This window comes from Neltuma alba, unplaced genomic scaffold (genome assembly GCF_004799145.2).
Source record: "Neltuma alba isolate B1F8T4 unplaced genomic scaffold, ASM479914v2 tig00010787_pilon, whole genome shotgun sequence".
NCBI lineage: Eukaryota > Viridiplantae > Streptophyta > Magnoliopsida > Fabales > Fabaceae > Neltuma > Neltuma alba.
Window position 1 is genome coordinate 306,111 of NW_021635604.1, and position 72,089 is coordinate 378,199.

The 72,089-nt window shown below is 35.6% G+C and overlaps 5 protein-coding genes and 1 pseudogene across 5 annotated transcripts; 3 read left to right on the plus strand and 3 right to left on the minus strand.

Moving 5' to 3' along the window:
* Positions 1-1,465: 1,465 nt before the first annotated feature.
* Positions 1,466-4,826, minus strand: LOC114759083 (subtilisin-like protease Glyma18g48580). Its single transcript, XM_028948179.1, has 5 exons — positions 4,801-4,826; positions 2,667-2,924; positions 2,437-2,551; positions 2,123-2,336; positions 1,466-2,025 (listed from the first exon to the last, which is right to left on the minus strand). The coding sequence occupies exons 1-5, from the start codon at positions 4,824-4,826 to the stop codon at positions 1,466-1,468; spliced, it is 1,173 nt and encodes a 390-aa protein (XP_028804012.1).
* A 1,281-nt stretch (positions 4,827-6,107) lies between these two features.
* LOC114759084 (MDIS1-interacting receptor like kinase 2-like) lies at positions 6,108-7,992 on the plus strand. The gene is made up of 2 exons (XM_028948180.1): positions 6,108-7,841; positions 7,945-7,992. The coding sequence occupies exons 1-2, from the start codon at positions 6,108-6,110 to the stop codon at positions 7,990-7,992; spliced, it is 1,782 nt and encodes a 593-aa protein (XP_028804013.1).
* An 82-nt stretch (positions 7,993-8,074) lies between these two features.
* LOC114759085 (MDIS1-interacting receptor like kinase 2-like) lies at positions 8,075-9,237 on the plus strand. The gene is made up of 2 exons (XM_028948182.1): positions 8,075-8,790; positions 8,882-9,237. Exons 1-2 carry the CDS (start codon positions 8,154-8,156, stop codon positions 9,235-9,237), a joined length of 993 nt encoding a protein of 330 aa, XP_028804015.1. The 5' UTR covers positions 8,075-8,153.
* A 6,696-nt stretch (positions 9,238-15,933) lies between these two features.
* On the plus strand, positions 15,934-17,613 carry LOC114759086 (uncharacterized). Its single transcript, XM_028948183.1, has one exon. The coding sequence runs from the start codon at positions 15,934-15,936 to the stop codon at positions 17,611-17,613; it is 1,680 nt and encodes a 559-aa protein (XP_028804016.1).
* Positions 17,614-58,427: 40,814 nt separating this feature from the next.
* Positions 58,428-61,637, minus strand: LOC114759087 (uncharacterized; annotated as a pseudogene).
* A 44-nt stretch (positions 61,638-61,681) lies between these two features.
* On the minus strand, positions 61,682-62,279 carry LOC114759088 (uncharacterized). The gene is made up of 2 exons (XM_028948184.1): positions 62,042-62,279; positions 61,682-61,947 (listed from the first exon to the last, which is right to left on the minus strand). The coding sequence occupies exons 1-2, from the start codon at positions 62,277-62,279 to the stop codon at positions 61,682-61,684; spliced, it is 504 nt and encodes a 167-aa protein (XP_028804017.1).
* Positions 62,280-72,089: the final 9,810 nt, after the last annotated feature.

Below are 72,089 nucleotides of genomic sequence, written 5' to 3' on the forward strand. Positions count from 1 at the left end.
AATATATGACCTATTTCTCATATTTACTAATTTTTTTTCTAAATTATTCCTATTAAATAATTAAATACCACAATAATACTTATTACTCATTAATAATACACCTGTATATTTTATAAAGTGAGAGAATACTTATTACTCATTAATTCCACACATACATCAGTTTTAGCGCTTTATATTTTTAATAAAATAATTTCAAACATTTTTTGAAATGTCAGTTTTTTAAAGAAGTTTTAACTAAGGGAATTTTGGGAAACATATACCATATTCATGATTATTAGCTAACTTAACTAACCTTCTTAATTTAATCAAAATAGTTAAATATGTTATATATGAAGGATCGGAGGAATATTTTCTTAGTTCTTCTATTTCCTTTAATTGCTCATTTGCATTTAATTAATCTAGGAACCAAACTAAAATAGACTCTATTGCATAGAGAATCGATCTAGGTTGATTATTGTAATATATAGGGGTTAATTTAAGATTAATTTGAGTGTCATACGACTAGCATGATCAACATACATAATTTAATTTCTTTTTATTTTTTGACAAATTATGTTATATACCGCCTCTTGTTCTAATTATAAGACCTCAGTTGTAGACATATTACAACCTCTGGTCCTAATTATAAGATATTGTTTGTACACTACAAACAAGATTTTATAATTACGACTGGAGGTGGTGTATATGATATCACCGACCAAGCCAAATTAGAGTCATATGGCTCCATAATTATTGAAAAGCTCTTCCAACATGAGTTTTTCTATTCATATTACGTTCCAAAAGTCGGCCCAACCAATATTACTAGACACTATTTAATTTCTTTCAGTCCTTTTGAATATTCTCCAAACTGAGATGACATAATTGAGGTTAATGGGCTGTAAAGTCTAATTCTCTTTTGTTGTTTTCTTTCTTTGTCGAGTTCTGAAAGCACTTGTTCTAAAAATCTAAAATCCAATACGCCACAGATGTCTGCCAAAAAAACTAGAAAAAAGACGACAGTTTTTTCCGGAATGTCATGAAGTTACATAAGGCTGTGGTAAAACATGTAGAAACGCCACTTTTATAGTAAATTAATCAAAATAGTTAAATAGGTCTTTTTGCAACTTGATTTCCAAGGCCTCTATCTCTGTCGCTCAAGTTTTAGATGTTGAATGAAGGTTTGATGTCTGAAGTTTGGTGTGATTTCTTGCAGAAATATACACGTGCATCCATTTTCTCTAGAAAAGCAACAAATTTTTCAAGACTACTGGTTTCAAGGAGATAGCAAAAATATAAAATTAAAATTAAAAAAAATCAGAATTTGAGAAAGTTGCGAGAGGACCTACTACAGATTGTAGACCCCTCTCTTTATTGTAACATATGACAAAGATGAGTACATTCACACGCATCTGAGCATACGCTAATTAACACTACCGCATCGCACATTATTACTCAAACACGTACAGTGGACTGGCAACGATGAAATCTACACAGCCATCTTTGCATGTTGAGGGATTACTATAGGACTTCTCACTCTATGCTTGCCATCTGTCCATGTCAACTCTCCAAATGAAGGCTTTGAAGTTTGGGCTAAACGTGTTGCCTGCAAAATAACCATATAGCTCTTCTTCTGGTTTGTCCTCTGAAAGGTCAAAGTTGTCGGAACAACAACAACCTTAAATCCTCTTGGAGGTTTGACATTTACAGTATATGTGCCCGGAGCCCCAACATTTGTTACTATACGAGTAACATTAACAGGTTTCACACCTAGAAAAGGCAATGTGATAGAAGGGTAGTTGAAGTCTTCTAGTCTGTAAGACCTCGGACATTTGTATGGCCTATTGTAGTTGATAGCTTCAATTATTCTGTCCTCATACGCAGAAAAGCATAACAAGTTGAGGTAATCAGAAGTTTTGAGATCATAAACAAGTCCAGGGTCTATTGCAATGTTGGGTTTGACATAGCCTGTGCCGTAATGAAACGGAGTTGCTACTCGACCATCTTGTTCGTCCTCAATCAGTCTATTGGTGTTATCCAGTATGCTTGCTGTAACAACATAGTTTTTTTTTTTTTTTAATACTTGTTAGAAAAGAGAGGAATCAAATTGTAAACATGAAAGAAGACTAGCTAATGTATGTCATACCAGTTGTCATAATTGCCGACTTGATCATGGCAGGACTCCAATTAGGATGGCGAGTTTTGACAAGACCAACAATGCCGGCAGCATGAGGACATGCCATTGAGGTTCCGGATAAAGCATTGAAGTTAAAGTGACGATCATCTGAATCGAGGTTGGTGGGGCTTGCAGCAGGTGAATAAGCAGCAACTATATCCTGACCTGGTGCTGTTACATCGGGCTGTAAAAGATTTTTTTTTTTTTAAAAATCCAAATGTTAAGAATTACAATACTTGATGACTGGGGGATGTAGAGTGTGTGAGAATGAATCGATCTATAACCTTAAGGATCGAGGGAAGAATCACGTTGGGTCCCCTTGATGAGAATGCGGAAACTCTTGGAGCTGGCCTTATTGGTATGAATGTTTTTGCATTATTCATTGCTGCAAGTGGCTTCCTGCATTTTATATATATATGTATATAGAGAAATAATGGAGCTCTGTCACTGTAAAATATTTATTTCGGAGCAATTCCAAATGGATTGTCTCATGAGAAAGATTTATGTTAATTACTTTTTGCCGAAATACGTGTATTGACCTGTTTCACCCTCATGCGAACCTCCGTCTAGAGGAATATTGGAACTATCAAGGACCTGAGCATCAGCTGTACGTGTGTTCAATTGCTTATCGTTTTGCAAAATCATTTTCAATGCGCCTACACGCTTTGCTTCTGCGCCCTTATCCACAGGCCTTAGGCTTCTCCCTCTTTGGCACAGCAATATGCGACCCCTTGCTTTGCGAGGATCAAGCCTTCCTGGTCTACAAAGCTGACTGCAACAGAGCAACCAAAATGTACGCACGTGTTCATGCTACTGACCGTTTACACATAGCTTAGAAAGCATCATGAATTGTGAAATGATTGATTCATTCTTACGCATCTTGAAATGTTCAGCTTATGATAACTCAAGAGTTTAAGTCTATTTGAGAACAATAAGATGCCTGTGAAGTAACAAGTAAAGAGACTAAATGTATTTTTCAAACTCTTAGGTACAAATTTTGGTACAATTGTTTAGAAGAAGAATCAACTATCTTAAAACCAAATTTACAGCATTACATGAAACACTTGTCGAGCGCAAACTACATATATACAAGACAGCTTTGTTATATTTAATATATTGCATTACAACTTTTTTATGATTCTACACTAACATCTACGTCGCTCTTTAACTTCTTCCTTCTTGTTAGGCGAAGGTGCGTCTTCCATAACAACTTCAACAATGTCTAATCAATTCCTAGCAGGTGAAGGCCCTGAAAGTCCATTTTCTATAGCCTCAACAATATTTAGTCAACACGAGAGATAATGTAGCTACCACCTGCAATAAAAAAAAATTCCAACACTTCAATCCTTCAATCCACCAGGTGATATTTTGTATGACATGACAGCAACTTGTATCTTCTTCCACAGAACAACAAATTCTGTTTTGTTCATTATGACAGCTAGTTCAATATGTATCAAATTCTATTTCACTAAATACGGAAGAGCAAGTTATGTTTTGTTTAATTGGTTCCAAAGGTAGCTTTGCAGCAAACTTGGTCGCGTAATTTGTTTAGAAGATGTGTATGTCATTATTATTTGGAATCAATCTATCTATACTTCTGTAACTTTGTCCGTGGCAACATCACAAAAGCTCTCATGGGGGAACACTTTATGGTCTGAAAAAATATTTACACAGCAACTCTTAAAAGAACTTAAAAAAGCGATAAGCAATAAAACTTCAAACTCACTCCTCTGCAACATCTCTGAGTATGTTGGTTAACTGGTTTGCAATTCCTAGTCTCTTCGATCATATCTTTAAATGGCTGCATAAACAAGAACAGGAGGTATTGAAGGTGCACAAAATTTGTGCAAGACGAAGTCATGGATGGATGATTGTTGTTATCTATAGATTGCATTCACTATCACTAATATATTGATTCTAACTGATTGTACATAGAAAACTGGGGAAAATCATGATGCGCCAACTAAGAACTCAACTAAAAGGTCAGAATATATATTATGGCATTTGATTTTGTTGAACAACAGAGAAATCATGGGACTGCTAATACCATTAGTATAGAGAGATGCAAACAAAACTAGAAGACCTCCTTTCACCAAAATGATGGAAGAAAAATGGATAATTCACCACCATAAGTTTTCCATCTAAACTAAAAGTGGTAACTTTGCTCAACTTTGCCATATAAATTCAACACATCGACTTCATTGAAATTTTGCAAACTTCATTTAGAATATATGTTCCTCAATACAAAACCAACATTGCTTATCATGGGGGGAAATAAATGAAGAATATAATAATTCCATAAAATTATCATATGATGCAAACCAAAAAGAAACTCAATGTGAAAATTAGAACAAAAATTATGCTTTAAAGAATCTTGGCACAATTGCTTAGCTTATAAGTCCATGGCAGCACAGGTCATCTTAGATTCTAACAGTAGCAGACAAAAGATTCTAATTTAAATGCAATAACCTTGCTAATTTTCTGGAAAGAACCTCTGCTTACTTGGCCATTCAAACGTCAAGAATGAGGAAGAGGGGGATGGAAAAGAAGAGTGAAGATATAGAGGAAGACGTGTAATGTAGATGCTTGAATAAACTACTTTTAGCAAAGCGATGGAGATTCTCTCATATTTTCCAACAACGGGTTACGAGACGACGGAGCTTCCTGTCCGCATTGCCCGGGAGGTTTTGGAACTTCGACCGCAAATGGCACTCTAAATTCTGAAGCGATTTAGCAGAATATGCAATTAAATGAACGGCCAGGATTATATCAAGATGAATGGTTCAGATGCGATTCTCAAAAGCTTCATGTGGTGTCTCTTTGCAGGCTGTTAGATCAACTGGATGGGTAGGATATTGAGCTTCTGAGAGAAAAGGGGAAAATGGCCGCTGAGAAGATCCGGATCCGCTTTTCTCTCTGTAAAAGGTGAGAGAGAGTAAATGGATTATGAGTGGGATGCCACTGTCCTACATGCGTCAACATCAAAAGCACGCACATAGGCAAACTGCAGGACCATTTTCAATACTTATGGTAGCAATGAATATTATGATACTTATTAAATCTTAATTATTTAAATTTAATATAAAGGGCCTAGATTTAATATTTAATATCCTTATTTTTTGAAAAAAAATTAATAAATAGATCATCCAAAATAAATCTAATATCTTAACTATAAGTTTTTTAAAAAGTAAATTTCATATTTAAAAATTACTAGTTGAAAATTTTAAATCTAGGCTATTAAAAATGATTTTGAATGGTTTAGATTTTACTGTAGTGATGAGCATCACAGGACTTATCATGTACTAGAAGTCTTTCCAAACTTTTGTTAGCCGATAAACGTTTGTGGGCAATACAAGAGGTTGTTACAATCACCATTTATGGGAAAATTACGTAACAGGGACGGAGCAGGGACATAATTCTTGCGGGGAAGTAGTAAAAATTAATTAAAGGAGAACTTTAAAATAATTTTTAAAAAATGTGAAGGTGAAAAATAAAATTCAGTTTCATGTAAATTAGACGTAAACGGTATATGGCAAAAGAAATTGGAGGTAAACGGTAATTGTAACGAGTTCTTGACACTCATCATCCGGCTTAGGCTTGGCATCGAAATTTATTCCGTTTATGCGCTTTTCAAAGGATAACTTTAACAGAACCTTATCATCGTCTACTTTATATGAAAGCAAAAAAGGGCAGCTAATATTTCTTGAGGTCAATTATATTTGCAAGTCTATTGTAAAATATTACTCCTAACAGAGAGTAAGGGTCTTATATTTAGAACCGGAGGAGTATTTAATAATGAGAAATTATTGCCTTAAAGGCCTATATAATCCATACTATCATACGATCTGTAACATTATCTTGAGCATCCCAAGAATCAGATACCCACCATTTACAACCACCGAACCACTGTTCCGTCCCTGAATAGATTCCTGACTCAAAAGTTTACCAAAAAACCATGTCTGAACGAGATTCCACTAAGCTGCTGGCTTTATTCTTCTGTTTCGCTTCCTTTGCATCTGTCGCTGGTGGAGATAGCGAAGCACAAGCTCTGTTGAAGTGGAGGGATAGCTTTAACGACCAAAGTCAAGCTACCTTGTCGTCTTGGAAGAATGATACTAACCCGTGCAGAGAGTTGTGGAGGGGAATTTCTTGTGATGAATCCATGTCTGTGATCAACATAAGTCTCTCAAATCTTAGCCTTCAAGGTACACTTTCCACTCTAAACTTTGCTGCCTTTCCTAGTCTCCTCAGCTTCGACATACGTTACAACCAATTTCATGGATACATTCCCCACCAAATTGGTAAATTGTCCCGTATTTTGATGTTGAGTTTGTCAGATAATCGAATTAGGGGTCCCATCCCTCCTGAAATCTGGAATCTCACCGCTCTAAATCATCTTGATCTTAGTGCATGTAATCTCACAGGACAAATTACCCATGAAATTGGGAATTTGAGGAATTTGAATTTCCTCTGGCTTGGAGAAAATTCTCTTTCCGGTCCCATTCCTGAAGAGATTGGAATGTTGAGCAATCTTTTGGATCTTCGCTTGCATAGCAACTCTTTGCTAGGGGGAATCCCACCATCAATCGGAAACTTGACCAAGTTGCAAATACTTTTTCTTTATGAGAACTATCTCACAGGTCCCATTCCTGCTGAATTCTGGAAACTGAATTCTCTCGTTGACATTGGATTTCGTTATAATAAATTTTCTGGGCCAATCTCTCCCTCGATAGGAAACCTAACAAATCTCAAATATTTGTCCCTTTCTAATAACAGATTTGTTGGCTCAATTCCTTCATCCATCGGCAACTTGATCAATTTACATGATTTCCACGTTCGAAACAATAGTCTTTCAGGATTTATTCCTTCCACTATAGGAAATATGACAAAACTTAACCTCCTATTCATGTCTGACAACAATTTTAGTGGTCAACTTCCACGAGAAATGAATAACTTGACAAGTTGTCGGAACATACAACTGGTTAATAATCATTTCAGTGGTCCTTTGCCACAAAAAATTTGTCAAAGTAGGATGTTAGTTGCCCTCGCTGTAAATGGTAATCATTTTAGTGGCCCTATTCCATCAAGTTTGAAGGATTGTTCGAGTCTACAAAGACTCAGGTTTGATAATAACCAAATGGTGGATAATATAACAGATGCTTTTGGAGTATATCCTAATTTGTACTACATAGATCTTAGTGGCAATCAATTGTATGGACACCTTTCATCTAGGTGGGGGGAGTGTCAAAGCCTCACACAAATGATTATTCACAGTAATAACCTTTCTGGTGATATACCACCAAAACTTGGAGAGGCAACTAAGCTTGGTTTACTTAACTTGTCTTCAAATCATCTGTCTGGACAAATCCCAAAAGAACTAGAAAAGTTGATCATGTTGCAAGAACTCTCATTGAGCCACAATAACTTGTCTGGTAATGTCCCCTCAAATATAAGGTCACTTACTCAACTTCAAAAATTAGAGTTGGCAGCAAATAATTTCAGTGGCTCAATCACAAGAGAGCTTGGGGAATTAAAAAGCTTAAGAGCCTTGAATTTGAGCAAAAACAAATTTGATGAAAGCATTCCTTATGAGTTTGGTGAACTCCAAGCCCTTGAACAACTTGATCTTAGTGACAATTTGCTGATTGGAACATTACCATCAAGGCTTGGAATGTTACCCAACTTGCAAGTATTGAACGTCTCGCATAATAATCTCACTGGCCACCTTCCTTCCGGTTTCAATAGACCAATGTCAACTTTATCTATAGTTGACATATCATACAATCAGTTAGAAGGCCCTGTTCCAAATAGACCAGCCTTTCACAACTTTGATGGATTGAGGAATAATAAAGGTTTGTGTGGTAATGTCACTGATGGTTTAAGTCCTTGTGGCGATTTCCAAAAAAATGGATATAGTAAGAGAAAAAAGTTATTGATAATACTACTCCCATTAGCCATACTGCTATTAGTAATTGTTGGAGCATCTTTTATTTGTTCTCGAATGGCAACAAAAGCTAAAAACAAAGATGAGAAAGCTCCACTTGAAGATGTTTATTTTGTATGGGGCCTTGAAAGAGAAATATTGTATGAAGATATCATTGAAGCCACAAAGGAATTTGATGAAAGATATCTTGTTGGGAAAGGGGGCCAAGGAAGTGTTTATAGGGCTGAGTTGCCTACAGGTGATGTTGTCGCTGTAAAGAAGCTTCATTCAATGCCAAGTGGGGAAATCACCAACCACAAAGCTTTTACAAGTGAGATTCAAGCTTTGACAGAAATCAAACATCGCAACATTGTGAAGCTATATGGATTTTATTCCAACTCACAATTCTCCATTTTGGTTTATGAGTTCTTGGAAGGTGGCAACTTGGATAACATACTAAAGAATGAGAAGCAGGCCACTGAGTTTGACTGGAATAACAGGGTGAATGTTGTTAAAGGCGTGGCTAATGCTTTATTCCACATGCATCATGGCTGTTCAATTCCTATTGTTCATCGTGACATATCAAGCAAGAATGTTCTTTTAAGTTCAAACTATGAAGAAGCTCACATCATTGACTTCGGAACAGCAAAATTTTTGGATCCTAACTCAAACAATATGACCACATTTGCTGGCACATTTGGCTATGCTGCTCCAGGTAAGACTTTTTTTATTCCTAATCTTTTCAAAGCATTAATCTTTTGATGTACTGTGGATATATATTATTGGTAACATTAACCTTATTGCAGAGATTGCTTTCATAATGAAGGCCAATGAGAAATGTGATGTATACAGCTTTGGAGTTTTGACTTTAGAAATCATTATGGGTACACATCCTGCTGAACTTATTTCATTTTTGGCGGAGAATTCAACCAATAATGATTTATTGTTAAAAGATGTGTTAGACCAACGACTTTTTCCACTCACAAAACCAATCCTAGATGATGTGATCTTAGTTGCAAAAATAGCTTTGTGTTGCTTGAATGAGACTCCTCAATCTCGTCCAACCATGGAACAAGTATCTGTGGAGCTAGCAAGGACACCAAAATCTTATTCAGAGGATCAATTTCACACCATCACCATCAGGCAACTAATGAGGGATTGAACTTCATTTGTAAGTGTGCTTGCAAAGTATAAAGTGTTGCACTTGACATTTTAATGTAAATATTTTAAGCTTGTAATTTTTGTATCATATGTGTGGTCAGTTTGGGGCTTGTACAAGATTGGAGTGAATGTTTGGTTTCTGCATTATCGTTTTAACTCTCGTCACATCATGGCTGGCTATGATCATTTTATGTTAGATTTATGTCTTTTACTTCAATCAAAAGTTAGAAAGTAAAATCACTTCCATGGATTAATCTATTGCATGCTTTTTCTTTTTTTAAATAGAATTTAAAATTTTGAAAATATTACTGATGCTACCAAATATTAAGAGACATCACAAGTGTATATGTCATAAAAATAGACAGTACCTAAATAGTGATTAACAGTGAACTCAATTAACAGTGATTAGGTAATAAAAATTCTTATTTCATTTAAGTTGAGAAAATCAAGATTTAATAAATCAATATTTAATAAAATTGAGTGAAAAGAAACTTAAGCAAAATAAAACCAAGCTTTCTAAAATTAACTAGAACAAATATTAAAAAGAACAACCTAGAGTTACAAATCCCTTCCTGGCTTCTTGAACCTTAATTCACTGAATTGATTGGCTTTAATGTCAATTTTGTTAATTTAGAGTTCAATTAGCTACAAGTGACTGTCAGTCTGCTTATAACCCTCTCTTAAATTAATTATGCGATGTCTCACACAATTAACTAAGAGGCTAAACAATTCGGTCTCACTCATCAACAATTATATGGGGCAACTAGGTATATTTCTATCCTAATCACAAATTAGATTATCATCCAATCATATATTACTGAGTCTAAGAGCCCAATTAAAATCTTTTTTGTCAAGGAAAACTTTAATTCTCAAATTCGCAATTAATGGTGGCCAATCATCAAATGGATAATAAAGAACAAGATTAGGTAACCAAAATTTAATATTAAGCATCCTCAATTCAGTAAAATTAAACTCAATCTACTAACAAGTTCATAGTTTCTCTAGGCTGTAAAATAGAATTAGCTACACATGACTTGCAATTCCAATTCAGCAACAATAATTCCAGATTCAAAATTCATGATCGAAATTAAAGGAGAAAGGAATGAGAAAACTGAAAGCACAAAACGCAGCTCTGGTCCAGCCGTTGGAGTGAAGACCGTCGTTGAACTCTTCCTCCTCAGCCCTGATATCTACGACGGCGTCCCTCTAGTCCAGAACCAGTTCGGCGCCTCCTCTCTTCAGTTTCCGCGGCTTCAAGATGAATCTCCCTCCCTCTCTGTCACAGAACCAGAACCAGATCACCTTTTGTTCGAACCAGTCGGCGGCCTTCCTCCAAAACCAGCTACAGAACTAAGTCAGCGGCCTCCCTCTGCTCTTACAAGTCAAAACAAGTTCGGCGCTTCATCTCTCTCCTCAGTCGGCGGCCTCCAGCAGAAGCAGTTCGGCGACCTTCCAAATTTTTGACGATGATGAACAGTCCTCCCTGCACCTGTTTCGGCGCCTTCCTTATGATGATGAATGATCCGAAGTCATTCTCCCAGTTTTCGGCGCTCCCCCCCCCCCTCCAAACAGAACCCCAAGACGATCGTCGCTCTCCCAAATCAGTACCCTTTCCCCACAAATCAGTCGAAACGGTGCGTTCACTGAAAGCTGAAAGAAAAGAGGGAAAAAAATAAAATAAAACAAAATAAAAAGGGGGGAAAACTGAAAAAGAAAATAAGAGAAAAAGGAATAAACTCTAACGAAATTAAAATAAGATAAGATAAAATCAACTAAGTCTTAAACTTAATATTAATCATTTTTATTTATTTAAAACTAAGAGATTTACAAGAAAATCCCCCAAATAATACTCAAAATCAAAATTTTCAATTAGCCCTTAGAAATCTTATAAAATGCATTAATAATTCTCCAAAAAATCACTCAAAATATTCTTTAACTATATTAAAAATGGAGAGTTATCACTTACACACAAATGGTTGATATAGTGATAATAAGAAACAAGAAAATTCGCACGGGATATTGAATGAACACAGTTATATTATTATTATTGTTGTTATAATATTTGTGACGATATTATTCTTGTGCCCTTTAATTTATACATGGTCAACAAATAAGGTCAATCGATTTAGTCACTTCTTCTCTTTAACTAAAGTTATGCATACTTTAATTATCGAGGGGGGGGGGTTATGACTAGCTTCTTCTCTCCTTCCTTCCTTCCTTTATTTTAATGAAGTGTGGCTATTCCAAAAGTGGAGAGCTATCTGACAGGAAAAGTCCTCATCATTGTCGAACTGTAAAGTTGCTTAATAATGGATATGTAATAATGTGCTTAGTGGGAGGCGCACAAAGTCAAGAACTATGACAGCCCATTTCTTGATGATTCCGTTTCTATCAACATCCCAGAATTATCTTTACCTCGTTTGTTTTTATCACTTGAAGGTTTAATTTATAACCACCATTATTGGACATTTATGTTCAAATTTTGTTTCTTGCAATTTTTTGTTTTGTAATTGTGACACGCGCGCGAACACACAGAAGAGAATCTTCTTTGAAGATAAGGTGGGGTAATATGTGCTTCAAGAATCGGCTACATTTTATTCAAACCTGTCCTTTCTCACAGTTATTTCTTCATCCTTTAGACATTTAGATCTTTATTTTCCAAACTAGATTGCTTTCATTGGAAAACGGGAATTAAAAAAACATGTTTCTTAATCTTTTATCACATACTTATAAGAAGTTTCTTTATTTGTATCAGACATCTCTATATATCGTAGTATTAATAGACTTTAGGGGAAAAAAAAAGCTTAAATATATTGAGAATTGGCCTTTACAGCTCATTAAGCACACTTATGTGATCTCACTTCGTAAAATATTCAAAAGAAAGGAAAGAAAATTAAGTAATGTATAATGATATTGACTAGAGTGAGGGGTAAGGAAGTATATCAAAAAAAGAGTGAGGCGTAAGGAAAAAGTTTGTTAGAAAAGCATTCGCCATAGGGCCAATATTTTCTTATGTATTATAAGGAGTTTAAGAAATGAGTCGCATTATTTAAAATTTATAAATAATATAATTCGTTATAAATTTTATTATTGAAATTGATTCATCAATGTAAATCAAGTACTCATTAATACTTGATAGTTACATTGAAAATTCGATCGTAAATAGATAGTTTCAAGGATAATCATTTATGAATTTTTGGAATATTACTTTTCTGGAGTGAAAACACTAACATCTTATCTTACTTAATTTAAAGATTGAATTAGTAATCAACAAATTGTTGGTTGAAATGGTAAATAGTTTTAGCCATGGAAAAAAGAGAACAAAGTTCCAACTGGACATAAGATACCATGTCATATGCAACTCATGAACCCAAATCCATTCTTATATCCTCCCTATTTCCGCCAACTGGACTTATGGGCTAAATTCTTTCCATTTGACTGGCTATTCTGACAAGCTCACCACATGAGTGATATAGACTGGCCAAAGAACACAGAGCACTTGGTGGACCATGGGTCCCCCTTTAAAGAACTAGTAAGTTGTTGCAGTCCCTTGAAAAACTAGTAGGACAATGATAATGGCCAACCATAGAGCTTCGTATGGAGGCCAATGCCATGTGGCAAGTATATAAATCTTGGTAATTCCAATCATCTCCTTCCCCCATCCAAACTAAATGCACAGGGTTTACGACAACACATTTTATATGCATAATTAACCAATTTTCAAAATAATACATTATAGTCATAATCATTAATTTCTATTAACACAAACGATTTCAACCCTTTTCAAAATAGCATCCTACAAGACAGTTCATACAAAACATAATATACGTATACAAAAATTGGTTATAAAATCACTCATCAACTTCATACCAGAGCATGCAACATATAGAAATTTAGTTACCTAAACTCCTAGCTAACAGTCAAATACAAACGAGACCCGTACTCAAAAATACCATAATAGTATTTATATCTACAAATGAAATTAAAATATTATCTCTACAATATTAGAGTAAACTACTCACAAATTTTTCGCCTTTAAGTCTCCCTCTAAAACCTTCAACTGTTACTCAAAATCCTACCTCGAAAAGCTTTTTCTAAGGTTCAAGGTAAAAACATATATATGAGGATTTAAATTCAATTCCTAGGTTCACTTAACTTATATTATCTTTAATCATTAAATTATATCATTAGAATCACCAAATTCATAACCTAGATAGAGAACCTTCAATTTATAGCTTATGTTCTATCTTTGAAGAATTTAGATAAACAGCCTCAATATGAGTTAATTTATTCTTATTATAGAAGTCTAATTATTAATCCAAACATTGAATTTAATCTCTTATATGTCACAAGTCTACTCTCTAAATTTTGAGTTAATCTAACAGTTAATGAATTTAAAAATACTAATTTACTATTTAGTATTCTATCTACCAAATCTAAAAAAATAAATTAAAAATATACCTAATAAATTATAACTTATAGATTGAATTGATGATCTAACTGTTGAAATTGACGAGTATGAAATCCAAGGCCAGCTGACCAAATTGCAGCACGATCCAACGGTTATGAACTCGTAAACAACATGTGGCCCATTAATCTTTGACTCAGTCTCGGCCAATTTTACAATCTAGCCCATTCATTACAGGCAACTAGTTGGTATTTTGAAGTCCACTTTAAGAAACAATAATTTTGATTTAGTATCCGATAGTATCTCGAATAGGATTACCTCAAATAGGAGGACAATTATGCCTTCCCAAAAAAATACACAATTTAACAATAAATTTCACAAAAAAAAACCTTAAGCCATAATAACTTTAATCATATTTTTCTCCCATAAATGTAGTTATATGCTACTAATGAAAGTTTTATTTCCGTTTCATATAATTAAAGTTGTTATTATTCAAAGTGAAAGAGTCATTGATCTCTAAATGACCCCAGACGCATAAAACCCAACTTAACTTTTCAGACTAACAGTAATCACTTAAATGTTAAGGTTTTGTTATCATATTATACAATTGAAGTTATTATTTTCTAAAGTGTAGTAATCATTAATCTCCAAGTTACCTCAACTCAATTATATTCACAATGCATTATCATGTCTAATAAGCAAATGCAATCAAATTAATCTTGAAAATTGAGATCAGAGAGCAAAATGTTTCAATCGAGTAAAGCATCCACAATTACAACTAATCGCAACTGAAATTATCTTTCTCAAATCAAGCTCTTTCAATGAAATGTACATACGAAATCCAGAATCCAATGTCCAAATTCTTATGCCCTATTTGGTACAATGAAACCAAGGCTATGTATTTAGGATGTTTGGTAGCTAGGAATTCGGTTCCCGATGAGCTCATTTCCACCAAAAATGATGGAGATGGGTTCCATCCTGCCTGCATGGAACAGTACCAATGACAACAGATAAGCACTAGTGAGGTAGCTGTCTACTTCAGACCTAGGCGAGTGTTGTTTTCATTTTAGATTTTGGTCCATCATTGTCGTTGTCAACTTCCATTAGCCTCTTTTGCCATTGACTTATGTCAATCTTGTTGTCGTTGACTTCCGTCGACCTTTTCTGTTATTCCATTCACTTCTTTGATTTAGATGAGAAATTTCTGCTTCTAGTTCTCTTTATACAAAAAGGGATAATAGTTGTGTCTTCTTCTTTATTTCTTTCTTTGAGTTATTACTGATGAATGATGATAATGGTTACTTCACTGCTGGCAGCAGGTTGTTTATGCGATTGCCATGACTTTGGGTGGTGGTTAGGGCTTTTTAGTGGAAGGGTACAAAAGTGTATTTAAATTATAAATAAGCATATCAAGACAAAATTATGTTCCAGTTTCATATGTATGCCAAGCAAACTTTTAACACCTAGTTCCATTTAGAACTCTTTCACCGTGCCAAATGAGGCATTAAACCTAGGCTACTTAGAATCGCAAATATGAAACTAGACGAAAATGACAAATAAACTCCCTTTTGTAGCTTTTAGATCCAACACGTTAACACTTCTCTGGGAGTCAAAGAGACAGACTGTGAGCCACCCAGAGGGCGAGGGCAGAAAGAGAGGATTATGGTTAAGGGGTTATTTGGTTGCTGAAATAATTAAGATGATAGTGGAAAGGAATTGCAACTGAACGGAATTGATTTTCCTCTTGGACCCAAGATTGTTTTAACAAACCATTTGGTGATTTTGCTAGGTGTTTGCCTGCAAAATAACCCATCCAAATGTAATACTCTTTCTGTCCTCAATGTATGACCTAATTGTTGAGTTGATCTTAGTTTTAATATAAGATTTATTTCTCATATTTATCAATTTTTTCTAAATTATCTTTATTGATACTCTCTTAACCATAATCAAGTAGGAAAGGGAAGGATGATATTAAAGAGAATGATTATGGTGTTATAGAAAAAACATATCATATTTTTTTAATAATTAACTAACTTAACTTATTTAATCTAATCAAATTAGATAAATAGATCTTATATTAAAGACCGAAGGAGTATCACAAAATCACAGGATAAAAACACTTAGGGAGATGAAAAAAAAGAATGGTTAATTTCATAAAAAATTACATAAATTCCCAACCATTAGTCTTTAAGCCTAATTAGTACATTTTAACTTAGTATTCATGCTAAACATTAAAGATTAAGCATAGAAATAAAATTTAGATGTGTTTTTATTCCTCCAACTGCGAAAATGCTCTCAACTGAGGGCGGCGAAAGAGGCGATCGGGGGGAGCTCACAGCGGAGGAAGTGGATGCGCTCAATCGGAGCAAACGAAAGGTTCGAAGGGGGGATGGAACTTTTACTGGAGAGATTTCATTAAAGCCAAGAATGGAGAAGTGGATGGAGGATTTGGGGGAAAGTGGAGGTTCAGGTGTGAAGTCTTACCGTGATTTATTAATGAATCATGAGAAGAATGGGTCGCAGTGGTGTTTGGATGAGCTCTCTGCAGTGGATACAGGATTTGAGTCTATGGAGGATGCTAGGGGTGGATATCTTGTTGATCGTTCAGATCCTTTGTGCCCTAATATCATATTGGAGAAACAGGAGAGGGAGCGACTGGCTCAGCCGTTTCAAGCGACGCTAATCGTGAAGCTGCTTGGTAAATCGGTTAGTCTCCGAAGCTTGGGGCCAAGGATTGTGCAAATGTGGAGTAAGGCAGGGAAGGTGGATGTAGTCGACATCGATATGGACTATTTTTTGGTTGAGTTCCAGAGCAAGGAAGACTACGAGCTGGCATTAACTGGTGGTCTATGGATCGTGATGGACTCATACCTAGTGGTTATGCGATGGAAACCTACTTTCAATCCTATGTCTGAAGTGATTGACAAGGTTGCAGTGTGGGTAAGATTGCCAGTTATTTCTATAGATCTATATGATAAGAAAATTCTTTATGCTATTGGTAGTGAGATCGGGAGAGTTATAAAGGTTGATGGACCGACAGCAAGGAGGAAGAGAGGCCGCTTTGCGCGTGCATGTGTTGAGGTGGATTTAAAGAAACCGCTTCTGCCTCATTATGCTATTGATGGAAGGTGCTATCCAATCGAGTATGAAAGCATGAACCTACTGTGCTTAGCATGTGGAACTTATGGGGATGTGAGGGAGGATTGTAAGAAGGAGGTGGAGCAGGGGCAGGAAAAGGAGACAAGCAGTGAAACAGGAGGGGATACTACGATGCGAAGTGGAAACAATGTGGCTAAGGAGTTAGAGGATACCAACGGAGGGGGACTATGGAGAGTGGTGCAGAGGAATAGACGAGGTAGGAGGCCTAGGAGTATGACAGACATGGTTGGCGCTCCATCACGTTTTGAAATTTTACGGCAAAACGGGTTGGAGGTGGAACAAAGGGAGAGGGATATGCAGAATGTGAGGGGTGGAATTAATACAGGCACTGGTGGCATGGAGGAAGGTAGGAGGACCAAAAAAAGAACGGTAGGGAAGAAGGCTTTGAAGGATATTACTAACATGCGCACGGTGAGGGCTGAAGCAAGTTCTTACGGGAAGAGCAAAACAGAGGTTAGGAAGGTAAACAAAATGCAAGATAGGAGTGAAGGAGGGGATTTCTTTGCGGCTCAGAAAAGAGTAGGTGAGGAGATGAGCCTTCAGAAAGATTGCATGGAGACCGACGAAGTGGTGGAGGTATATGAAGAATGGGGAGTGGAAGAGGAGAACACAGGGGGTCAGATTGTGCTTTCTAGAGGGCGCAATGGGTGTGAGGGACTGATGAATCAATTTGACCCTGATGGGGATGGAGAGCAGAGGAGGAAATGGAGTGATATGGTAGAAAATGAGATGCAATCAGTAAATGACATGGGAGTACGACTGGATGGCCAGGGAGCCATAGTGGGGAAGGACGTATCTGCTAGTTATTAATGTCTTTACTGATGTGGAATTGTAGAGGCGCTGCAAGCAAGCAGTTTGCCTTAGCTTGTAAAAATATGTTAAGGATGAGGAAGCCAAGTTTTACTATTCTGCTTGAACCCAGAATAAGTGGGGGGAGGGCAGATAAGGTAATAAAGGAACTTGGGTTCAAGTATTCAGTTAAGGTGGAAGCAAGAGGATTCGCAGGAGGCATTTGGGTGTGCTGGAAAGATGAGAAGTGGTCAGTGCGTGTCATTGAAAAAACTGACCAATTTATTCATGCGAGCTTTAGTGATGAGAATGGGGCCTAGACATGCACAGCTGTATATGCCAACCCTCAGGGGAGTAACTGGGATGCGTTGTGGGGGAGGCTGGTACGATTTTCAAGAGAAATTAGGGAGCCTTGGCTGCTGTGCGGAGATTTTAACGAGATAACTTCTCCGCTGGAGCAAAAAGGTGGCGCAGAGGCTAATGTGACAAGATGCAATACCTTTCGAAATTGGATACAAGATTGTGGGTTGATTGATATTGAAACTAAGGGGCCCCTTTATACATGGAGGGGTCCTAAGTGGCAAGGAAGAGACAGAGTTTTTAAGAGGCTTGATAGGGGATTGTGTAATATAGCGTGGCAGGAGCGTTTTCCGAATATGGCAACAAGAGTTCTAGCTCGAGTGCACTCTGATCATCACCCGATCCTGTTTGAACTGAATGTGTCTTCTAATCTCCCTTATAGAAGGCCATTCAGATTTGAGGCAATGTGGCTAACTCATCATGGATTTAAGGAATTTTTGAAGGAGGAATGGAGGGAGGAGACAGAAGTTCAGGAAAATTTGGAGACCATTAAGAAGCCTCTGCAGTGGTGGAATAGGGAGGTCTTTGGACATATTGCTTGGAGGATAAAGGCTCTAACAGCAAGAATAGAGGGGATTCAACGAAAGTTGAATGGAGGTAAGAACAAGTTCTTGGAAAGTTTGGAATGTGATCTCGCTAGCGAGCTATTGGAGGTATTGAGGCAGGAGGAGCTCCATTGGTACCAAAAGTCACGAGGTGAATGGTTAAAGAATGGTGATCGTAATATGAGGTATTACCAGTTAAAAACCATGAACAGAAGGCGTAGAGGCAAGGTTCATATGCTTAAGAATGAGGAGGGGTTATGGATTGAAGAGGAAGGCGAACTAGTTAAGCTTGTCAGGGACTTTTACACTTCACTGTTTAAGGAGGAGGATAAAAGGAGAAAATGGCACAGAACAGACCACATATGGGCTGAATTAGGCGGTGAGAAGGTAAGAAGATTGGGTAGCGAGATAACAGGGGACGAAGTGATGCAAGCGATGTTTGGCATTGGGGCTTTCAAGGCGCCTGGTGAGGATGGATTCCCAGCGGTCTTCTTCCATAAAAACTGGGACATTGTGGGGGAAGATGTAGTCAAACTCGTTAAAAAACTCTGGCAGGAACCGAGGAAAATTGGAGAGGTGAACAACACATTGATTGTGCTGATCCCCAAGAGTGACAGAGTAGAAACAGTGGCAAACCTTCGTCCTATTTCCTTATGCAACGTGATATACAAAGTGCTCTCAAAGGTGCTGGTGAATCGGTTGAAGCCTTACTTGACCAGATTCATTTCTCCATTCCAAACAAGTTTTGTGCCAGGGAGATGTATTCAGGAAAGCATTGTGGTAGCTAGGGAAGTTTCACACTTTATGGGAAGATTAAGTGGTGGAAAGAAGTATATGGCGATAAAGATTGACCTTGAAAAAGCATATGATAGGATGAGCTGGGGCTTTTTGAGAAAAGTATTGGAAGAAATGGGATTGCCAAGTAAATTTGTGGAAGTGGCGGCTGGCTGTTTTGAATCGACTACTATGAAAGTTTTGTGGAATGGGGTTGCTTCTGAGGCGTTTGTGCCTTCTAGAGGAGTGAGGCAGGGGGATCCCCTTTCACCATATTTGTTTGTATTAGGAATGGAGAAGTTAACTCATCTAATTCTGGATGAGGTGCAGAAGGGCAGGTGGAAACCTATGAGGATGGGGAGGAATGGGGTGCCAATCTCGCACCTTCTATTCGCTGATGATCTTCTATTACTATGTGAAGCCTCTGAACAGCAGCTTGGGGTGGTTATGGAGTGTTTGGAGGAATTCGAAAGTATGTCAGGGCAGAAGATAAATGCTCAAAAAACAATGATCATGTTTTCTAAGAATGTGAAGGAAGATGTGCGAAAGAAGCTTGTGGAGCAATGTGGGTTTCAAGAGATGGAGGAGTTGGGAAGATATCTGGGCTCCCATATTCACCAGGGGCGCAGGACGAGAAGTAAATTTCAGTTTCTTATAGATAAAGTGCAAAAGAAGTTAAGTGGATGGAAAGCAAATAGCTTGTCGTTTGTAGGAAGACTTACCTTAGTGCAATCGGTCACTCAACAAATTCCAGTTTTCAGTATGCTTCATGAGGAAATCCCAGTTGGGGTATGTAAGGAGTTGGAGAAAATTCAGAGGCAGTTTGTGTGGGGAGACATGAGAGAAAGGAGGAAGATGCATACGGTGAACTGGGGGACTTTTTGTCTGCCGAAGAATGAAGGAGGGTTTGGATTGAAGGATTTACGAAAGATGAATGAAGCGCTACTGTGTAAGACTGGGTGGGACCTTATAGCTAATCCTGAGAAATTAAACGCCAAGGTTTTGTATAGTAGGTATGGCAGAAATGCGAATCTAACTGTGGAATGCATTGTCAAGAGTACAGATTCTGCTTTGTGGAAGAAGTTGGGGGCGCTCTAGCCTGAGATAGTAAAAAATGTAGGGTGGGACGTGTGTGATGGAAGGAAAACTCGTTTTTGGGTTGACAAGTGGGTGGATAAGGAGGCTCCTTTGTCAGATCGGTGTACTAGTAGACCACCACAAGAAGACCTGGAGATGCGAGTTAATGACTTTGTGATGAATGGTAACTGGAATAAAGAACTATTCGAGAGGCTCCTACCTGCAGATGTAGTGAGTAGAATTTTGGCTGTATTACCCCCATGTGCGGAGGATGGAGGGGACAAGGTAGTATGGATGGGGGGAAAAGGAAAACAGTTCAGTGTAGCAGAAATGTATAAGCAGTTATGTGGGTATGATAAGGGAACTGAGGATGGCTCATGGCGGTTGATTTGGAGTTGGGGAGGACCGAGAAGAATCCAGATTTTTATATGGATGGCTACATTGGATGGTTTGTTAACATCTGAGAGGAGAAACAAAGCTGGGATTGGATCTGCTCTGTGTTGCAGGTGTGGGAGGGAAAGAGAGACAGTTTTGCATGCTTTAAGGGATTGTGTGATCTCTAAAGCTATTTGGCAGCAATTGCAAGTAGGTAACTTTGTTGATGACTTCTTTATTTTACAGCATAAAGACTGGTTTGTAAATAATCTAAAGATCAAAAGACATGTGAATAACGTGGGGGAATGGTGTCTTGTTTTTGGAATCACCTGCTGGTTTCTTTGGATTTGGAGAAATCAGGCCCTTTTCTTTGAAGAGTTCGATGATAGGAATATAAGTATTAATGCTATATGGAGGTATGTGCAGCAAGTGGAGGATAGTCGTAATGAATTCATGGATGGGAATAGGAAAGTATGGAGAATGTATGGGTGGAAGACACCCGAAAATGGGTGGGTGAAGCTTAATATTGATGGCGCTGCAAAGGGGCAGACTGGGGGAGCTGGATGCGGTGGACTGATTAGGAATGGGAATGGTGACTGGCTTGGAGGCTTTATGAATAACATAGGAATCTGTTCTGCGATGAGAGCAAAGTTTTGGGGTGTGTGGTCTGGATTTAAACTGCTACAGGAGAGAGGGTACAGAAGAGCAATTGTTGAATCTGACTCTTGCACTGTAGTCGCAATACTGAATGAATTCCTTGTACAGAAAAGGACTAATAACAGATTTATGGTACAGATTAGTAGATTGATATCTGATGATTGGGAAGTTAAGGTTGTGCATACGTATAGGGAGGGGAATTTTTACGCAGATTGGTTAGCCAACTGGAGTCTGTCAAAGAATCCTGGTCTACTGCTGTTACGTGAGCCACCAACTGGTTTACTCGACTTGCTGTATAGAGATGCTATGGGTGCTTGCCACCCAAGATTAGTTACTGATAGTGTTTGATTTGGGCGTTTGCCCCATTGTACACCAAAAAAAAAAAAGATTAAGCATAGAAAACTATCTTAAAATAGAGATATACATCACATACGAAATTCGAATTTAGTGTCAACAGATCGTAATTGCTCCTATCACCCTAACCAACAACCATTATCTAATTAACATCATTATTACGCATCACTGAGTGAATCAAGAAAGATATTTGTAGGCTAGTCCTTACTTAATCAATGCAATGCCATAGCTGGCGTGAGTAAGCAATACAATTCATTAAAAAAAATCCAAATTCAGGGTACCAAGGCCACATATTTCTAGATTTCAATTATGCAAATTCATTCTCATCTAATAAATATTAAACACTACTACAAAATTAGGAATATTTGACGCTCAATATTCAATGGTTAAAAAGATAAAAATCAAATAAGGGAATACAGAGTTTTGAAAAACAAATATTTGACAGTTATTATACTAACCGTGAAATATATTACAAAAAACATTTGATAATTAAATATAAGAGCCGTCAAATAACATATTTATTTTTTTATCTTTTAAAAAATGGAAATTTACTTGACGGTTTTGTTCTGAGAACTGTCAAGTAGATTAAGGAGTATTTGATTGTTTTTTATAAGCAACCGTCAAATATAATATTTTACATGATATTTTATATCTTGGTTGATTGAAAGCCCTAGCGTGCTCTTGGTTCTCCTCTTTGCCTCCTTCCTCTTCTTCCCTCAGATCCAACCTCCGCTCCCCTTCTTCTTCATTTTCCATCCCTCCTCATCCGCTGCCCCTCCGTTACTCCTTCTTCCTTCTCCTCTACTCTTGGCATTCACTCCATTGTCATCTTTAAGTGAGAATTCGTCCTTTAAAGACTCCAACCTATCAAACCTCTGCTTCCGCCTTCGAATGCAAAGTCTGAAGATCTAGATCTATTAGGTACGGAAGCAGGAGTTTCGCTTGTGATTTTGATCTACTGCCAAGAGCAACCCATTGATTTCAATCTCATCACAATGTCTATAGTTGTAAGTTTATTTCAATCCAGCCCTAACAGGCTTTCTCTTTCTGTGCTCCTGCATTCGTTGTTGATAATTGAAGCATGCATTTATTGCCTGTGCATCTTTGTGCAAATCTATTGTCAAATTATTTGTGGTTTGGGTGTTGGGTCTCTGTTGTTTGTTTTCTTTTGTGGAGGTGTCCTTTTGTCTGTCTTATTTCCAATCTCTTCTATAGTGGGGCTAAGACACCCCTTTTATCCTTTATTGATTTTCATGACTCAACAAAATGTTGTAGCAAGATTATTGTTATAGCTCTTTCAAGATAAGCAATGAGTTTTTAGTCTGTTTAAAATATTCAGTGATTGCGGTAAATATATAAACTTGCTCTGTTATTGTTAAAACCAATTTGTTTGCGATGCTTGATAGTTTCTGCCTTCAAAAGTTCTTCTCATTTAGTTTATTTTATTCGATTGGAAGCCAGCAACGCAGCGGCCACTAACACTTTCCAATTTATAGTTTCTTCAATTTTTTTTTCAACTTGATACTTTTTATGTTTCACATGCAAAATTTATTCCTTAAACACCATATATTCCATTCACACTGTCTATTTGCAATTATATTAATCAATTTTTCTGCTTACCTTCACATGTCTGGTCAAGCTCAAAGTAGCAATTATTGATTGCTTTGCATGGATTAACTCATACCCCTTATAGCAATTTGTTTCCATTATCTGAGATTGAATTGCTGGTTGTTATTCTGAATTTAATTGTAATGGTAACCTTACTGAAATGTGTAGTTTAGTTGGTGATCAATAGAAATTGTAGGAGTCCATAGTATAGATTATTAATGGTAATATGTTCATTCTAGCTTCCAAGTAAATATGCCTTTTGACTTGTAGGTAACTGGGCATATTGTCACATCCTGAGAAATTTTACTTGGGCATAGGAATAAAAAATTGGGATGAGGGATAATGTAGAAACTAAACGGGGAGATGAACCAACTTTTGATGTGAAACCCCGATAAGGTCTGGGCTGACATTTCTGTAATTTTCAGTCTAGGAAGGGCAAAACAGGAAAATTTGGGAAAAATTCCAGAAAATCCCTAAAAAATGGGAAAAGTATAGAGTAAAGATTTTCAAAACTCGGTTGAGTCCTGAAAGATGGAATTTCAGTGAAAATGATTTATTACAGAATTTCCCGTAAACAAAGGTTTTTCGAGAAAATATTAGAAAATCAAAGGAAAATAATTATTTTAATTATTTAAAGGCCTCAATAAATTTGGGAGATTAATGGAAAATTCATATAAATATTTATTTGAATTTATAAAATTGGTTTTAGGCCTTGGAACCTCAGGACTTAATTTTAGAGAATTTATTTTCCCGCAATGACACCGATAAAAGCCTAATCGGAGAAAATTCAAAATAAATAACTAGAGGTGGCAAAAAATTCTGAAAATTTTCAGATCACACTCCCACATTAAAAGGTGAATTATCATGAATATAAATAAATTTTTGGAGCTCTGAAAAAATTATGAAATGTTACTAGTGAATAGTAACCGATAAAGTTTCTAATTGGTTTGAGATAGTGATTTGGTTTGTGGGATATCTTTTTGGACCAGCCAAACCTTTTTTGGGGCCCACATTGAGCCTAATAAGGGCCCAATTTCGTGCACCTTCCACATCCCTCCATTTTTATTAAATAAAATGTGAAATTAAGAGATATTTTTATGGAAAAATCTAGAGAAAAGCCACATGGAGTGATCTGAATATTTTGGACACTTGATGGCTGCCACATACACCTTATTAGGTTTCCAATTTAGTACAATTGAAGAGGGGTGAGGGCAGATGGAAATTTCTATAAATACCCCCTTGGAAAATACAAAAAAAATGTTGGAAAAATAGAAAAAACAAGGGGAGGTTCTGCCATTTTTCTTCCAGCACCCTTCAACCGAAAATTCTAAGTGTTTTGGACAAGGAATCATTCAACATACACCAAGAAAACATTAAGGTATGCTTATGCCTTCCTATTTCTAAGTTTCAAGCTTGGTTAGTTGAAGTTTGTTTTAGCTTGGGAAATTAGGGAAAATTCTGTCAAAATTTCACTGGACCTTGTGATGTTTAGGGAAGGATAGAAACGTTAATAATCAAGTGGAATAAGGAAGATTAAGTGGTGTATGGATTGATTTTTGGATGAAATCAAGGTTAGGGTTTAAGGGGAAGCAATTCAGTCAACACTGTTCATGCAGAAGCAATTTGATTTTGCTTGATTTGATGATTCCAATGGCTTTAAAACATGTTTTTTTGTAGGAATATGTTATTGGAAAGTGTTTAAAATCATTGGAATCAAAAATGGAATTTTTGGAAGTTGAGAACCCCCAATTCAGCCATGTGAACTTCATGGGGAAGGAGAATGAATTTCAAAAATCTGATTGCACCATTGGATTCCTCATGAAAAATTGTGTAGGATTGAGCCATAAGATGATTGATTCTAAAGGAGGAATCATATTGTTAAAAATCAAGAAAAAAGGGGGGAAATTGTTGAGTTAATGTTCAAGTGTTAGAATTAAGTTGTTTTGTGATTATTATGACCTATGTTTATGCTTGGTTTAATAGGAATTGAGAGGAGGAATTAAGGAGAAGCATTGCTCCTTGGAGGAATTAATTGGACAAGCTTTACAAAGGTAGCTTTGAATTATAATTTGATTGTTTATCTTGCTTGTTTAATATGATTATGTTTGTTGCATGAATTAAGGAACTTGTGTTGTGATGCTTGCAGATTGGATGACATTAGTTTATGCTTTGGCTAAATGCATTGAATTGTGTTAATGTGAAAGTGTTGAGGTTCCTCGCTTAGCATGATATTGGATATGATTTTATGTGGCTTGAGAATGTCTTGAAGTTATACAACATGTCACATTTTAACTTGCTTGATTTGTATGATCATTATAATTCATATGCTACTGAGATTTCAATAAAATCTCATTCCCCCTATGTTAAATTATGTTTCAAATAGGAGATGATTCATCCGATGGCAAGGGCAAGGAAATGATTTTGGGATAGAGGAGCATTATGGAAGTAATGCTATTATGTGTAATCTATTAATGAGCTTTATGTTGAAAATGTAATGGATTATGAATGATACGTAATGTAAATTATGTTTGTATGACATGCCCTTATGCTAAAATTATGAATGGCGCAATGTTAAAGGAGTGTAGGAAAGAGCAAAATGGGAGATAAATTAAAGAAAGTGACATTGGGGGATAGAAATTTCCTAAAAGGTGTCAAACTTGTGGCACATAAAATAATGAGCGATTGTTAGAATTTGGGCATGAAATTTTACAAGCAAATAGATCTCATTTTTTATCTTTAAAACAAGTAGTAATTCATTAAATTTGGAGTTGTGTGCTAAGAGTTATGCCCTTCCAAAGTTGGGCAAAAATACTGAAAATTCAAAAATTGACCATGTAAACAGTAAAATTTGATGAATTTCCTGGAATTATTCTGGATGGAATTGGACCTAATGATTATTTTTCGTCCATAGAAATATTAGCAAGATTCATATGAAAATTAGAACCACTTAGTTTTCATTTTTCTAGATTTAGTTATGAATTTTCAAAGTTGGCCTATTTTCAGATGAACAGTGTACGGACAGAATTAAAAGTGAAATCTTGAAGTTGAAATTTTTTATCCGGAAACAATGCGAAACACGTTATAATGGTCATAATTGACGTATTATGGCTTACAATGGTATATAAAGAGAGGTGTGACACGTATTCTATTATGTCATTGGGTTACTGTTTACTAATTCAGTTTTATACTTTGATTCTTGAAGGTTGTGACAAAACTCATTTTGATACTTTTTTTTATCTACAAATTCATTAATGTGGTATTGTTCTATCTTGAATTGCTTACAGGGAGAACTTGAGTCTTATACTGCTGCCAAGTTCTAATCTTCGTCTCTCATTCATTAGAGATGATGGCAATGTAGAGAGGAATTTTACCCTAACCAAAAAAATTCATTCACTGCTTTTACATTGAATATTACAGCTATGGGTGCATATGCAAAGAGTGTAGCTTGAACTGCGGTGTTTGAACAAAAAAAAATTTTTAGAAATTTTTTATTAATAGAATTTTATTTTAGAATTCAAAAAATTTATAAGAGAATGCTCTTTTGTATAGGGAGTGCTCAAGTGATTGATTACTTTCAAATTGTATGATGTTTACATATAATGTATTGGGTTTTAAATTCTAGAAATATTTTTTCCATATTATTCTCTTGTTATTATTGAATGATTATATTGTATATCATAATAAATATTAAAAGTAAAGAAAATAAATAGAAACAAATAATTGAAAATAATTACATAAAATTAAATAAAATCACTTTATTTAATAATTTTTTAACCTTATTTGATAGTTATTAATGGAGAACTATCAAATAAAATTATCTTATTGGACAGTTGTTAACAAAGAACAATTTTGTTTGACAATTATTAACAAAGAACCATCAAATATTCTCAGAATATTTGCTTTGAGAATATTTGATGCCTTTTTATTTGATGGTTTTAAACTATTAAATATGAATAAAAATAACTGTCAAATATTTATAATTTTATAGTAGTGAAACGAAGCATTTCTAATCTCAGAATTACAATTGAATTTACCGAACCTTGAATCATAAATCCGAAACAAGACGGAATGAATTAAAGAAACTAACTTTCCCTTTTGAAGCTCATGAATTCAGCTGCCCAATCGGCTCCATCCAAGCGTCACAAACTCAATGTCAATGGCCACGGCGGCTCCAACACCTGAGAAATTACTCTGTTCCCTTCTTTTCATAAATTGTTTCCTTCATTTGTATCCATCTACTCTTCTCCATTGCGCTCTAAAAAAAATAATATAACACTAAATGAAAATAAAAAAACCCAGTAAGAACTATAAGATAAATCAATATCCACTACAAAAAAAAAAGGGCATTACTGACTGAATTTTATCCTGCACAAATTTTGTCACTAAAATTAGCAACAGAATTTAGTGACGAAAAATTTCTGTCACTAAATTAGTGACTAAATTTTATTCCATCACGAAATTAGAGACAGATTAGTGACGGAAATTTTATTCCGTCACTAAATTCTGTCACAAGTCCGTCACTAATTCTGTTTTCAATGATTAGTGATGGAAATTAGTGAATTCTGTCACTAATTTCCGTCACTAATCTATCACTAACTCTAATTTTGTGAGGAAAATTAGTGACAGAATTTTTCCATCACTAATTTCTGTCACTAATCCGTTGTAAAAAAATATAATATAAATAATAATAATTATTTTAAACTTATTATTAAAATAAAAATATAATATATTATATAAAAATTTAAAAATAAAAATATTATAAAATAAAAGAAAATAAAATAAATAATATACTTATTATTTTGTTAAATATTTGAATTAAAAATATAAATTGTTAGAAATTTTTTACTAAAATATAAAAATTAAATTCAAATAAATAATAATATATTAAATTATGTATATAATATTTATTATATATATTTGTATTTGTCATTAGAAATATTATATATATATTTATTTTTGTATAAAAATTTCTCAGGTGCTTCTCAACTCAACTTGCAAAGGCTTCATCACACACGTAGGAAGTCTCAGGTTCGAACCAACACTTCTTCCACAAATTGGCTCAATTTTTGACGTGGTGATGATGTGGACAAGGCGATAACATGGTAACTCATAATAATGGACATGTGGTGATGACGTGGACGCTATGATGACATGGCTACATGGGAGAGAGGAGGAGTTAAGGTGGCGTCTAGTGATGACATGGTGGATCACAATGATGGATGCCTGGTGATGATATGAACGAAGGGATGACATAGCTGCATGGGAGAGAGAGGAGTTGGTGAGGTGGTAGCCATTGATGACGTGGCGGTCCATAGTGATGGACACGTGACGATGACATGGATGAGGGGATGACATGGCAGCATGGGAGAGAGAGAGGAGAATGTGAGGTGGCAACCAGTGATGAGGTGACAGTCATAAACATGACATGTGGCGGCAATCAATGGTTGCCACGTAGTATTTTGAAATTTTCAAAATAAAAAAATTTAGTGACGGATTAGTGACGAAAAATTTCATTGTCACCAGCTTGTGACGGAATTTTTCGTCACTAATTAGTGATGGATTAGTGACGAAAAATTTCTGTTGCTAATTAGCAGAATTTTGAATTTCATCATTAATTATTTAGTGACGGAAAAAATTCTATCGCTAACTAAATTCAGTCATTAATCCGTTGCTAATTTTGATTAGTAACGGAAATTCCATCACTAATTTGATGTTTTTTTTGTAGTGATCAAATACCATCTCTGATCTTAAATATAAAAACTAGTCTGCAGTGTAATTTATATTATAAATTAGCTGTTATATTTAGGACTGGAGGTAATATTTACAATTAATGATAAAATAAATAAGAATATTAACCTAATAATTAAAAATGGACCAGATTGAAACAGGCAACTCACTAGTTAGCTTGAAAAAAGGCACAAAAAATGCGGATCTAATCAATATTTAAAAAACAATTAAAAAAACTGATTGTGAGATGAACATATAATACATATACTTATTTTATAATTCATTTTTAATGTGTACATTTGACACCGAAAAAACAAAGAATGATTTTATACTCAAAATGATTAATTACTTACACATCCGCGCTCAAAACGGTTATATACTCAAAGCTCCAACCCTAAAAATTGACAAACGTCCCGATCATTGAACTAGATGGTAGCATTAGTTAATAAATCTTTCAGATCAATCAAACCAAACTAGAATTTAATTTGTTCATCTTTTTTCTTACCCAAAAAAGAAAATCTATGGCCTAACCTAAATTTCATAATAATGATCTCTATTTCATCCACAACTCTCAAAAGGAGGAAAATGATACTCAAAAGTACAAAATGATCACTACAAAAAAAATAGTAAATTACTAGCGGTCCATTTCTAGTGGTTAAAAAAAAACCGCTACAAAAGTAGACATTTCTAGTGGTTATAACACAAACCGCAAGAAATCTGCAGTGCTTTGACCAAAAAGTGGGGGACCCACACATTTCTACCGGTTTTGAACCAACCACTAGAAAGTGACCGCCACAACTGTTGGCGCCATTTGGCATGAAGTTGGCATCATATTTCCAGCATTTAATTTCTAGTGGTTTTATTACTAGAACCGCTAGAGAATGCAAATCGTCATTGCATTTTCTAGTCATTCTATAACCACTAGAAATTTCGACTAATTTTCTAGCGGTTTACATTGAAACCACTAGAAATGTTTTATTTTTCCCGAGGAGACCTGACATGTGGCTGCATGCAGGTGGCAGTGGACTGGTAGGGCTACAAATTTGTAGCGGTTTTCATATAACCGCTAGAAAATCACAGCCTATATACCCCCCTCGCCTTAGTTGCACACTTTTGGCAATTGTGAAGCAAAGCTTTGCCGAATTCTCTCCACAAAGTATATATAGATCCAGATACAGATAATATTCCATATTTTCAAGTAAGAATAGAAATTTATTTATAAATTATTTTCTTTTTTATTTTTTATTTTATTATATTTTTTATATTGAGTTTAATAGACTGGTTTAGTAAGAGTTAATAGAAATATTTTTTTATAATAGACTAGTTTATTTAGAGTTAATAGAAATAATTATTTTTTTAATGAGTTGATGGCAAATTTAAATGTACAAATATCTATTTTTCAATTATCATTATTTAATAATATTATTTAGAATTAATAGAAATAATTATTATTTGATATAATTGTTTATTTTTAATAATTGTTAGTTGTAAAATATATTTTTCATTACAATTACTATTTGCTATTATTAGGATGACTCGTCGACCAGGAAAGGAGCAAAGCGATCCTGATAGAGGAGGACCCAGCGAGGATCATAGTACTGGGGGTGATGATGCTAGTGACCATTTCTAAGCATTCATGACTACGATCTGAATGAGGATGATATCTTGGGCTTCATAGAGTGTGATGATATCCAGCCTACTGAGAAGGCTCATTTCTCGGGGGATGAACAACGCCATATTGATGTTAGTAAGGAGTAGGAGGTTTAGGGGAATGAGAATCCCCATAATGAGCAGCGTCCTGCTCCAAGACGCCAGACCGGTTTTGAAGTATAGTTTTTGGATAAATATTTATTTAATTTTTTTTAATTTGACAACTATTTGATTTATATAAAAATTATTTTAATTTAATTAATGTATAATTAATTTCCTAATTAAATTTTACAGACTCTGAGGAGAACAGGTCCTATAGGAGGCTGACAGCCAGAGATCTATCCATGATGATGAGCAGACGGGTGGTTGTGCCACTGAATGAATTGGGCCAATCGACTAAGAAAAGTAGCCAGCTATATAATAAGTATGTGTGCCTTCTTGGTCAGCAGTGGACTTTGTTCCCTATTTATGTGAAGGATTGGAAGAAAATCACTATAGAGAAGAAGCAGCAAGGTTGGAAAGTGATGAAGGTAATATAAATTGTTATTTATAATTTTGCTTAAATTAGTTAAATGAATATATATTTTTTATTTAAATTACTTAATTGTGTGATTATAATTTTTTAAATTAGTGAAATTAATATATATTATTTAAATCACTTAATTGTTTGATTATTATTTTGTATTTATTTAATTTATTTTTTATTTATAAGTTTGTTTAAATTAGTTAAATGAATATATATTTTTTATTTAAATTACTTCATTGTTTGATTATAATTTTTCATTTATTTAATTAATTTGTTATTTATAATTTTTTTAAAATTAGTTAAATGAATATATATTTTTATTTAAATTATTTAATTGTTTGATTATAACTTTTTATTTATTTAATTTATTTTTTATTTAAATTAGTGAAATGAATATAATTTTTTATTTTTTTAATTATAGAGTATATTTATATTGGGAGAGGAATTGAGAGCGGATACCATCAAGAGACTTGGGGTGACATGGAAGAACAGGAATGCTGACCTGTGGCGAGAGAAGAAAAGTGACAAGACAAGACCCCTGCAGGAGATACTAGCAGATATACCTAGTGGAGTCCTGGAGCAAGACTGGTCAAGTTTTGCATATTTTAGGATGTCGGCTAAGTAGATGGTATGATATTATTGCATTAATTATGAAATTTTTTTATTTTTTGTCCAATTTGACTAATTTAATTTTTATACATTTTGTTTCAGGCTCTTTCCCAGAGAAATATTAGGAACGTCAAGCAACAGACAATGCATCATAGGGCTGGATCCAGGAGCTTTGTTATCACCTATGATGAGATTGTAAGTACATAAAAAGAATTTTTATATTGTGTGTATGTATTTAATTTGTAATTAATAATTTTTTTATTTCATTTATAGAGGGAAAAGATGCCACAGGAGCAGGGATACACGCCCACCCATGGTGAGATGTGGCCGAGTCTGTACAGGCCTCCAAACAGGTCTCCTGCGTCGGATGAGGTTGAGGAGATGGTGGTAAGTAATTAATTAAATATTAATATCACAGTATAAATATTCCGTACTAATATTTTTATATTAATTTTGATAGTCGCGGATGACTCAGGTCGATACCGAGCTGCAGGAGTCTCGAGGATCTGCCTTGGGTCCCATCGCCTCACTTTTAGCGGGTCGTGGCCAAGCATAGCACCCTGGCCGAGTTAGCGGGCTCGATCTTGGACCCATACCTAGTAGGCTGCCTTGGGTCCCATCGCCTCACTTCACACACTGCGGGGAGCTTTCAGTCAATAGCAGCGTCCCATCAGGCGAGCGTAGGAGCAAAGCAGTCGAGTTCCTCGTCCTTAGACGAGCTGTGAGAGGAGATTAGGTGAGAGGTGGAGGCCAGCATGGAGGCCATGGTAGAGGCCAGGATGGAGGAGCGTGATCATCAGTTGCAGTTACAGCTTAACCAGTTCAAGGTAGCTGCTATGGCCATGTGTGATGTGACGATCAGCTTTGTTCTAAACATCCCGTTTCCCGAGTTCCCTAACATACGCCTAACACCAGCCCAGCCCCAGCACGACTAGCAGCCTGCCCAGCCCCAGCAAGAGGATCCAGTGCCCGACGATCATGATGATGCTGTTTCTACCCCTCATCTCCGATTTATGCCCTTCCATTGTATTGGATTTTATTTGGATTTTATTTTGTTATGTTTTATATGGATATTTATTTAAATTTTATGTTTATTTATTTAAAACCATAGTTGTTTAATTTTATTATTAGTCACTCATTCGTTTTTTTTATTTGTTACTGTTTTTTTTACGCATATGAAATTTGTAGCGGTTACAAACCGCTACAAAAGTTGCAAGAAATTTTAAATCCTAGCTGACAATTTCTAGCAGTGCTAACTACTAGAAATTTCTTACCGTTACACTGAAATTTAAATTTCCCTCCCACCTCGACATTTCTAGCCGTTATAAACCGCTAGAAAAGTCTTGTCGTTGGCAAATTCAAATTTCCCTCCTAGCTCGACATTTCTAGCGGTTATAAACCGCTAGAAAAGTCTTGCCATTGGAAAATTCAAACTTCCCTCCCACCTGAACATTTCTAGTAGTTACAAACCACTAGAAAATTCTTTTGAATTCAAATTTCTAACGGTTCTACCCGCTAGAAAATGTATATAAACGCTAGAAATTTCTAGCAGTTTATAACCGCTACAAAATATTGACCGTTATCTATCTATTGGCAGCTTCCTTTATAAGCTGAAAAACTTCATTTGAAATTCATTTTAACTTCTCTTTGAGATTTTCACCTCATATGTTTACGAAATTTGAACAATATTAGTGATGGATAGGTCGTGGATCAACTTGCACCAATCGACTCTGTAATACTTGGCTAGTCTAAACTATTTCTTGGATTTTGCTTTCCCCAATGCTACCGTAAATGATAAGATTCAGTGTCCATATCCTAAATGTAATTTCAAGAAATGGCATCCAAGAGATATTGTTAGAGAGCATTTGATATTTAAGCCCTTCTTGTGAGAGTATGTATTTTGGCAACTACATGAGGAATGACCAGATATGATTGCTGAGTCAGTTCCAATTGTTTCACAGATGGTAGTTCGAGCGGAAGAAGTTGATGCCATGAACGATGCTGTGCTTGATGCTTTTAGTGTTCACGAAAGTGAGGATCCCAATGAAGATGAAGTAGAGGGGCCTCAACCGGAGTTCCTTAGAAATGAAAGTACCCGAGAATTTTTTTACCTCATGAACGAAGCTGATAACTCTTTATTTTGGGTGCACAAAGTATTCTAAGTTGTCATTCTCGGTAAAGCTTTATCATATCAAATGCTTGTGTGGCATGACTAGCAAGGTGATGTCTATGCTATTAGAATTATTGGGAGATGCTTTCCCTCAAGCTAAATTCCCTCCATCTTTTTATGAAGCAAAGAAGATTATTAACAAGCTTGGCTTGAACTACAAGAAGATAGATGCATGCCCAAACGACTGTATGTTATACTGGGGAGATGTTGCAAACAAGGAGATTTGTACTAGATGCAAGACATCTCGCTATAAGTCAGTACGAAAGGGGAAAAAGCAGAAGAAGAAACCAGCCAAAATGCTCAGGTACAATTATTATAATGTGTTACTTGTTCTGTCTCTAAATATTCAATATTTGAAATTCTCAATACAATTGATTATAAGGCGTTACTTGTTCTGTCTCTAAATATTCAATATTTGAAATTCTTAATACATTATTCTGTTAGATACCTTCCTTTGAAACTACAGTTGCAAAGAATGTATATGTCATCAAAAATGGCTGAGCACATGAGGTGGCATGTGACTGAGAAAAATCCAAATGGCAGGTTAAGACATCCACGAGATTCGGAGGCGTAGAAAATGTTTGATGCAAAATTTCCAAACTTTGCCGTGATCCTAGAAATGTACGTCTTGTATTAGCAACCAATGGTTTTAATCCCTTCAGAAATATGAGCACAAGCTATAGTATTTGGCCGGCGGTGTTAATTCCATACAATCTCCCACCATGGAGGTACATGAAATAGAGCTCCTTTTTGCTTTCCATGATCATTCCTGGCAAGAAAGCACCGGAAAATGATATAGACGTGTACCTGCAACCATTGATACACGAATTGATCGACCTATGGATGAATGGTGTTGAGACATATGACTCATATGATAAGCGACTATTCAATCTCCGTGCAGCCTTGATGTGGACAATAAGTGATTTTCCCGATTTAGGAAGCTTGTCCTGCTGGAACTTGCATAGTTGGTTGGCCTGTCCTGAGTGTAATTTTGAAGCCATATCATGTCGTCCTCCACATAGTCATAAGTGGTGCTTTATAGGACATCGCAGGTTCCTCGATTCCAAGCACAGATTTAGATTGCAACGGATTTGCTTTGATGGAAAACAAGAAAAGAGAGATCTTCCTGTTACTTTGTCTGGTGTGGATATATTGCAGCAGTTAGAAGATGTTGATGTCGAGTTTGGCAAGAATGTGGATCCCGAACAACTGGGACGACGGTCTCATGGGACATCTGATATGCAACCTATACAATGGCAGAAGAGAAGCATATTTTTCACTCTTTCTTATTAGGAATATAATTTGCTACGACACAGTTTGGATGTTATGAATATTGAAAAAATATGTGCGATAATGTGCTTTATACGTTGCTCAACGAAGTTGGAAAGTCCAAAGATCATCTCACAGCTAGAAAAGATTTAAGGACCTAGGGAATTCATGAAGAGGCTTGGCCTGATGAAAACGACAAGTTTCAACTAGCTAAATTCACCTTGACAAAGCAACACAAGGATATCTTCCTTTCGACACTAAAGTACATAAAGGTACCTAATGGATATTCTAGCAACATCTCAAGGTGTACCGATCTGTAGGCTCAAAAGGTTACTAGGTTAAAAAGTCATGCTCCCATGTTCTTATACAACAGTTACTTCCATTAGCTTTAAGAAACACACTTCCTTCTGATGTATCAGTGGTTTTGGTGGAATTGTGGTCATTTTTCAAGAAGTTGTGTGTGAAGGTCTTGATACCGGAAGAGCTCGATCAGTTGCAAAATAAAATAATTCTTACACTTTGTCACTTAGAGATGATATTTCCTCCATCATTCTTCACTGTCATGGTTCACTTGACTGTCCACCTTGTTCAAGAAGCAAAGGTTGCTAGTCCAATTCAATATCGATTGATGCACCCTATAGAGAGGTACTTGATTATCTTTTACTTCTGCCTCTTTAAATTTGACATTGTTATTTCAATTGCTCACAATTATTAATGAAATATTAACCTGCAAGTATTTGGGAAAATTAAAATCATATGTTGGGAATAAGGCGTGGCCTAAAGGGTCAATAGCAGAAGGTTATTCCAGAGATGAGGTCATAACTTTTCGTTCAAGGTACTTTGATGACATGGAGACATCTTTTAACCACCCGTGTCACGTAAATGATTTTCCTCCCGGTCCTTCCACGTCAACTTTATTTCCTCTTGTCAGGAAACCAGTTAGAGGATATGAATTCTTTAGACTCACTCCCACAGAGAAACTCCAACCACATAGACTTGTTTTGATAAATTGGAGCCAAGTTGAACCCTTCATGCAGTAAGTATTATATAAGCTCACTAACTTTGACGCTTTATATTTGTTTCTCACAAACTCTTCTAACAAATTACACTTCATTGTAGTGAGTTTAGAAATTACCTCAGGCGGCAACCACGAGGGTGTGCGCGTTCCATAGAAATTGATAAAAGAGTCCACAAAGAGTTTCCCGATTGGTTTACATGTCAAATAAGTAATGACAACAGCCCATACACAGATGAATTCAAATCTCTTTCCCTCAGTCCGTTAGACCATACACGAAGGTTTATCGCGTATAATATCAACGGGTTCAAGTTCTGTACAGTTGGATGTGATCAAGGATTGCTCACACAAAACTTTGGATTTTGCAGGACATTCAGGACGAGATGTTATGCTAGCAGTAGTAACGCCGATATACGGTTTGGAGGCGTTACTTACTATGGAAAGCTAATTGACATCGTTGAGTTAAGTTATTAGCTTTTCACTGTAACTCTATTCAAGTGCTCCTGGGCAAATACGACAACTTCACGGGGACTCACTACCGACCACTTGGGTATCACCTCTATTAATTTCTCTAGACTCATTCATACGAGAAAATCTGAAGATAATGAGCCATATATTCTTGCCTCTGAGGCACACCAAGTTTACTATGTTGAGGATGAGAAACAAAAAAACTGGAATATGGTCGTTCACCTCAAGCCATAAGATCTTTATGATATGGGTGATGGTGACTTTACTTACGACAGCGAATCCTTCTAACCCATGAATTTTGAAAACTTCTTTCCTCAAGGAGATGATAATTTGGCCATTATTAGGTATACATCTCTTCTTAAATTATTTAAATAATTAACTACTAATTACTAATTTTTTCTAAATATATTATAATTCTAACAATAATTTTTTTAATATCTCCTTCCAGGCAAGATGATAATCAAGAATAGTAGTTTTAAAAAATTTTATCATTTAAATAATTTTTTTCATAAATAAATATGTACAAATTAAAATTGGTTCAGTTTTTTAAAAATTAAAAAATTGCAATTTGTAACGATTACAGAACTGCTAAAAACTGCAAAACCACTACAAAATGAATAAAACCGCTGCAAATAGTAAACAACCACTTGAAACGTCTCGCTGATCTCTATAAATACCATATCACCTGCTCATTCATTTATCCCATCTCTTTTCCTTCCTCTTCTCTTCTTCTTTATAATTCTCTCTTTTCTTCTTACTCTCTCATATGGTGGTTTTTTCCTCTTCTTTATATGGTAAGATGGTATTCATTTTATAAATCTTAATTTCTTTTATTTATCTTTATTTATAATGTACTAACATTTTTATTTATCTTTTTCTTTTAGATTTTTCTTTTTCACATTTGTCATGTCCTCCTCAACTGATTCAACCACTTTTCAACATAAGAGTTAAGGTTCAATATTATAAACTATCCCTATCTCCAATTCAACTATCTTATTAAATTCAATTCAATTCATTTGACAAAATCATAATTTAATTACTTATTATTGATCACAAAATTCAAATATATAACATGTAATACATTGGTAAATATACATATTAACAAAAATTCTCTAATATAATCTATTTACACTACAAAAAGACAGCTGATTAGTAACGGAATTTGCGACAGAAAAAAATTCCGTCGCTAATTTCTGATGGAATTGCGAAAAAAATTCCGTCGCTAATTTTTTCGACGGATTAGCGACGGAATTTCTATACGTCGCTAAATTCCGTTGCTAATCCGTCAAAAAATCTGTCAATAAATATTTAGTGACGGAATCTTTTTTCGTCAAAAAATTCTGTCGCTAATCCATCAAAAAAATTAGCAACGGAAATTTCTTCACAATTCCGTCACAAATTTTAAGAAAATAAATTACATAGGATATATATACAAGTAGGAGAATACTGTTTATCATAATCTATTTAAAACATTTAATTTTTTATATAGCATAATTTATTAGATTTTATTATAGTGGTTTTTTTTTGAATAACAAGATTTTTTGACTAATTGTAAATGATTTTCTTCAAATATATAAAACACATATACATAATATAATATAATGTAATATAATATATATAATTAAATTGTATATCTTATCAATATTAATTAAAAAATATTTATAAAAAATTATTTATGATTTAAAATCCAAAATTAGTGTCGTTAGAAATTAAAATTATATTAAAAATACTTTTTTAAAAAATAAAACATTATAAAAAATAGTAAAACAAATATTTAAAAATTATTTTTTCATTAAAATAGTTATGATTAAAATTATCATATAGTATATTTTTAGTTTTTAATAATATATATATAATTGTTTGTGTAAAATAATATAATATATATATATTTAATTTTACATGATAAGTCAACAGGTTTATTGCAGCTCAACTGGTAAAGCCGCACATGCACTCGGAGGAGGTCCTGGGTTCAAGCCATGGAGAAGTCACTTTGAGGAGGGAATTATGTGGTGGTGACAAGTGGTGCACACATGGCAGGCGGAGGTGAGGTGGTAGCACAAGTGGTCCCCAGTGATGACGTGGCAATTGGTAGAGGTGCCACACGGCATTTTATTTTATTTTTAAAAAAATCGAGTTAGTGACGGATTAGCGACGGAAATTTCTGTCAAGAATTAACGATGGATTAGTGATGGAAAAATTCTGTCGATAATTAGCGACGGAAAATCTGTCACTAATCCGTCACTAATCAATTGGCAACAAAGGAATTAGCGACGGAACAAATTCCGTCATTAATTCCGTCACTAAATAAAAAATTCCGTCGCTAAATTCTGTTGCTAAAAGCATGTTTTTTTGTAGTGTTAATGGTTTTTTAATTTGTAATATTATATTTTTTTTAATAATGAAACATTTGAATTTTATTTTTTAGCCTAGGATGAACTTTGTAGCGGTTTAGAAACCGCTAGAAAAGTTTAGAAAAGAGGGAAAATTTTTGCAAAATTTAAATTTGGTTCCACCTGGTGCCAAATTTCTAGCAGTTAAAAACCACTAGAAAGTTTTGTCGCCAATTTGAAAATTTCATTTCCCAGCAAAATGTAATTTCATCCAAAACTTTCTAGTGGTTATAAAACACTAGAAATTTTTTGCGCCAATATGAAAATTTCTTTTCCTGGCAAAATGTAATTTCGTCTAAAACTTTCTACAAATATTTTTGAAATTTTCTAGCAGTTTTTTACTGCTACAAATGTCATCTCATTCACCTATGCCTATTTGTTTTTTCTAGCGATTAGCGTAACTGCTAGAAAGTTTTCGGCGTTTTGACCATACTGTGTAGTGGTTCCCTTAACTGCTTGAAAACTGTTTCTTACACTTGATTTTCTAATGGTTTGTCTAACCGCTACAAATGTTATTTGTTACGGTTAAAACCGCTAGAAACATCATAATTAAACGGCTAGAAAACACATATTTTTTTGTAGTGGATAAATCATGAAACATATCGGAAGTAATATATTTTAATAATATAACATTTCTTATTAAAAATTTCAAATATTTTGGTTACACTTTTCAAACTATCTAATACTGTGACTGATAACCTCTTGAAATTCCCACCAATTTAGCTTGTTTTAATACTTTTTTGTAGTTTTTGGAAGCTAGTTGTGCAGGCTTACTCCTTTAAAGTTGAAAAATGTGATTTGAAAATGTGAAGCCTGATTTGTGCTAACATTTAGGGATTATTTGCACAATGCTTCTAAAATTCTTGGTGTAGGAAGTAACGAGAACTCGAAGATGAATGACAAGAAATGTTCAACCTATTCTGGTTGATTAGAGGAAGATCATAGATGCAAAGCGAGCAAGGAACAAAGAACTAAGTGAAGAAAACCAGGATTGCATAATCCACCACAACCCATGAAGCAAACCGCTGCGGCCTCTGAAACGGAAAAGAAGGGAGATGTGTTCTTCAACAATGAACTGTTAGTTGCCTTAGGTCCACTTCAACATAAACTAAAATAATACAATATAGTACACAATCTGAGTTGTATTCACTTTAGGGAGCCTCTAAATATTCCTAAGTAACTAGGTATGCAAAATGTAGAAAATTAACTTGAAGAATGATTGATTTTCTTTTAACCAACTATTGGTAAATTTAGAAAGATGCAATATGAATAAAATATTTTTGGGTTTTTGTTTTGTTTATGAAAATGATAAGAGTGAATTGAAATATGAAAATTAACAAGTGATAATAATGAAACAGCAATCCTCTAGTACAATGATTCATACTATCATTATTTCAATTAATTTGGGAGTTAGCCAATTTAAAAAAAAAAAATCCAAAGGCCACCTCTTAGACTTAGTTTAACTAGAATAATTAAAATCAAGCCACCTTGTAAATTTACTATTCACAATTGAACTATTTTAGCACAATTAGCTAAAGAGGATCAAAGATAAGCAATTAATACTTTTGATCCAATAACCAAGCCACCTTAAATTAGTATTGAATATTCATAATAATTTCAAAACATAGTTTGACCCAATAAAATGTAAAAAGTTTAAAGCTAATCACAGCACAATGTCAAATGCTAATAAAAAATCCAACAACTATAACCAATCTCAATATAAATATAAATCGTCACAGCACATCCAAACATTATAAAATTCATCCTAAAACCTAGAAATCACTAATACAATGAAAGAAGTAAATATATTGGAACAGCTGAAACTCCCCTTTGAAGCTCCAAATTCAAGCCATCACCACTGCACTACAGGATTGAGGAACCTAACCACGCCTAGCCTTCATCACAGAAGCCACCCACTTATCTGAAGCTGTAACCATGGCCGATCAAGAGGAAGAGTGAAGCCAAAATGGGAGAATGATGGAGGAGATGAGGTATGGTGATGAGGGAGAAAAGAAGAGGTGAAGTCACGATTGTGGAAGATGGAAGATGGAAGAGAAGGAGCTGACGATAGACTGAACGGAGAAGATGGCATTGATGGTTGGTATGGAAAGGAGGCATGTTTTCATTGACTCTGTCTCTTTCTAGAACTAGAAGCAGTGAGCGGAGACAACAATGGTGGATCTAAATAGGACGGAAGGGCGATGATGGTTTGTGAAGGTTGGAGGTGATAAACGAGAGACGATGATGATGGATTGAAGTTGAGAAAGAGAAGGGAAAGAATTGGTGAAGGATTTTGCCGTTTTTCCTCTCTGCCACTAGGAAGAAGACGATAGTGATGATAAATTTGAATGGAGATGGAAGAGAAGAAGATGATGATGCTAAGTTGGGATTTTGCCGAGAGTGAAGAAAACGGGGGTGTATGTGTGTCTTCTACAGTCCTAAAACTCCCTCTGATCCTCCCTTTTTCTGTTGATGAAGGCTTCGTTTGGATTGGCAATATAAAAAGTAGCTTATTTCTAATCTAACATTTAGAAAAGTAAGATTGGATAAAAGTTAAATCGGGTAAGGTGAATTGTGTTTGGATTGGAGTATAAAAAAGTTAGTTTGTAAAAGTGAGATTGGTAAAAGGTTGTGTAGATTATGATTGAGTAAAAGTAAGATTGTTTGTAAAATTATCAAAATGGGTATGAGTTCTAATAAATAATGAAACATGATTAAAAATGATTTTACATATACAATGAATTTAAATTAAATTAATATGAAAAAGTGATTTTAATGAGTCAATTAATTTTAAAAAAACATAAGAAAAGAAAGAGACGTGAACTGATAACTAATACGCACTTACCATTTGCACTCTGTAACACCTCACATAATTATACCAATATACACAACAAAATATTTATTTAAAAGTCCATACATATTTAAATACTTCAAACAAGTCAAAATTTCAAAACATTTCTAACATAATTTAACAACATAAACTATTAAAGTCTTATAGTCATGGCAAATAAAATATAACATAGCATGTGTTGAGGAGTACAAAAGCCTTCACGGCTCACTCTATTAGTGCCTTCCTTTCATTCCTACTAGATCTTTCGCCTGAAAATTGTTAATATAGGGGGTGAGATCAAATGTCTCAGTAACTACTGAAATTCTAACCTATACAAGCAAATCATATATGATAAACCAAAAATCCGTTTATATGTGTGTATATAAATATATTAAAAATCACGGATTTGAGACATCCAATTTAATTTCATTTTTTCCCCCAACAATATACCAATATCATTTTTCTAATATATCCAAAAATAATGCAATATGCTACCTCCCTTATATCACTGTCCACCCTTATACCGCTGACTGGAGCCATAGGCTAACACATAGTCCGATAGGAACTAATCCATTTTACTGAATTATTCTAAACTCACCGATACTAGAGATATATCCGGCCAAAGATATAGAGCTCAAGCTCGGACTATGGCTCCATTCCTTTGTGAATAGGGAGGTGTCACATGTCTCACAGCTCCAATGAATTCCCGGCCAAAGGAAAACATGGAAGAAGGGGCCCTAACAAGTGCCATCCACTGTGCACCGAGTGATGGCATACCACGTGGTAATTTTATATCCATGTAATCTCCTTCTATTCTTAACCCAACAATGCATGTCATATGCAAATAATGGTACATCATAAATATATTCTCAAATATATTATTAAAAATAAGATAGCAATAAAATTCATATACCATTTAACAGTATCTCATGATAATTTCATAGCTATTAATATATTTAAATATTGATCATAATTACTAGCAACAAACCTTAATAAAGCAGGTAACATACCAAAACATTTATTTTACAAAAAATCATAATATTATATTTCAGTAATATAATAATTAGTAAATCCACAATATATTCATACACAATTCACATGTACAAGAAAGAATTTTTAGAGTTACCTGATACTCTTTAGCTTACAAATGTTCACACAAAGATTACTCCAAATTTCTCAAATCTACAAAATTACACATAAATATTTATTAACATAAACTCAAAACTACTCCAAAGCTACTCTAAAATTCTATGACTACCCTCTAAACCAAAATTACATAAATATATTAACTCTCCCAAATCTAGGCATTTATAATAGATATTATTTTGAAAAATAATTTACGTATAAGGCTATTTAAATTTAACAAAAGTATATATATTTTTATTACCTAAAATCTAAATATTTTATATTAAAATTCTCAATTATTTATTATAACCTCATTTAAAATTTTTCCTCAAACCAAACAACTTCTTCTTAAATTATAAACAAACTGTAACTTTATCTAATTTCACAAAATTCTCAATTTACAATTTTTCAATCCTTCAAAAAGTATTTCAAAAATATATCTTTAACTTATTCAATATTTAAACCGATTAAAACCTCAATAATATATTAAATAACTCAAATAAATTATTTTACTCAAATTTAATCGGTAAAAACATTTTATATCTTTAAAACAAATTCTTCAACTAAAATCTTAATTTAAAATTCTCAAAATAATCATTAAAAAAAAATAAACCGATTAAAATTCCTTAATAATGTATCTTTAAATTTATACGATCATACATTGTCAAAACTCCATATTTACTCTATACCCAAACAGTAAAATTTTCTCTAAACATTATAATGATACTAATAATATAAAGTTCTAAATATATAGGAAATATTCATAAAGGAAATTTGATAAAAAGAAGTAGTTTTGTGTACCTAAATAATCCCCAAAACTTATCAAGTGCTCTGCAACTTAGCTCTCTCTCTTTCCCTCTTTGATTCTCACTCTCTTCTCTCTTCCTTCGATCTCTCTTCCTCCTCCGTCTCTTCTCCCCCTCTTTTATCCTATTTTCCTTCACCATCTAACTATCCCATCCCCCATTTTTTCCTTCTTCAATTTAATGCCACCCCCCTTATTTTTTCCTCCACTTACTTCTTGCGCCTCTTCTTTCTTTATTGTTGACTATGCCCAGCTTTTCCACCGACTTCGGTGGAAAGCTGGGTATTGTTTTTTTTTTAATAATAATATAATATTATATTATTTTAATTAATTGATTTTGATTTTTTTTTTAACAGTAGGTTACACACTCCATTTCTCTTGGTCAGAATTCAGATTATAACACAAAATATGCCAACAAAGCAAGAAGCTGCTGGTAAAAAAAAAGCAAAACAAGAGGCCAAGAACTCCACAATAAGCTTCTCACTCTTCACTTCCGATCATTAGCTCAGTTTCATAAATGGGACCCATATTTTGTCTTTCTCTCTCCACTTTTCCAAAGCTAGAAGCTGTAATTTTTAGCTTTTGGCTTGAGTAAGCTATTTTGGCATAGGCTCGTAATTTTTTAAGCTCTTCCAAACACACTCAAACATATTAAAAGTACTTTTAATCCTCAAAAGCTACTTAAAAGCCACTTAAACGTGGCTCCAAACAGGCATGAACATGGTCCTCAAAATCTGATTCTTAGGGTAGAGTAAAATGACGTGGTATTGGGTTGTTCTGGTCCTTTATTTATTTTCTTTAATTCAGGACCTTCTTTGCATTTCCTTTCCCTTGGTCTTTTGCTATCATTAAATCTGGGACTAAAATGTAAGTTGCAAATCTGCCCAAAATGAAGAAACAAGGTAGCATCAATTGTCTTTAAGAATCAGTTAATCACAATTAAATCAAAATATGATAACTTTGCCCTCATAGGCTAATAAATCAAAGAAAGGCACAATAATTCAATTAATAATCAAATAATGCACTAAGGACCAATTAAAATAAGAAAAACCCATAAAAAAGGTATGAAAATATACATAAATAAACAAGCTTGTCAATTCTCTACAAGGCGCCATGGTGTCTGGCTAAATTCGCCGCGGTGCCTAATCCTTTTCAAAGAGCTTCCTTCTCTGTGTAATCTACCGTGGTGGATGAGCCAATCCCTATGCAACCATGTATTTTGCATTATAACTTCAAATTTAGAGCATATAAAAGGCTAAACTTGGGATTCTTGACCAGGTTTGGACTTAAGGACCAGTTTTGAGGAGTTCTCTACTAGGCTTTGGAGGTTTTGAAGCTAGGTAGCTTTAGGCTTAAAGTTTGAAAGAGATTTGGAGATTCATTCATCATTTTTCTTGGTTTTCTTCTTTTTTTCTCCTTTGTTTCTATAATGGCTATAACATACTTTTGTATCTATGGATCTTTACAGAACATATGTAGCTAGAGTAGTCATTTTAGGATTATTTTGATATATTATATGGATTAAGACTTGTTTTAACTCTCTTTTTAGTGTTAATGATAATGTTATATTGTTTTTACCTTGAGCTTACTGCTTTTTTGTGATTGGCCATCACTTGGAGTGGTTTATTTGATCGGTTGAAACTTGAGAAAGTTAAATTGATATTTAAACTTGGGTAAAAGCATGCTAGACAAAAAGTTTGTTTATTAAATGGATGGCTTGTTGAAAGAATAGAGATATATCTATTAACCTAGCATTGTCCAAAAAGAGCTTTGGTTTTCAAGGTGTAATCTTTGCAACAAAAGCAAGAGATTGTGAAGGTTTATTAAGATTACAAAGGTTGGTTTTGACTTGAGAAAGCTTAATCAATATTTGTGAAACTTGGGCTAATATATCTTATCATTGAAACACTAATTGAGAAGTTTCTAATTAAGTTTTATGAAGTACAATAGTAAGAAATAATCCTATATCCTTATTTGTTTCAAAGTCAAGCTTTTAACTTCAATTTTAATCTTCATTTTCAGAAATACCTTTCTGAAACAACTTCATTTACACATCTATTTCACTTAACCTAATCATGAACATAATTGTGATTTTTAACTCTTTTGGCCTTAGTCTCTAAGGGAAAGATATTTTTTATATACTACTTGTGACCCGTGCGCTTGCGGTTCAGCTAAGCAGTGAATAGTAACTGACAAACTCAATTATTTTTATATATTTTGATATCTTTTCTATAAATTTTGTTAACTTAATCAGTCCTTTTGGCATTAATTGATTTTTAATTGATTTAATATGTTTTATTTTGAATTATTATTTTATAGGGGCAAACTTGTCATATTTTGGTTTAATTGTGACTAATTGATTTTTAAGGACAATTAATGCACCTTATTTTTCAATTTTTGATTGCATGTTTTTGGAGAATTGAAAAAATAATAATGAAGAAAAGAAAAGAAAAATTAAAGAAAAATTAAAAAAATAAAAATAATAATAATTAAAAATAATTTTTTTAAAAAAGAAGAAATAAAAAAAGAGGGAGCAAAACGTCTCCCCAAAACCTGCCACTCATCTTCATCTTTAGCATTCGGGGAGACTAGGATTCGACGTAAACAGGGACGGCAGGAGAAAACCAGAGAGAGTGAGGGACCAGACGAGATGACGGCGTGAGGAGCGAGGACGAGCAGACGGAGAGGAGAGCTTGACGGCGAGACTGTTGAAGGACCAGTGGGCGACGGCAGAGGAAAAAGAAAACAGAGGCGCAAGAGAGAGTGAGAGACAGACCAGAGGAGCTCGATCTGTCTCCATTAATCTTCTTCTCCATTGAACCTTCCTGGTGGCAGGGAGCCAGCGACGGCACCAGACGAGCTCAACGGAAGGCAGAGAAACACGAGAGAGAAGGAGGCGTGGGAGACAATCATTTTTCCCTCAATTCCGTCATCACCAGCGTCTTTTTCTTCTCTGTCTGACAGCGTGAAGGGACCAGTAATCACCCAACCATTACCATCGCGTTAATCTTCTTCTTCTCCTCAGCTAAACAGAACGAAGAACCAGAGGTGGAAAAGAAAATCACCGCCGGCAAACTCTGTATGATTTCCTATCAAATTTCATCATCATCTTCGATGTGGAAGATTGTTGTGGCAGCGTTTTTCATGACTAATCGTGGCTAAAGCTTTATAATTCTCTAATTCAACAATAATGGCAGGAGCTTGGATCATCAAAAAGAAGTTTTAGTTACTTTAATTTCCAGTCCAATAGTTGTTTAACAATTCTTAGGTCTTAGGATAGTTACTCTGATTATTAGAAAATTTTTAATGTTTAATCTAATCATATTTGGAGATTATTATGGCTGGATTACTGTTTAGCATTTGACATTGGGCTATTTATAGCTTTAATTTCAAATATAATGTTGTGGTTATGACATTTGCATTGACTTTGAAGTTAATATATTGTGATTTTCTGAGGTAACTTGGAATCTTGAATCGTAATGTCTCTTGCTAGCTTTAATTATGTTATTTTATATTTAAGAGTTTTAATTAAGCATTGGTTTTTAGCAACCTTAATTCCATTTTACTAGTCTAGTTACAATTAGTAATTTAGGATTTTGAAAAATATTTTGTGACATCTCGATGTGGTTTGATTATTAGATTAAAAGCTTAATTATAATTTTTAATTTATTGTTTTAACTCCCATATCTATTGAAGTGAGGATTGTCTGCATTGTTGAATTGGATGATTGATTATTATCATTGTTTACTCGCATGTTTTATTTTCATTTCTTTAATCTTCATTCATTTTAATCATTTTTATATAAAAATAAAAAAAGGTATTTTAGTTTCAATTAAATTCATGGTATTTAATTAGCAATTATCAAATCAAAAATCCTTTTTATAGTTTAGGTTACTTGTATTTTTTTACTAGGATTTAATTTCGTTTTCGGCTCCTCAAAGTGAATACGACCTGAATTGTGCACTATATTGCATTAATTCGGTTAATTTTTGAAACAACCCCAAAGCGACAAATTAAGGGCATTATTTCAAGTGGCGCCTTTGCCAAGGAGCCAAGAAATTGGTTCCCTAATAATTAATTGTCAAGTAACCTTGATTGGGGTTCATTTATTGAGCCTTTTTAGTTTTTATTTTTGGTAGTTTTTGCATTATTTTTTTAGTAGTTTGCATTTGTTTTTGGTTTTTCACAGCACTTCTTTCATTTGCATTAAAAAAAATTCAAGAATACAACCAAATATCTTGATTTTGCTTTGTTTTACATATAGATTTAGACACTTGCATTTCATTGCATTCATCTGTTTTTGCTTGAATCTTGTTATGCAAGTCAATTTTGCCTTTTGCTTTTGATTGGTTGATTGTTTATGCTAAGAAGAGGTAGGTCTAAAATCCTAGTTCCTTCCAATCCCAAGCTTCAAAGTTCTTTAAGGGAAGTTAGACAAGACCAAAAGGTAGAAAGGACTAGTGAGATTATAATTGAAGAGGAAAATCTTTCACACGAGTCTAACTTGTTCTCTAATGAATATAGTGCTTTTGGTGATCCTGAGGTTGACCTAGACAATTTAACTGACCGAGATTTATTGGTTGACTTAGGTGACATAATGGAAACTATTAACAACCCTACTGGTAATAACAATCCCAATTGTGGTAATGATAGAAGGGGCAATGGACATAATGGGAAACATGATAGAGTAAGAGAGAATAATGGAGGTAACCCAAGAAGAAGAACCATTAGGGAAGCCACTACTGATGCAAATTATGATCCTTTTAATGTTGCATGCCCTAATGTTGATGTCAATTTTGAGATTAAAGGTCCACTGCTTAATTCTTTACCTAAATTCTATGGTTTGATAGGCGAGGACCCGTACAATTATCTGAAATCTCTTTACATGGTATGTTCTAGCATCAAGTTGGTCAGGGCTAGTTTGGATGAGGTTCTTTGGAAGGTATTCCATTTGTCTCTAAAGGGCAAGGTGCCAGAATGGTACATGAGCTTGCCTAGGCATATGGCAGATGCCTATCATAACTGGAACAATCTCAGAAAGGCATTCTTAGAGAAGTATTTCCTCGCTTCCCAAACTTTTACATCGAGAAAAGAGATCTACTCTGCGAAGCAAGCCTATGATGAGTCACTTTATGACTACTTGAATCGTTTTCAAGACTTGCTTTCTAGATGTCCATACCATCAGATTCCAGATGAACAGTTAATCCAATACTTTTATGATGGACTTAAGACTCAAGACAAGGGAATGTTGGATGCTGCTTCAGGAGGTTCTCTCATTGATTTAACCGCTGAGAAGGCATGGGAACTTATTAAGAAAATGGCCTAGAACCATCAATAGTATAGCATTAGGAAGTCTAAAAATGTTAATGCAATACATACTAATCCTTCCTCAGTCCACATTCCTCAATTGGACACATTCACTTCTCAAATTGCTGCTTTGACTACACAGTTGAATAAGCTTGCATCTCACACTCCCCTTGTTGACACTTGGAATCCTAATTCCATAGAGATGACTACACCTAGTTGTGAGCATTGTAATTTTGTTATCCACATCTCTGCTACTTGCCCTCACAGATATGAGAAAGTTTCCGCCATCTATCAAGGAAGGGCCAATCAATCTAAACAATGGAACCCATACTCAAATACATATAATGAAGGGTGGAAAGCTCATCCAAATTTTTAATGGGGAGGAGGTGACAATGGGCAAGTTCAAGAAGGGTTTCAAGGGAATATGGTTACTCAAGGACAATCTTACTATGGAGGGTTACAAGGAGAATCCTCTAGAGCCATGTCTACCCCACAGCAACTGCAGTCTAAGGATGATGAGCGGTTCTCTCGAATACTCAAGGGCATTAAGGCAATAACTGAGCATATATCTAAGTCTGAAGCTAAATCTGAAGCTCGATTTGCAACCCTAGAGAATAGGATGGAGCAATGGGAAACTCAAACCTCTAATTTGACTTCTTACATCACCAAGTTGTTAAATGGTATGAGTGAACACCAAGCTAAGGCTAGTGGTTCAATGCCTTCCAACACAGTGATAAATCCTAAATCTTTGAATGCGATCACATTGAGAAGTGGCAAAGAAATTGGTGCTAAGAAAGTACAATTCAAAGATGATGAAGAGAATGAAGAACCGATTGACGAAGAGATAGAAGTTAAGTCTCCTCCTTCTAAAAGCACTCAAGACATTCCCAAGGCTACTCAAGAGACCATCATTCAATCCAAAGGGCTAATAGAGAAAGGATCACTTTTCAAAGGCGATGAGGTAAACATGTCTGACTTGCCCTTTCCTCATTCCTATCTCATAAGTAAGAAAGTTATTGAAAAGAAAGATAATAATGAGCTTTTTGAAATGTTTAGCAAACTTGAGGTTAATGTGCCATTACTTGATTTGATTAAAAAAATGCTCAAGTGTGCTGAGTTTCTGAAAGATCTGTGTACAAACAAGAGGAAGTATAGGCATAGTGAGAGAATCTAACTGGGGTCTAATGTTAGTGCTATCTTCATGCCACAGCTACCTATTAAGTGTAAAGACCCGGGTTCTTATACTATTCCTCATACCATAGGCAAAATAAACAATTCACATGCCTTACTAGGCTTGGATGTAGCCATAAATGTTATATCTACCTCTATTTATGAGAGTTTAGGTATTCATGCCTTAAAAGACACCAGTGTTGTGCTAGGTCTAGCAGATAGGACTGTGAGACACCCTAAGGGCTTTCTTGAGGACGTTCTTGTGCAAGTGAAGGGTCTTGTATTCCCAATTGACTTCTATATGCTAGACATGACTTATGAGATTAAAGCTGATAGCACTTTGATTCTAGGAAGACCTTTTCTTAGAACAACCCAAACCATAATTAATGTAAAAGATGGGGTCATTACCATGGGCTTTAGGGACCAACAAATTACCTTCAACATTTCTAATGCTATAAGTCAAGGTTAGGCAGATTACTCTTACTTGGGTGTTAATTTGATTGATTGTGCTATTAATGATGTTGATGATTTGTATGAATCTGAGATGCATGAACATGACTGGTATGACGAGATTGTTGAGCATGATGATGCATTTACTTGTTTATCTACCCCTCATTCTTCTTCTTTTTGCTCATGTTATGGTACGTGGTGTGCGTTAACTGCTCAGAAGTTGATCGCCCCTCCTTTCCATCTCTCATGATCTTGATGCATTATCTTGTGTTAACCATGATCCTACTTTGGACATTACACTTGATGATAGCCTTGAGAAAGGTGAGTTTGTTGATTTTGCAGATACTAATGATAAAGCAGCTGTTACACAAGCTACACCGGTAGCTTCTCCCTTGAGTGGTGCTGGAACATTAGAAGAGGCTAGCAACAAGCTTGCTACTGACTTAGTCACTTCTAATCCCACTCTTTCTTGTGATTTACTTAATGTTTCTATTGATAAAATTGATATCGATTCTCTTTTTGGTAGGCTATCTAAGAGTACAGTGAGTTGGGAAGTGGAGGCCATACATATTATGATGAGCTCATATCTCCTTCCCCAAGCCACATGAACACACAACTTACATTGAATGCACTTGACATAAAAGAATTAGTTCCTTCTGTTGTGCAACCTCCTGATTTAGAATTGAAACCCCTTCCCCCTAACTTGAAATATGTTTTTCTTGCTATTGATTCTAAATTGCCTGTTATTATTTTCAATTCTTTAAGTAGTTTTGAAGAAGAAAGATTGATTTTTGTGTTGAAGAGTCATAAAGGGGTTATGGGATGATCTTTAGGGGATATTCTAGGGATTAATCCCTCAATTTGCACACACAGGATCCCTTTAAATAAAGGGTCCAAGCTAGTTAGGCAACCACAGAGGAGATTAATCCTCTCATTCTGGATGTGGTGAAGAAGGAAGTCTCTAAGTTGTCGAGTGCTGGGATCATCTATCCCATATCAGACAGTGAGTGGGTAAGTTTGGTACAAGTAATACCAAAAAAGAGTGGTATCATAGTGGTGAAAAATGAAAATGATGAACTGACTACAACTAGGATTCAAAATGCTTGGAGCGTGTGTATAGATTATAGGAAGTTGAATGATGTCACGAGAAAAGACCACTTTCTATTACTTTTTATAGATCAAATGTTGGAGCGAATTTCAGGGAAGTCTCACTATTGTTTTCTGGACGGTTTTTCTGGCTATTTTCAAGTGTCTATTGCTCCTGAAGATCAAGACAAGACTACTTTTACATGCCCTTTTGGTGCCTTTGCTTATCGAAGGATGCCATTTGGGTTATGTAACGCTCCAGGCACTTTTCAAAGGTGCATGATGGCAATATTTAGTAATCGTCTAGAGCAGAACATGAAAGTTTTTATGGATGACTTCACTATTTACGATAAGAGTTTTAAGGATTTCTTCAATAGCCTAGAGCGAGCTCTCGAGAGGTGTATTGATAAGAAATTGATTTTAAATTTTGAAAAGTGTCATTTCATGGTTGATAGAGGGATAGTTTTAGGTTACCTCATTATTCACCAAAAAACTTGACCGCAAGTGGACGGGTCGCAAGTAATATAAAATGTATCGTTCCCTCAGAGACTAAGGCTAGATGAGTTGAAAATCATAATTGTGTACTTGATTAGGTTAAGTGAAACAATTGTTATAAAAGAGTTTGTGAAATGAAATTAAGAAAACAATGGTTTAAAGCAGTATAAAATCAAATCGACCTTAAAACAATTAAGAGACTAGGGTTATTCTTCACTAAAGTACTTCATGAAACTAGATTAATTACTTCTCAAGTAGTGCCTTATAATAAGTTCAGTTAGCCTGGGTTTACAGAATTGATTAAGCTTTCTCAAGTCAAAACCAAATGTTTGCAATCACGATTAAAACACAACAATCTCTTGCACTTGTTTGAAAAGGTTGCACTTTAAAAACCAAAACCCATTTAGTCTATGCTCGGTCAACAGATGCATCTCTGATCCATTGACAAACCATCTATTCACTCAATTAAATTTCTGGACTAGCATGTTTTTACCAAAGTTCACAAATTAGTTTAACTTTCTCAAGTTAAACTAATCAATCAATCAATCCAAATGATAGCCAGACAAAAGGAAGCATTAAGCTCAAAGTAAACACAACTGAATATTATCATTAACACTCAAGAGATAGTAAAACCAAGTCTCAATCCATACAATAGATCAAAATAACCCTAGAAAAACGGATTTAGCTGTACATATCGAGTAAAAAACTACAACTATAAGAGTGTCTAGTAGTCATAGCAAAAACAAGAAGGGAAGAAGAAGGAAACCCAGAAAATTCAAGTTACAAGGTTTGAATCTCTTCTAGCTTCAAGCCCAAAGGTTCCAAGCCTCCAAAACTCAAAACCCTAGCAGAGCCAGCCTCTAAAATTGCTCCAAAAGTCAAACTCCTCCAGAAAAACCGAGTCTCCACCTCTATATGCCCTAATTTTTTAAGTTACAACGTAAAACGCACAGCTGCGAAGGGCCAGGCGCCGCGGCGGATTCCTTCAGGCGCCACGGCGCCTATTACAGAATGGCTTTCTTTCAGGGCTCCGGCGCCGCAGCGCATGTGATAATTGGCCTCTCGGAGCAAGCCTATTCGGTGTAATCCGCCACGGCGGATTACACCGAACAGCTTGCTCCGAGATAGCTTGGGCGCCGCAGCGGATTTTACAGAACGCGCTCATACTCTTCTGTTTGATCCACTGCGGCGTTTTCTCCCAGAGGCTGCGGCGGATGACTTCTTTTCAGCTTTTCTCCATTCTTTACTCTCCTCAGGCTTGTTTCCTGCAAAATTGACTTTCAAACCTCATAAAAGAGCGTTAAATCAGCTTAACTCAGTAGGAATTTTGAGAGGTTATCACACCCCCAAACTTACACTTTTGCTCGTCCTCGAGTAAAACAACAAACCAGTGACTAAGTAACAAATTGCACATTAAAGAATGTAGGAACAGTTATATCCTCATCAAATGCTCAAGAAATTATACAAGATAGGAAATTACTGAATCACCCAAAGAAACAAGTTTCATGAACTTAAAACAAACTTTCAATGATTTTGGAGTATGAGTGTGTGTGTATAGAGTCAATGAGCATCTCTTAAGATACTGTTTCAGTGGAATGGGAGACTTTAGCCAACATACTAGCCTTCAACTGCATCCTTACATAAGCCTAACTTCTTCTCTCTCTCTGTCTACAACTCACCCTATATACATTTGAAATCAAAGGGACTTTTCTGCTTATAACATGGCCAAGAGGTAATGGTTTAGGAAAGAAAGGGGAAAGTAGATCATACAAATACTTTGAGATAAATAGATATTCAATAATCAGAACTTACTTCAACCACTTTCATTCTCCCAAACTTGTACCACAATTATTTATATATAGATATGTATATATACATTTTTTTCTTTTCTATTTTTTTTGTTTTTTTTTTTTTTTTTTCTTTTTTTTTAAATAGTGAAAACAAAAATTTACAGCATAGCTCCTAACACTTTAAATTTTCAGAATAATTGACTACCCCTGCCAACCTTTCAAAATCTCCACATTTCATCAAACCCCTTATCCTTTCAACTTCCATTTATCTCAAAGCTAGGGATTTCATGGTTTTTCTCAATTGGTTTTGGGTTAGGAAGAGGTTAGGGTTTGAAACAAAACTTGAACATATATACTATTTTTTTTTTGGCTCAAAGTATGGGTTCAAAGGATAAAACCTATAAGGTCAGCTTGAAAGGCTCAAACGCATTTAAGAACTGCCCTAATCCTTTTTCAAATTCATATAGAACAAACTATAAACTTTGAGAAATCAGAAGAAGGTTCTGAAACAATTTAGTTGAAACAAAAGTATAAAGGCTAAATTATCCACTCAACCTCACCATAACCACTTGAAATGTCTTGACCCTTTTAGTGCATTAGTTTCTCCAAAATTAAAAAAACATAGGTTTTAACCTCACAATTCAAGCATCAAAGAGCAATTCAAAACTTCCTATCAAGCATAGTAACTAAGCATTTTGTTCAATCATTGGACCATTCATACATTCTCAACTAACAACTTGCCACTTCAGCTCATATTTCATAAAATCAACGAGCAAAAATTTAAGCTGACAAAATTTCTACTGTTTCAGCTGTTTCAAAATTTTCTCAACAAAATGACCTTTCAAAAATTTTCAAATATAACCCTGTTATCCACAAAATTTTCAAATTTAATCCTGTTATCCATAAAAATCAATCCTCACCCCCAAACTTAAAATTGACAGTGTCCTCACTGTCAACAAGAGGAAGTAAAGATCAGGGCATGCAGGCAGAATTGAAAAAAACAATATATTCGCTGCATGAAAGGTCAAAATTTCGCTTTTCTTCCTGTACAAGTATATCAGTATGCACAACTATCAATAGTATCGTCATCAGATAATCATAATGAAATCATCAATTACTAAAGGCATCCACAAATTAATCAATCAAAAGATCCGTTAACCATTCACATTTTCAATCATTTTGCAACAGTTAACGCAGTGAAAATCAACAATGATAGATAATGCTCAACAGTCAGAATCAGTTCAACAGGCCATCAGTAGCCTTGCCAGAATCATAGAAGCAAACAACACACAAAATAGACCAAAACGCAAGAAAATGCAAAAAACACACATAAAGACAAAAGCAACAAAGCAAGCAACAACAGCAGCAGAAACGGCCCCAGCTAGTCATCCTCCTCCTCAGAATGCTGATCCCCTGATCCTCATCACCCTTTGCAAATGGATCGACGGCCATATCATCGCCCGAGCCAATACCAGCCCAGAAGTTCCAGCTTCATGTTCATCTCCCGGTGACTCTGCCTCAGTGCTTGTATCTTCCACATCCGACGTGTCAATGTCCAATTTCCTTGCAATCTGGACTAATAGTTCCTCCATGCGCCTTTGTCTACGTCTCCTGTGACGTATCTCTCTGTCCAATTTCTCGTGGAGGAGATCCAAGCTTTGAGTGGTAGGGTCAACACTGGCACTGGCTTGAGCTTCCTGTTGCCTCCTATATTCCTCGGGGAACTGTTCAGCAACATGGCTTCAGTGATCCTTTGTTGTTCTCGTTCAGGAACCAGATTAGAGTAGTTGAATGGTGAAACAGGCTTGAACTTTCGGTCTTTGTCTTTCCATTCTACCCCCACTTTAGATAGCAGATCCGAGATGAGGTGAGGCATGACGAGATTTGTGTTGTGGGCTCTGCTGGCATCCCAGATGGCATCAAAAATCAATTTCCCTACATCCACTGTGCCTTGATCATAAACAGATATATCAGGAGTGCCAGATTCCTTGGGGCTTCACTGAGATGCGTGGTTGGCATAATGTTTCTTGTGACAATATGCAACCAGATTCTGGCCTCAGGTATCATGTCTTTTCGCATAATATACGCCTGGCCCCTCTTAGGCCGCACCCACATCTCATCAGAACCGGTGAGTGTTGCTGAGATGGCATCGAGAGGAATCTCCTTCTGATTGTTGAGATACCACTGATATTGGCACTTTTCAACCTCGGGAAGCTCATAGTGATCTCTGATGCGCACCGGAGTAATGAGGAACGCTGGTACCATATAAACATCTCATTACTCAAGTTTGTTGCCACCCTAACATAGAATTTTCTGACCAGCTTCTCATTCCCTTCGCCTTTGGGACCAATCAGATTTAAGAGGTTGAGCTCCTTGCTTTTTTATAAAACCCAAATTTATTTGTGCACAAATTCTCTTTCTTGATGCAAACCTCTTTTTTCAATAAGCTCTTTAATTGGAGGATCAGGGGAGGTAGCACAGGCTTTCTTCCTGGGGGCCATTGGATTGTTACCTGCAAAGAGAAAGCAAAGCACACCACACACAAACTAAGCAAATAACACACCACAATCAAAAACAACCGACAAAGAAAAAGAAGAAAACTAACCTAAAAATAAAGAAAAACTACCCCCAAACTTAAATCAAGGAGCCAGAACACCATCTCACCATTACCTAATCCCTTTCTAAACCTGAGTTATAAAATACCCCCAATTCAAACCAAGTTCACAAAGGTTCTCTTTTATCTTTTAATTTCAAAATCAGACAACCATCAGTAGCTGCCAATTTAAACTAATTTCACTAAATCAGAATAACATTTCCAAATCAGTTACAAGTGAAAAAGAACAACATAACTTGGGTAATGAACCGGTGTTATTTGAAAATTTAGACAAGCACCTCATTTTCTCAAATCAGGTCCAAGCTATGATCACTCAATTTCACAAGTATCACATTTTCATCAGTACATGTTCACAGATAGTTGGGCAATAAGGAATTATCACCTAACCACAATGTAACCTCAGAGAATCAAAATGCCCCCATCTAGAGTTCTAAAATCATCTAACCACAATGCACAACCCTAGCTATACCCATCTCCAGCAAAACTAAACTAAACTAAAAGAAATAAAAGTAAGAAAGAATATACTACACGGTCGACTAAGGGAGAGGAGGCGCCGAAACAAACACACAGAAGGGGGTGCCGAGGGAGAGAATGACTGGTGGTGGGAGACGAGAAGACGACCGGCGGTGGGAGACGAGAGGCGTGGCAATTGATGACGGGAGACTGAGGGCGACGCCGGCGACAATGGGGAGGGAGAGAAATAGACACTGGGTTCGAAAGCTAAAAGAATAAAAATTTCGACGGGAGGGGGAGATTTTGAAATTGGATGGAGAGTGAAAAGACCAAAGGGTTAGGGTTTTAAATTAAAACAATGAATCTACCCTCAAAACCGGTCAGATACACAAGGGCAAAGTGGGTATTGAGACAAATGAGTAAGGTTAAAACGGGGAACATAAAGAAGAAGATCAGATATACGAGAAGGCGCCGTGGCGGATTCACCAAGGCACCGCGGTGCCTTTTACAGAACTGCAGATCCTGGCTTAAGTAATCGAGCCGCGGCATCTATGTTCAAACGCCGCGGCGGTTTTTACCGAGAGGGATTAAAACCAAGGACGAAGGCGCCGCGACGGATTAACATAGGGGCCGCGGCGCCTATTACAGAAAGGGGTTCTGAAACAGATGAGGCGCCGCGGCTTCTGATCAAATGCGCCGCGGCGCCTCACACAGAGAAGGCCTACATGAAAAATTAATAAACACAGACTGGACCTACCACAATCAAACACCCTACACACAATAAAACAAGACTAAACACAAGCACAAGCATAAAAACAAACACAACACAAACAACCACATAAAAGCAAAACCCACAAGCCTCAATTTAACACAAATTCAAACCAATCAAGGTCAATGCCACTGCTGGAGATTAAGGTTAGGTGCACTTCCCTGGTTGCGCTAATTAGAAATCAACCACTCCTGCTAAGCTCCAAAGTTTGAGGAATAAACCAAAAGGCCTACAAAAACAAAGATCAACCGTAAATCCACTAAAACAAAACCGAAATAAAAGAAACACATCAAAGGCAAGTTTAGAGCTTGGGTTGCCTCCCAAGTAGCGCTTGGTTTATAGTCTTCAGCCTGACTCTTCAGCTCTGTTATGATTGTTCAGCAAAGTAGATCGTAGAAACTTGACGATCCACCTTTCCACCCCAATAATGCTTCAAACGATGGCCATTTGCATGAAATCTTTCACCTTTTTCATTTTCCAGCTCCACCGCACCATGGTTAGCAGCTTGTACCACAGTGAATGGCCCTGACCAACGTGATTTGAGTTTGCCCGGAAATAATCTCAATTTGGAATTATGAAGTAACACCTTTTGCCCCGCTTCAAAGACCTTAGGGATAATTTTCTGATCATGATACTTCTTGGTCCGTTCCTTATAGAGCCTTGCACTTTCATAGGCATTAAGGCGAAATTCCTCCAATTCATTCAGTTGAAGGAGCCTTTTTGCACCAGCAGCTTGAAAGTCAAAGTTGAGCTTTTTTATGGCCCAGTAAGCTCCATGTTCCAATTCTACAGGCAAATGACATGCTTTTCCAAACACCAACCGATAGGGAGACATCCCAATCGGAGTTTTATATGCTGTCCTGTAGGCCCAAAGAGCATCATCCAGTTTTAATGACCAATCCTTTCTTGTTGCACCTACTACCTTCTCAAGAATGCTTTTGATCTCTCGGTTGGATATTTCTGCTTGGCCATTTGACTGAGGATGATAAGCCAAAGTTACCTGTGCTTTACACCATATTTCTTCATCAGAGCTTGAAATTGGTGATTGCAAAAGTGAGAACCCCCACTAATGATAGCCCGAGGTGCTCCAAATCTCGTGAAGATGTTTTTCTTTAAGAATTTGATCACCGTTTTAGCATCACTGGATACACATGCAGTAGCTTCAACCCATTTCGAGACATAGTCCACAGCAACCAGAATGTACTCTTGATTGAGAGACTTTGGAAACGGGCCCATGAAGTCAATTCCCCATACATCAAAGAGTTCAACTTCCAGAATATTATTCAGAGGCATTTCATTCCTTCTTGATATGTTTCCCACTCGTTGACACCGATCACATCGGATCACAAAGGCATATGCATCTTTAAATAGTGAAGGCCAATAAAAACCACTTTGAAGGACTTTGGCAGCAGTTTTCTCTCCTCTAAAGTGCCCACCATAAGCTGAAGAGTGGCAACACTCTAGAATATCTTGCTGCTCAACTTCCGGAACACATCTTCTTATCATCTGATCGGCACATCTTTTGAACAAGTAAGGTTCTTCCCAGAAGTACATCTTTGCATCGTGAAGAAATTTCCTCTTTTGATGGGAGTTAAGGTCTAGTGGCAGAGTTCCACAAACCAGATAATTAACCAGATCTGCATACCATGGAGTAGTTGAGTTATCCACAAAGAACAAGCATTCATCGGGAAAAGCTGCATTGATCTCTTGACAATGATCATGTTTAGCTTCACTACTTAATCGAGATAGATGATCTGCCACTTGGTTCTCAGTGCCTTTCCTATCAACAATTTCCAAGTCAAATTCTTGAAGCAAAAGGACCCATCGAATCAGGCGTGCTTTGGAATCTTTCTTGGTAAACAGTACTTTAGGGCAGAGTGGTCTGTATAGATAGTCACTTTGGTGCCCACAATATAAGACCGGAATTTCTCACAAGCAAACACCACTGCAAGCAATTCTTTCTCTGTAGTAGTGTAGTTAAGTTGGGCATCATCCAAGGTTTTACTAGCATAGTAGATGGGATGGAAGACCTTTTCTACTTTTTGTCCTAGAACTGCTCCAACGGCAAAATCACTAGCATCTGCCATAATGATGAAGGGTAGCTCCCAATTAGGTGCCACTAAAATTGGTGCTGAGGTGAGCTTCTTCTTTAATTCTCAAAAGAGTTCATACAAGCGTCATCAAACTTGAACTCCCTATCTTTCTCCAACAAATTGCACAAAGGCTTAGTGATTTTAGAGAAATCTTTAATGAAACGACGGTAGAATCCCGCGTGACCCAAGAAACTTCTAATACCCTTAACACTTGTTGGTGGAGGCAATTGCTCAATAACAGATACCTTTGCCTTGTCAACTTCTAGGCCTTGTTTGGATACTCGATGACCAAGGACAATGCCCTCTTGCACCATGAAGTGACATTTTTCCCAATTCAGAACCAAATTAGTTTCTTCACATCGTTGCAGAACAGCCGCCAAATTATCTAAGCAACAATCAAAAGAATCTCCAAAAACAGAGAAGTCATCCATGAACACTTCAATTGTTTTCTCAATCATGTCAGCAAAGATGGCCATCATGCATCTTTGGAATGTTGCTGGAGCATTGCAAAGACCAAATGGCATTCTTTTGAAAGCAAACGTGCCATATGGACAAGTAAAGGTTGTTTTCTCTTGATCTTCTGGGGCTATTACAATTTGGTTGTATCCTGAATACCCATCCAAGAAACAAAAGAATTCTTGCCCAGCAAGTTTATCCAACATCTGATCAATAAATGGCAGCGGGAAATGGTCTTTTCTGGTTGCTGTATTTAACTTTCGATAATCCATGCAAATTCTCCACCCAGTCACAGTACGAGTTGGAACTAGCTCATTTCGGGTGTTAGCCACTACAGTTATACCGCCTTTTTTAGGGACGCATTGAACTGGGCTCACCCATGAACTATCAGAAATAGGGTAGACTATGCCAGCAGAAAGCCATTTCAGGATCTCTTTCTTGACTACTTCTTTCATAACCGGGTTTAATCTCCTTTGATGCTCAATGGAAGGTTTGTGACCATCCTCTAATAAAATCTTGTGCATACAAATAGAAGGGCTGATCCCTTTGATGTCAGCTATGGACCACCCAATAGCTTTCTTGTGGTGTCTCAAGACCCTTAACAGTTTCTCTTCTTGCAACGTGGACAACTGAGAAGAAACAATCACAGGTAATGTAGTAGAATTACCCAAGTAGGCATACTTGAGATGTGATGGTAAAGTCTTCAACTCCAACACCGGCGGTTCATCCACAGAAGGCTTTAGAGGAGAGCTTAAAGCACTAGTCACATCCAGAGGCTCAAAAGTCTTAGCTTTTCGATACGGAAATGCTTCAATACTCATCATTTCTGCATAAGCTTCAACCTTGCCATCAATACTACTTGTTTCTCCAATCAACAATGCTTCTAATGGGTCTTTGGTCAAAGAGTTAATCAACTCCTCTTGCACTGTAGAATCAATCACATCGATACAATTACAGTGAGCAGAATCATCTGGAAACTTCAAGGCTTGATTCATGTTGAATATCACCTTCTCATCATTTACTCGCATGGTGATCTCACCCTTTTCTACGTCAATGAGGGTTCTTGCAGTAGCTAAGAATGGCCGTCCCAAATAATGGGGATATTCCAATCTACCTCACAGTCTAACACAATGAAATCAGCTGGGAATATGAATTTATCTACCTTCACCAAGACATCTTCTACAATCCCTTTTGGATATGAGATACTTCTGTCAGCAAAGAGCAATGTAACAGTTGTTGGCCTTGCTTCACCCAAATTTAATCGATTGAATACAGCTAGAGGCATCAAGTTAACACTTGCTCCCAAATCGCATAGGGCTTTTCCATTGAAGTGTTTGCCTATGTTGCATGGAATATAAAAACTGCCTGGATCTCTCAATTTGGGTGGGAGTTTTCGCTGCAAGATGGCACTACAATCTTCAGTAAGGGCTACTTTCAAATTCACCAAATCTCTTCTTCTTGGAGAGAACATCCTTAAGAAACTTAGCATACTTAGGCATCTGCTCTAATGCTTCAGCAAACGGGATGTTGATGTGTAATTGCTTAAACATGTCCACAAATTTCTTGAACTGGACATCTTCATCTTTCTTCCTGAACCTTTGAGGAAAGGGAAGTGGCGGCATCTGTGTAGCAGGAGGGGGAGTTGTCTTCCTCTTTTTATCATCAACCATTTCACCCTCTACATTCTTTCCTCGAACCACATCATTGAGATTTTCTTCTGTTTGTTTCTTTTCTTGGTTTCTTCCTCTTCTACTATACCACCTTCTTCTGAAAGCTCATTTGTATCAAGGTCAGTCACCATACTGTTAGTGATGTCCTTGCCGGTCTTACTAGGCCTCTGAATGTCAGGTAGTTGCTTTCCACTTCTCAAACTGATCGCTTTGCACTCTTCATTACCATCCCTTTTTGGATTGGGAATGGTATCACTTGGTAAGCTGCTTCTTGTGAGTACATTCATTTGTGAAGCCAGTTGACCCATTTGAACCTCGAGATTCTTGATGGCAGTTTCATGGAGAGAAAATGTTGCCTTATTCTCAGCCCTTGCAGATTCTTGATTTGCTAATAGTTGAGCAAACATCTTCTCAATTTTGGATTCTTCCTTTTGAGGATGCTGCTGTTGCAATTGATGTTGCTGTGGTTGACCATGAAAACCAGGAGGCCCCATTTGTTTAGCACCAGATGGTAATATTTGTGGTGGATTCAAACTTGGCCCATTTCGCCAAGAGAAATTTGGGTGATTTCTCAAATTTGGATTGTAAGTTTGAGAGTAAGGGCTTCCTTGTGGTCTTCGCTGTGCATTATTCATATAATTGACTGTCTCCAAGGTGTATGGGCATTGATCAGAATGATGTTCCTCATTACAATGGTCACAAGTGTATCCCGGAGCCTGAAGTGCATGAACTCCTGCAGCATTTCCTTTCTTAATCTGCAATTCCAGATTGTCAAATCTCTTAGATATTGCTTCAAGTTGCGATGCAATATCCCTTGATGATGAAGAACTAGGCTCCTTATATCTCCCAGAACTTTGCCTTCTCTTGTTATACTGTTGCATAGTGCTAGATGCCACCTCTTCATACAGTTCATATAGCTCATTTACCTTCATCTTTCCGATTCCTCCTTTGAAGCGGTATTCAGCATTGTCACTGTCTGATCATTCAACCCATTCCAGAAGGCTTCCATTAGAACATATTTCTTTGCTCATGATTTGGACAATTTCTCCACATATCCTTGAATCTTTCCCAAGCCCCGTAAATAACTCATCCGATGCTGCTCGAAAGAAAGCAATTCACCCCTTAATGTAGCTCGTTTGGCCCCTTGGAATAAATCTGGCCTTGAACTTAGATACAAGATCATCCCAAGTCTTAATGGAGTGTTCTGGTAAAGAATTCAACCACGTTTTCGCCTTGTGAGATAACGACATGGGGAACAATCTCAATCGCAGTGCATCTTTGGTAACTCCATTTTGTTTGAAGTTCTCACAAACCTCTATAAACTTGGTCAAATGCTCATTCGGATCATCATTAAAATTTCCTTCAAAAGTACCCATCATCCCCAGTAGTTGGATCATAACGGGCTTGATTTCAAAATTCTTGGCTTGAATGTCTGGTAGCCGGATACTTGAATGAAAAGTCTGCCCTTCTTTATCCAAATAGTCATCCAGAGTGTACACGTCGTTCTCATCTTCCTCTGCCATGTTTTCTTCTGATTCTGATTCAGGTGGTGGTGGTGGTGGTGGTGGAAGTAACTGAGGTTGTTGTTGAATCTCCGGTGTGTTTTCAGTTTCTCCCGACCTGGATGCTTCTTCAGTAACTTCTTCCAAAATAACTTCCAGTCTTCCTTGCATGCGTCAGGGGTTACCTGCACATTCAAATCAAAAACAAAAGTATCAAACTTATCAAGAGAAATGAACAAAATAAATACTACTACTACTACCTATAACCACTACAAATGCTAACTGAAACTTAAGCGTAACCAATCACACAATAAAGACAATCAACTTCAAGCACTCTAGCCATTAGTCCTCGGCAATGGTGCCAAAAACTTGTTCACCAAATAACTTGACCTCAAGTGGACGGGTCGCAAGTAATATAAAAAGTATCGTTCCCTCAGAGACTAAGGCTAGATGAGTTAAAAATCATAATTGTGTACTTGATTAGGTTAAGTGAAACAATTGTTGTAAAAGATTTTGAAATGGAATTAGGAAAACAATGGTTTAAAAGCAGTAAAAATCAACTCGACCTTGAAACAATTAAGAGACTAGGGTTATTTTTCACTAAAGTACTTCATGAAACTGGATTAATTACTTCTTAAGTAGTGTTTTACAATAAGTTCAGTTAGCCTGGGTCTGCAGAATTGATTCAGCTTTCTCAAGTCAAAACCAAATGTTTGCAATCACGATTAAAACATAGCAATATAATCTCTTGCACTTGTTTGAAAAGATTGCACTTTAAAAACCAAAACCCATTTAGTCTATGCTAGGTCAACAGATACATCTCTGTTCTATTGACAAACCATCTATTTACTCAATTAAATTTCTGGTCTAGCATGTTTTTACCAAAGTTCACGAATTAGTTTAACTTTCTGAAGTTAGACTAATCAATCAATCAATCCAAATGATGGCCAGACAAAAGGAAGCATTAAGCTCAAAGTAAAAACAACTGAATATTATCATTAACACTCAAGAGATAGTAAAATCAAGTCTCAATCCATACAATAGATCAAAATAACCCTAGAAAAACGGATTTAGCTATACATGTCGAGTAAAGAACCACAACTACAAGAGTAGCTAATAGTCATAGCAAAAACAAGAAGGGAAGAAGAAGAAAAAAGAAAATTCAAGTTGCAAGCATCGAATCTCTTTTAACTTCAAGCCCAAAGGTTCCAAGCCTCCAAAACTCCAAACCCTAGCAGAGCTAGCCTCCAAAAATGCTCCAAAGTCGAAGTCTCTCTGAAAAACCGAGCATCCCCCTCTATATGCCCTAATTTTTTAAGTTACCAAGTAAAACGCACAGCTACGAGGGGCCAGGCACCGCGGCGCCTATTACAGAATGTCATTCCTTCGAGGCTCCGGCGCCGCGATGCATGTGGTAATCTGTCGCGGCGGATTACACCGAACAGGCTTGCTCTGAGATAGCTTGGATGCCGCGGCGAATTCAATAAGGCGCCGCGGCGCCTTTTACAGAGACGCACTCATTCTTTGTTGTTTGATCTGTCGCAGCGTTTTCTCCCAGAGGCCGTGGCGGCTGACTTCTTTTCAGCTTCTCTCCATCCTTTACTCTCCTCAGGCTTTGTTTCCTGCAAAAGTGACTTTCAAACCTCATAAAAGAGCGTTAAATCAGCTTAATTCAGTAGGAATTTTGAGAGGTTATCACATCTGTTGTTGCTATTTATCATGGGAAAAAAAGAAGCAAGAAATCTTCTTCAAGTTCAGCAACAATTGACATGATTTCCAAAGTATCATATCAAAGTTTGCATAATGCCACAGATGGATTCTCTATCAACAACTTGATAGGGTCAGGGAGCTCTGGCTCTGTATACAAGGGAAGTTTTGAATCTAATGACGTTGTTGTGATATAGGTCATCAACTTTCAAAAAAAGGGAGCTCACAAGAGTTTTGTATCTGAATGTAATGCACTTAGAAATGTGAAGCATAGGAATCTAGTAAAAGTTATAACATGCTGCTCTAGCATAGATTACAATGGCCATGAATTTAAGGCTCTAGTGTATAAGTATATAATGAATGGAAGCTTGGAAAATTGGTTGCATCCTAGAATAGAGAATCTAGTTCATCTAAGACTTTTGCTCCTTGATCAAATACTAGATATTCTTATTGACATTGTGTCTGCATTAAACTCTCTTCATAATGAATATGGGCAACCTCTAATTCATTGTGATTTGAAGCCCAACAATGTTCTTCTTGATGGCATTGGCAACATTTGCTCATTTGGGTGATTTTGGATTGGCAAGACTGCTATCAATTGTTGAAACCATCTCTAATGAGCAAAGCAGCACAATTGGAATAAAGGGTACTATTGGCTATGTTCCTCTAGGTATCATTTAATGAAACTTTTTTACTACAAGGTCATGCAATCCATTATGTTTTCTAATTCAATTTTTTTTTTTATATTTTCATCCCAATGATCATATATATAATTAAGAGGATTGATATGGTTACAATGTTTCAGAATATGGAATACGTTCTGAGGTATCAACAAAAGGTGACATATATAGCTTTGGCATTCTCGTTTGACTAAAAGAAGACCCACTGGAGACATGTTTAAAGATGGCCACAATCTTCAAACATATGTGAAAAATGCATTTCCAAACAAGCTTTTGGAAGTTGTAAGCCCAACTATTTTTCCACAAGAATTAGAAGAAGCAATGGTAGCATCAGGAGACATATCAGAGAACACGATGCAAATCCCAAGTAATGTTGAGAAATGCTTGCATTGTTTGTTTATGATTGGGCTTCCATGTTCAAAAGAATCACCTCATGAAAGGATGAGTGTAATTGATGTCGCAAGGGAGCTAAATTCCGTCAAAAGCTTTTTTCCTTTATGGTGAGTACAACATCGTCTAAATATAATACTTTTGGTTTGATTTGATTTGCACACGTAAAAACCAATTTGATTTTCTCATTTAATATTTTATTTTTGCTGCATCTCGTTTTTGGATTTGTTATTGCAGGTAAGGGAATCGTGTCTGTTCAATTTCCTTGAAATAATCAATCTGTGATTGGGATGATCCTAAAGTTGTTAGCTTAGGCATCTTTATTTTGTGATGATTTGTGACATAAAGGTAGATCATCATAATGTGTACTTTATGTTTATGTTATTATTTTTATGGGGTTTAGACATGAGAGCAAATCTTCCTTTTGTTTTTTTTTTTTTGGGTTAAAAATATGTTCATACATGATTTTTAATGGCTGCTTTTCAAAAGTGATGCTTCTCATCAACGAGATCGAGGGTAGGATTTCATACAATTAAAATTGAAAGCGTCCATTTTTCGACCTCGTTCACTTTAAGAACCTCTTTGTTCAAGTGACAACTAACAATAGTACACTGATACTCAAATTTAAAACCATATAATTTTCATGAAAAACTTAAAATTATTGTATAATAAATAAATGATAAAGGAAAAATTGTTTAAGTACCTGCCAATATAACTAATGGACCAACCACCTTCAATCCAAAATATAGTCATCTTGTTTTTTTTTTTTTTGGGAGATTGCAAATTTTGCAATAAATTATTTGTCTTGCTTATTCTCATTAGATCATACCACCATATTATGAGTTGGGGTGAAGTTCCTAGGAACTAATCTTAAGTTGCGCATGTCAAATATGTCTTGAATTATATTGTTAGACAGAAAAACAAAAAATAAATCAATAAGAGATGTGGCAAGAGGAGGTAATTTGTTTAATTTGAATAGCTTTTTTTTTTTGGCCGACGATTTGGTTAGCTATTATATTTGATTAAAGAAGAGATATTGGAGGGCATTGAATATCTTCGTTGGCTAAATATAATCGCTGCACAAATTAATATAATTGAAAGGTTAATAATCTGGGAAGTCCAATATGAGAGTACATATGATAAGTTGACATAAATTGGCTCAAACCATGTTATAAGTTAGCCCAAATGTAATTTTAAAGCCTTAAACTTTAAAACTCCTCCAACACCTGCATTTTTTCTTGGTCTGGGTCTACCACCAATGTTTAGCAGCATCTAGGCCTCTTGCCAAATGCCAATACCTTTAGCCTTAGCCTACGAACTTCTCTAAAATATGTTGTGATCAAAGCAAAGAAATATATTTCATTCATATAGATAAATTCATTTTAAAAAATTATAAAAAAAATGGAAAATAATCCATTTTTATTAATTATTTTATGTAATTACCTTATCATATTTTTCCAATAATTGCTGCAAATATATCTAAATAATATTGCAAAAAAAAATCCTAAAATGAATGTAAAATTATATAATAAAATAAGGATTCATTAATAGCAATAGAAACATCACTTCACTTGTATTCAGAGCTAAACCTATTAGTTTTCATGAAAAAATTTAATTCGTTATTTGACCAAACAAATGTAAAAGAATATATTTTTGAAATACTTACCAATATACATCTTTCAATACGAGCACCTTCATCCCCAAAATCAATCACCTTCAACTTTAAATTACAAGTTTATGCAATCAATTAATTCTTATGATTCAGAATACTATGCCTTAACAAGATAATAAGCCATTTTACAATCATTCGGATATAGGAACATGCATTTCATTTTTCAAAAATTATAGCAAACATCACAAAACACCTATACAGGAGTCATTGTTATGTTTAATCAGCTTATTAAAGTAAATTATATTGTTTACCAATATTATTTTTTCATATAGTTTAACTTCAAATTTATTTCAACAAGATGTTTCTGTTTTAAAAATTCAGTGAGTATCTGAGTTAATATATAAATATGCCTAAATATAATTAGGTTTTGTTGTGATGGGTCTCTCAATCCGTCAGTTGTGTGGATGAGACGAGCATAGAGGCTGCTACAAATCTGTTGTGGCTCTCTCTCTTCCTTCTCAAACTTGTCGTCCATCCCACTAATTTTTTTTTTAAATTTTAAAGGAAGGCCTTACACACTTGTATTTTCAAAGGTAAGTGTATTATGATCTTGTCACAAGAAAAATATAAATACAGATATTGATTAAAAATAATATCTCTCTTTCATTGACATAAACAAATTTTAGAAGTCATTTCTACTTCAACTTCCATTAAAAGCTCTTCCGTGATACCAAATATGGCACTAATAAATTATCATCAATTCCTCCAAAGTGGCAAAAGTCTGAAGCTGGATCGGGACCCATTACTTATTCTAGGGTTCGAAATAGGAAATGTGCTAATTATTGGCGGCAATAGTGAAAAATTGTATGGTTTGAGTCACATGGCAAGGACACTATTCTTAAGAGATATTTCCCAGCCCCTCTGTAACTAGGAAGCAGTACTTCCTAGGATTAAATGAACTCTTCTTGCAAGACAGGAAGGTGACAAAACAGCAAAAAGAAATTAACACAGAACAGTGTAGGAGTGCAAGAGGAAGAGGAAGACAATGATCAACTACATGTTTCATGCTTCCTCAATATCACACCTTTATATTGAGGCGAACAAACAAAAATGACTAAAGAACATGCCCCTCTGTTCCACCAAACAGGCACGACAGAAATGACGCTTGCTTTCATTGAAGGCGGAATGATTTAAGGGAGAATTACAATAAGGTCTCAAAGAAAAAAATAATTACAAAATAAGTCCTAGAACACTACCAAAAAAAAAGGTAATTTGTAGTGGTTAAAATAGATGATTTGTAGCTGTTTTAAGTGCTACAAGTAAAGCTTGTAGCAGTTTTGACAATCACCACAAAAGCCACCGATGCAAAGGGATTTGTAGCAGTTAAGACGAACCGTAGCGCATGATACCAAAACCGCTGCAATATTTGTAATGGTTATAAAACCGCTACTAATAACGTGATGAATGAGATCACTTTGAGGCAGTTTGTAGCGGTAAAAAAACTACTACACATGCATGTGGGAAGGCTGAAAATAAAATTTGAAATTTTGTAGTGATTAACGAAACCGCTACTAAGTGTAGGCAAAAAATTTCGTTTGGTAGGAATCAAAAATTAAATTTGGCTGCAAAATTTGTAGCAATTATATAACTGCTGCAAATGGTAAAATTTTCAAAAAATGGCACCACCCAGATGATTTTGCAGTGGTTATAAACTGTTGTGAATTTGAAAATATTATTTAATTTTATTTTTTGTAGTGGTTTTATAACCGCTTCAAATGTTATGTTGAAATTAAAAAAAAAGAAATTAGTCAAATTTTGAAGATAAAATATAATAAATTAAATATGATTTGCAAATATAATTTTAAAATTAAATGTGTTATCAAATTTTTAATTAAATTTTATTTAATTTTGTTATATAAGGAAATTTTACTAATATTTTAAGTATTAAATAAATATTATCAGAAGATCTACAATTTTATAATTATAAAAATAAAAAAAATTTGAAATGTTATTTATGAATATAAGAAATAAATTAGAAAGAGTAGAAAATAAAAGTAAATAAATCCTGCATGAAAAAAATATATTAGTCAATTAAAATTAAATAATATGAGAAAATAAAAGTAAATAAACAATTAAAAAAACTTACAATCTAAAAATGGGAGGAGGAATACCGAAAGAGAGGATGAGAGATTTTTAGATGAGAGAAATCAGAAGAGAGTAGGAGAGGTGGAGGAGGTGTGAAAAATGAGAAGGAGAGCGGGGGTGTTTATAGAGGGCCGGTAACATTTGTCGCGGTTTAATTCATTTTGTAGCAGTTTATTTGCATTTTGTAGCTATTATAAACCCACTACAAATATTAAAATTTTGCAAAAAATAATTACTAATTTTGAAAAAATAGTTTGGAATGAACTGTTGAAAATTTAGCCTTCATCACCTTGCCTGAAAGGAGATATATAAAGCCAAATAATGAGAAATAATTATAACACACCTAAATTTAAATTAAAACATATATTGTTAATTAATGTAACAAAAATGAACCAAAATTATATGTTAAAAAAAATACCTAACAATTGGTAAATTGTCATCTCCTTCAGAGAAGAAATTTTCAAAGTTCGTTGTTGGAAGGGTTCACTATCGTAAACGATGTCATCACCATCATTACCCAAGTCATAAAGATCTCACGGCTTGAGGTGAACCACTATACTCTAATCTTTATGTTTCTCGTCCTTGACACAATAAACCTAGTGTGCCTCAAAGGCAAGAATGTATGGCTCATGATCTTCAAATTCTCCAGTATGAATAAGCCTGGAGAAATTAACAAATGTGATGCCCAATTCGTTAGTAGTAAGTCCATATGAAGTTGTCGTATTTGGCCAGCAACACTTGAACAGAGTAACAGTGAAAATTCCTTGATAATTTAACTCAACAATATCAATTAGCTTTCCATTGTAAGGAATGCCTCCAAATCGCATGTCACTGTCATTGGTACTAGCATAACTCCTCGTTCCAAAGGTGTCAAAAACTCCAGAGTTTTGTGTGAGCAAACCCTGATCGCATGCTATTGTACAGAACTTAAACCCACTGACATTATATGCAGTAAACCTTCTGGCATCATCAAACGGACCATATGCAAGACTTTTGAGTTTAGCTATGTGGGGATTGTTGTCATTACATATTCGACATGTAAACCAACTCAGAAATTCTTTGTGGACTCTCTTGTCAACCTTAACGGATGTTTGTGAATGAACCCATAGCTGCTGCTTGACATATCTTCTAAATTCTCTATAGTGTTATTTGTTAGAGAAGGCAATGATAAAGAAATTTTAAACATAAAAAAGGAAATCAGTGTACAACTTACTAGAGAAAAGGTTTAACTTGAGTGCAATTTATCAAGACATGTTTGTGTACTTGTAACTTCTTAGTAGGAGTCAGTTTGAAGTATTCAAACGCTTCAACTGGTTTCTCAATAGGAGGGAAGAAGTCGCTTGAATTAGAAGGACCCCGTGGACAATCATCAATGTGTGGGGGGACAATTGAGAGTTGTCTTGATGTCATCAAAGTATCTGGAACAGAAAGTTAGAACCTCATCTCTAGCATAACCTTTTGCTATTAACCCCTCTGGCCACGCCTTATTCCTGACATAGGATTTTAATTTTCCTAAATATCTTCATGTTTAATTAATTAAGATTAATACTTGCTCTTAATTGAGATTAAAATGTGGAAAATTAAAAGAAATAATATAACACACCTTTCAATAGGGTACATCCATCGATATTGAATTTGGCTAGTAAGTTTTGCTTTTCGATCAAGATGGACTGTAAAATGAACCATGACAGTGAAGAAGGATGGAGGGAATATCATCTCCAAATGACAAAGTGTCAAAATTGTTTTATTCTGCAGTTGATCTAGCTCCTTTAGT

What these genes read in the sequence shown, in the direction of transcription:
- LOC114759083 (XM_028948179.1), bottom strand. Translation starts at nt 4,826, where the DNA reads ATGCGGACAGGAAGCTCCGTCGTCTC. An exon ending in TACACGTATTTCGGCAAAAA is followed by an intron (nt 2,552 to 2,666) that starts GTAATTAACATA and finishes TATAAAATGCAG; the next exon opens with GAAGCCACTTGCAGCAATGA. An exon ending in GTCGGCAATTATGACAACTG is followed by an intron (nt 2,026 to 2,122) that starts GTATGACATACA and finishes ATGTTGTTACAG; the next exon opens with CAAGCATACTGGATAACACC.
- LOC114759084 (XM_028948180.1), top strand. Translation starts at nt 6,108, where the DNA reads ATGTCTGAACGAGATTCCACTAAGCTGCTGGCTTTATTCTTCTGTTTC. An exon ending in GAATGTTACCCAACTTGCAA is followed by an intron (nt 7,842 to 7,944) that starts GTATTGAACGTC and finishes ACAATCAGTTAG; the next exon opens with AAGGCCCTGTTCCAAATAGA.
- LOC114759085 (XM_028948182.1), top strand. Translation starts at nt 8,154, where the DNA reads ATGGCAACAAAAGCTAAAAACAAAGATGAGAAAGCTCCACTTGAAGAT. An exon ending in ATTTGGCTATGCTGCTCCAG is followed by an intron (nt 8,791 to 8,881) that starts GTAAGACTTTTT and finishes ACCTTATTGCAG; the next exon opens with AGATTGCTTTCATAATGAAG.
- LOC114759086 (XM_028948183.1), top strand. Translation starts at nt 15,934, where the DNA reads ATGCTCTCAACTGAGGGCGGCGAAAGAGGCGATCGGGGGGAGCTCACA.
- LOC114759088 (XM_028948184.1), bottom strand. Translation starts at nt 62,279, where the DNA reads ATGGTTGATGATAAAAAGAGGAAGACAACTCCCCCTCCTGCTACACAG. An exon ending in GAGATTTGGTGAATTTGAAA is followed by an intron (nt 61,948 to 62,041) that starts GTAGCCCTTACT and finishes CATGCAACATAG; the next exon opens with GCAAACACTTCAATGGAAAA.